Source organism: Caloenas nicobarica, chromosome 1 (genome assembly GCF_036013445.1).
Source record: "Caloenas nicobarica isolate bCalNic1 chromosome 1, bCalNic1.hap1, whole genome shotgun sequence".
Classification (NCBI taxonomy): Eukaryota; Metazoa; Chordata; class Aves; order Columbiformes; family Columbidae; genus Caloenas; species Caloenas nicobarica.
The window spans coordinates 57775323-57847411 of NC_088245.1; the positions used below are offsets into that span (position 1 = coordinate 57775323).

Here is a 72089-nt window from a genome sequence, read left to right on the forward strand (position 1 = left end):
TTGCAAAACTACCTCAAGTGTAGGACTGAATGTATTCACATGAAAGTTACCTTCAGTTAGAAAAGTTTCGAAAAAGAGCCCAAGTTGGAGCTGTGCATTAATTTGGTCAAACTGATTCATATGAACAAACAGTCAAGTTTATTCAGATATTGAAAATATGACTATCCTTTTAGTATTCACAAACATTTGTGTATATAGTGTGTGTATGTGTGTAAATATATATACGCATATATAAAGTGAAGATATGTTAATGTAAAAATATACTGTTCATCCACTCCCTGTTACACAAAATTCAGTATTTGGACATTAACTTGTGTAAGTACGAATGTCCATTTCAAATCTACATTCAACCAGCAACAAATACATAGAAGTATTTTTGTAAACATTTGAGATAGGGAAAACCCATTCATTTACAAAACAATCCTTCTTTAACACATCAGCATCTCTTCAGCTTGAAAATGTTGTACAGCAGCTTCAGCTGGCCTATTGTGAATCTGCTCAAATCAAAGAGCTCACACTGTCTTACATCATGTGAAAGCTCAGCAAATGCATTATTTTCAAATTCTTTCTTAATCACCATCCACTTCCAGTTCACCAGCAAAAAGAAAATGCACTTGGCTACAAAAATATTAAGGAATGTTATTGAAAACAAAAGGCTATTTTGGTAGAAGAAACTACAAAAATAGTTGAGTCATGTTGTAAAGCTTTAATGCAAGAGCATTACAGTACAGATTTTCTTTCCAACCTTAAAGCTTAATCAACACCAAATTTAAATATCCATCTCTCAAGTGCTTGGAAAAAAAACATGCTCAGTAAAAGTCTTTCTTCAATTTAACCAGCTGTAATTACGCAGGTGTTCAGCTCTGTGTCTCAGACATCTGTTGAGTGCTGTCCGTTGTTCCATTGGCAGCAGTTACAGGTGTTGAGATACTCTGATACAATGACGTTGGACAACTCAACACAGCTCCACTTTCATCCTCTCCATTATCTGAATCTGGTGTTACAGAACTGCATTCTATCCCCAGGATCTCACTGACTGCTTGAGGCAATTCCTAGAAAGGAAAACAGGGGGGGAAAATATTAAAAGTCACTGTAATTAAATGAAAAAAAGTTAACAACAAGGTTCCCCATGGTCCATCTCCCACCCCCAGTAAGTAATCATTCATTTGAATTTAGCTGTACTGAAAACATCTCTCTCAGCATTAGTTCCATTAAAGTTACTGTTTTATCTGCTTTTTGAAAAGACAGCAAAGGGGGCAGGCTCATGAATCACTTCCTGAGTAACAACATAATCTTCACTGCAAAAATAAAAAGTCTAAACAACTATTATAATTACATTTCATGTTATTGAAATTAATTTTATTGAGTGAACCATTAGTTTCTGTCTAAGTCGTCTCACTTGCTTTCAGTGCAATGCACCTTTCACCTCAATCTTTCTCAGGCACACTAAACATCAAATTACTTATACTGAGACTCTCTAGTAAGAGCTAAGAAATCACAACCAAAAGGCACAATCCAGCTTTGCCCCAGTGAACAGTATTACTCTATAAAAAGAATCACTCTTGCTTACAGACTGCTAGAATACAGGTGCTGTATAGATATAGCATATCCTTTATAATACCCAGGCATTTAGTTATTTTGCAACTCGTATTAATATACGTATAATTTCAGCCAACTACATACTTTTACTGTCTATTAAAGCTCTCAGTAAATATATTCAACATATCTTTACCTTGCAATTCATCATCTGCATAGAAATTGCTTCTGCTTTGCAGAGTATATATTCCACATCAATTTTCATAGATAGTTCATTAATGTGCTAAAAATATATTCAGAAAGAATAGTAAGTACGATAAATAGTAAATACACTTAATTGTAAAATGCACTAATACTGCACTGCTAATAAGTATCACCTTATAAGCTTGCCCCTTAAGCTATGAAGTGCTAAACATATTCGATTTGCTTTGATAAATCAGTACTAAACGCTGTAGCATGCAACAGCTGGCTTTCACCAGTATTCAAGACCTGCAAGAGGAATTCATGATATTTCTAAATGTGCCAAATTATCTAGCCCTCCTAGGCACCCCCAGCTCACATTTTTAAAGAGATAAGATTACAGAATAAAAATCAAAAACTAAGATCAAACACAGTAAGCAGCAGTCTAAGTGGGAGAACAGTTTTTCTTCTGTTAATGATCTTATCAGTAAACACAGACATCAAATAAACCATTTTGAAAACACGAAGGACAGACATTCAGTTCGCGTTTAACCCTTCACAAGATTGCACACACCCTTTCCTCCTCCCCAACATGAAATACAAGCATATTGCATTAACTCCAAAAAGTCAATATTTAAATAATGCACAAGAATTCAGTACCTTTAATATTTCATTAAAGCCATAGTGCTTGTCCATTATTTGCTGTTTTTCAGATTCTAAGATAGCACAACAAAGGAGAAGATGAAAATTCTGGCAAGGCAATTCTGTCCACATGACCTGTTAAAATACAAAAATCACTTTTGAAATGCTTATGCTTTTCCTCTGAAGACAGACAGTTCTTGGAAAATAAGTAAGCCCTCAAGCTGAGTGGCTTAAAAAACCAATAAGTTATTTTTGAAGGCAACTAAGTATTTGTGCAATTATTTGAAATGTTTCCTTTAGCCAAGGAGTGAGAACTGCAACTATGAGTCACCAAATCCTTATCTGGTTCTTCAGGACTCCTGTGTCTACCGGGTTGTCCACCCTAATGCTATTGAGCTGCCTGAGCTTGCAGTCTTGTGCGTGCGTGTGCTCTGCCTCAGCTCATGTGAAATTCTCCTACTCAAAATTACACAGAAGTAACTAAACCTAAGGAATTATTTGTGTGGCTTAGTGTATCTGCATTAAGTGTGGTAGAAGCATGTCATGCTCAGCAATCCCTCCAAAAGGTCTTAATGGTTATTAAATAAGGTGCTAAAGTTGCTCCCGATCTCCTCACTACAAGAGCCCAAATACATGTAGACACAGGTGTTGAGGGTGGGTGGGTGTTACTTTCTCAAATGTTGGCTTTTGGTCCCATGGAGGCCACAGATAATAATTCTTGAGTTTACTATGACTGCAATGTGCAACCTCAGTATTAATACTCTATTTTAACATGTTCATGAGAGTTAAATCCTGAAAAAAGAAAAAAAAAAGTATTTGAAGAGAACGTGTGAGGTGGGCAGAAAGCTGGAGAACAGTTTTGACAACAAAAAAAACAGGAAACAAACAAAAAATTGTTTGCATAAATTACTCTGCATTCATATTTCTGTAAAAAGGTGTTGCATATAGCTTTGCAAATAACTGCAACCACACAATGCGTCTCAACTTATCTACACAAGGTGGAACGCCACCTCTCCAGCACATGTACTGCCAAGCACACCCTGCCGTACCATACAGTGAGGATATGACCACCCACATGTTCTACCACGATCTGATTACAGAATCATAGAATCATTTTAGTTAGAAGAGCTCCTCAGGGTCATCGATCCAACCATAACCTGACTCTAGCACTAAACCATCTCCCTAAGAACCTCGTCTAAATGCATTTTAAACACCTCCAGGGATGGTGACTCCACCACTTCCCTGGGCAGCCTGTTCCAGGATTATGGCTCTTGCTCAGTACGTGGGAGGGCTTGGTTTTGGCCTCTACTCCAGCTGATGTGAACTGGTATATCCTATCTCTAGGGTGAATGTCTAATAACCAATCTAGTGAAGAATCTTCTTTATTCCTTTTTTTGAGATAAAATACTAGAAGTCATGAAGCCAGTGGGAGAATGGAAAAAGCATTCAATGCTACCTTAGTGGTTCAGGCAACTCAGAGGACAGAAATGGAGATCCAAAACAACACCCTGAAATTCATAGATTGGGCAGAAAAAGCTCCAGAATCTTGGAACCTGGGAGTGAAATCTCAGATGGTACTTCCCCTTCTTCCTATTCCACCCTCTGCGAAGTGAATACATCACATCGCCTTCAAATGTGTTCCTCAATCATAGAATCACTTTGGTTGGAAAAGACCCTTAAGATCATCAAGTCCAACCATAACCTAAATCTAGCACTAAACCACATCCCTAAGAGCTTCATCTCTAAGTCTTTTAAACACCTCCACCACTTCCCTGGGCAGCCTGTTCCAGGGCTTTACAACCCTTTCCATGAAAAAATGTTTCCTAATATCCAATCTAAACCTTCCCTGGTGCAACTTGAGGCCATTTCTTCTTGTCATATCACTTGCTACTTGGGAAAAGAGACCAACACCCTCCATGCTACAACCTCCTTTCAGGTAGTTGTAGACAGCGATAAGGTCTCCCCTCAGCCTCCTTTTCTCCAGGCTAAACAACCCCAGTTCCCTCAGCTGCTCTTCATCAGATTTGTGCTCCAGACTGCTCACCAGCTTCATCACCCTCCTCTGAACTCTCTCCAGCACCTCAATGTCTTTCTTGTAGTGAGGGACCCAAAACTGAACACAGGATTTGAGGTGGGGCCTCACCAGTGCTGAGTACAGGGGGAAAAAAATCACTTCCCTGGTCCTGCTGGCCGCACTATTCCTGATACAAGCCAGGATGCTGTTGGCCTTATTGGACACCTGGGCACACTGCTGGCTCATGTTCAGTTGCTGTCAACCAACACCCCCAGGTCCTTTTCCACCAGGCAGCTTTCCAGACACTCTTCCCCGAGCCTCTAGCGCTGCCTGGGGCTGTTGTGACCCAAGTGCAGGAGCCGGCCTTGTTGAACCTCATACAACTAGCCTCAGCCCAAGAAGCCAGCTGGTCCAGATCCCTCTAAAGAGCCTTCCTACCCTTCAGCAGATCAACACTCCCACCCAACTTGGTGTTGTCTGTACACTTACTGAGGGTTCACTCAATCCCTTCATCCAGATCATTGATAAAGTGACTAAACAGAACTGGCCCCAATACTGAGCCCTGGGGAACACCACTTGTGACCGGCCACCAACTGGATTTGGCTCCATTCACCACAGCTCTTTGGGCCCAGCCCTCCAGCCAGTTCTTTGTTCATCGCAGAGTACACCCATCCAGGCCATGAGCTGCCAGCTTCTCCAGGAGAATGCTGTGGGATACAGTGTCAAAGGCTTTACTGAAATCTAAATACACAACATCCACAGCCTTTCCCTCATCCACTAGGTGGGTCACCTTGTCACAGAAGGAGATCAGGTTGGTCAAGCAGGATCTGCCTTCCATAAACCCATGTTGACTGGGCTTAACCGCTTGTTTGTCTTGCATGTGCCACGTGATGTCACTCAGTATGATCTGTTCCAGGACCTTCCCTGGCACCAAGGTCAGACTGACAGGCCTGTAATTTTCTAGATCATCCTTCCAACGAAGGATTACAAAACAGCACATGAATTTTGCTCAGATTGAAACATCCTAAAAGCAGTTCATTTCTCTCTACCGATCGCAAAGGGGAAAATGGTCTCCTGTGCCTATAGCCTGCTTTTGTAAGTCCCACATATACACTCCACCGATACCATTGAAGCTGCACAGCTATGAACAGGAAAAAAACAAAACAAAACACTCTTGTAAGCTGAACTTCAACCGTGACAAAGGTGATGCTAGCCTTCACATAAAACATAATGCCTTAATTAGTTGGTTTTTAAAAAGAAAACAAAATATCCCCTTTCCCATTCCATATCTCCTAGGAAAGAAATTGAATACTTGTAGTAAACATGCATTATGATGTGCTAGAAGGAACCTACAAGACTATCATATATCAGTAGGTTTCCCTCTTCTTCCTAAGACAAAAAATATACTTAGGAGTTAGAAATATAGTGCATTTCTTTTCTGTATGCACATGTATACAAGCACTAAAGCAGAGGTGATAAAAACATGCTAGCCTGGGATTATAAGCTATAAATACAAATATTGTCATCAATTTAAAAAGAAAAATTAGTCTTTAAAAAAGTACTGAGAAGATAACACAACACTAAGGGGAGGGAAAAAAAAGGGGTGATTTTTTTTTTTCTCCCAAATCATTATCATTTATACCTTGAAATAAGAGAATTCTTTTGGGTTTATATATTTTGGTTCCCTTATTTATGAATGTTAAACTTTTTAGTCCTCTTCAGTTAAAATACCACCTCAACACTCTGTGATAGTAAATTCCACCAACTGATGATAAAAAGCTAAAATATATTGTCTTTGGACAATTTTAAATACCGGTCCTCCTCTTTATGTGACTCCTTTTTCATTAGTGGAAAAAGTGAATAAAAGTATCAACGTTATTTTTCATTATACTAGAAACAACATTGTTTTTCATTATAGTATAAATTTTATGCATCTCAGTCCTGTTTTTTTCATTAACCTTCTGTTCCCCAGCACAATTATACATGATGTTATGTCCTAGAAAATACTCCTTCCATTAATCTGAACATTTATTCTCTTGTTTGGGAGTTTTCAGTGGCTACTGTGCTCTTTTTAAATGCATCTTAGACAATAAACCTGTAGTGTCGACACACTTCTCAATCTTCTTGGAACAAAGAATGAAAGAGCGTTCAACAAAAATATTAGTTTATCTTCATTACTCCATCTGATCCCAAGATCACCTAGGATCTCATTAACCTGGAATTATCAGAACTTCCACATTTTCATGTTTTGCATTATGTTATTTGGCATCCTGAGGCCTTATCATCAAGATTAACTGGATCTTTTGACATCATCCTCTTCATGGTTTTGGCTAACACAAAAAATATGTTGCCAGTGCTTCACTCCACTAAATCTATGAAGTACTACCAATACGAAGGAACTAATCAGACACACACAAAAATGTTATTTCTTCTGGCATAGACTCTTTTCTATTAAAAGTTCACTGATAGTCTCCACTTACCACTTTCACTTAAGAGCCTCACCTGTCCAAATCAAAAAAGATCCTGTCCAAACCTTTTTGAAAAAGTCAATTTATAGCCACCAGCTCTTATAAATATTTTTCGTTAACTTCCCAAGTTGATGTTTTGGCTAAAAAGACATAACATATGCTTCATGAGATGCATCCCAGAGGCCTGAGGTCATTGGCTGATGTAGTCACCCAGAGAGTAGCAGTCAATGGCACAATGGCTGGACGGACACCAGTAACAAGTGGTGTCCCTTAGGGAACCATACTGGGACCAGTACTGTTTAATATCTTGATCAGTGACATAAGCAGTGGGTTCACATGCACCCTCAGCAAGTTTGCGGATGACACCAAGCTGAGTGGTGCAGTTGACACACCTGAGGGATAGGATGCCATCCAGAGTGACCCGGACAAGCTTGAGAAGTGGACCCATGTGAACCTCATGAGGTTCAACACGGCCAAGTGCAAGGTCCTGCACCTGGGGTTAGGGCAACCCCCAGGATCAATACAGGCTGGGGAATGAAGGGATTGAGAGCAGCCCTGTGGAGGATGACTTAGGGGCATTGGTGGATGCAAGATCGGACATGAGCCAGCAATGTGCACTTGCAGCCCAGAAGGCCAATTTTATCTTGGGCTGCATCAAAAGCAGCTTGGCCAGCAGATCGAGGGAGGTGATTCTGCCCCTCTACGCCGCTCTAGTGAGACCCCACCTGGGGTCCTGCATTCAGCTCTGGAGCCCTCAGTACAGGAAAGACATGGACCTGTTGGAGAGGGGCCAGAGGAGCCACAGAAATGATCAGAGGGCTGGAACAGCTCTGCTGTGAGGACAGGCTGAGAGAGTTGGGGTTGTCCAGCCTGGAGAAGGCTCTGGGGAGAACCTTATTGTGGCCTTTCAGAACCTAAAAGGGGCCTATGAGAAAGATGGGGATAGACTTTTTAGCAGGGCCTGTTTCAATAGGACAAGGGGTAATGGTTTTAAACTAAAAGAGGGGAGATTCAGGCTGGATATGAGGAAGAAATGTTTTACACTCAGGGTGGTGAAACACTGGCCCAGGTTGCCCAGAGAGGTGGCTGATGCCCCATCCCTGGAGACATTCAAGGCCAGGCTGGACAGGGCTCTGAGCAACCTGATCTAGTTGAAGATGTCCCTGCTCATCACAGGGGGCTGGACTAGATGACCTTAGAAGGTCCCTTCCAACCCAAACCATTCAATGATTCTAATATGTCCTCACCTCATTGCACTGAATCAGTTTTAAAAAATACACATATATGTATTAGAGTATTAGACACTTAGCAGAATGCCCTATGCCTTTTGTTCTAAAGTCTAAAGACTACTGGAGTTTGTGTGATGAAATATCTTCTTACCTCCCAGAGTCGAAGTATATCTTGAAAGCTGAATTCCCTTTTAAATCTGATAAGAAGCCATCGGAAGCAAAAATAAAGGTAGCCTGAGTCTTGAGATTCTAGGAATAAGAGTGTTAAATTTCATAAACACCAAATTTGGTTAAGACAACAGTGGCAGGGGGGGCGGGGGGAGAGAGAACAACACACTTTACAGGTACACAATCAAACCACTGATTTTTAAGATGGTAGCCCCTTTTCAGAACGAAAGATATTTGCCAGAGGATGGCATATTTTTAAAATCAGTAACAAGAGGACCCTGTTTTTCAATAAGCATTTAGCAATTATTGAAATCTTCCAGGCATTATTAATTTACAAGTCCTGTATTCATACATTACTACTATTGGAATTATGGTTAAAGACTGGTAAGGGTATCAATGCACACAGAACACAGCAAGTTGGTTTAGTTATTGTGCACAAATAATACACCTACCTAAATAACTGCAAAATCCACTGTCTAGTAAACGAAGCAAAGTACTCAGTTGAATTAGTTGTGTCTTCATACCCTGCATCTGTTCTTCAAAATTCTGATGCTGGATGGAATAAAATATTAGCCCCATCATTTTTATTAACTCCATGACAATTTTGAGATTTACAGCTATTTTTAATTAAAAAAAAAACTTTTGCTACTGCAACAGTGGTCCTCACTCTTTAGGTATTTAACATATGGATATTTAATTATACTTATATCTAATGAAATGTCTGCCTTTTACTGGAAGGTTTAACTAAAGCAGTGAACTGTGTTTCTTTCATAATGCTTTTGTATGTAATAAATAATATTTTAAATCAGCCTTTGCTCTGTACCTCCAAGCGGTACCACTCAAAACAAAAAGACAACTTTTTTTTTTATTATTCTCATACCAGCCACATGCTGTTTCACCACATGCACAATTCATAAAAGCTTCAGTTTGTGGAAAGTCTAAGTTGCATTTAACAAATGCCAAAAGGTAAGTATTACAGGGAACCATTATCTTGAATAAAATCCTGCTAGAGGATTCCTGATTAATACAAATTTGTCTGTGATGGCTCTGAGTTATTACACTTTGGAATTTCCAAGGACCTGAATTTTTCTGTATTGCACAGTAATAGTATAACAAACCCACCATAACCCGTGTCAATCAGAAAAAAAACCCCAACACATTGACTTCAAACATAAGAGGACTGCTTTAAAAAAAAAAAAAAAAAAAATCAAAAAAACCCCAGTGAAATTTGTATTACCCCCAAATGGTATCCATAGATTATATGTTTATGTGGGCCTTATTTTACCATTTGATCCATGTACGATACAAAGCACCAAAAGGCATCTACTTCATTCTCCATAACATACAAGACAGGTGACAGCAAGTCGCTCATCCCCTGGACGTAACCTTCATGAAGAAAAAGGTGGGGGAGGGAAAGCAAATAGGATTTAGTTAAACCCAGCAGTTCAACAGTAACTTTTCAAATGTGTTGAACGACTGAGTGAAACAAATGTTTGCATTCCAAGTTTGTACAGATACTATAACTTTCCAACTCAAGCACCAGTAAAGACATTTTTGTATTAATAATAAACAACATCCAGCAGCTCTAACAATAGCAGCAGTTTCTGCAAACCTAAAGAAAACATAAAACAAGTGCATTGTTTTTGTAGTTGTTGAAATATATTCAAGCTGAGCTGACAGCAGAATAGATTTTTAGTAAAAAAAGTTCCCATTTAGAACTAAGAAGCACATATTGATATTTTTAAGAAGATTAAATATATACCTTGCACTATCACAAATACAGACTTATATTTATTCTCCTCTCCATCTGTAACTGGTTCCTTTCTTCCATACATTTAAAATCTTTTAAATGTCTTCCCACTTTTCCCCCCTGCAACTGAAGATTTTCTTTTAAAATATATTTGAAGAGGAGATGTTGAATTTCAATCCCAGAAAAACATATGGTGCAATAGCTTTTAGGAAGAAAATTTTGCACTTAACATTTCTTTTTTCTGGCACTGAATATGCTTTAAGGATTCCTGTATTTAGGGAAGGAGGCACTGTTCTGCTTGGATGGTATTTTAAATACACTAAAGCCTAAGACCATCTATGTAACCAAGCAGCCAACAACAAAAAACCACTACTACCTATCAAAACTGCAGAAAGGGATTAACAGTAAAGTACTGCTTGTGAGAAGCATGAAAGAAATGCATATTCAGACCTGATTCAAGCAAGTACCTTTAGGTTTCTGTGTCCAGAAATGATGAATCAAGTTCATATGCCCTAAAAAGCACTCACATGCCTTACGAAAAGCCTACATTTAACTGGTGAATAAAATGCCCACTTTAAAAGCATATCATTTTTACAAAAAGCTAGAAAATTTTAGTTGTATACAAAACATTTTCAAAATTTTATAGCCTTTTAATGCTTCTTCCAGCTTCCTTATTTGTTATTAACAGCCTAAGGAAAAGGACAAGGATTTTTTGAGAGCTCATTTCTCCCCTTCTTCCTGACTCTTCCAACTGCCTTACCACTGATGCCCAAGTCAGCTTATCTACTGCCCTATTGCTGCTGACCTCCCTAAGTAAGGGAGAGCATGATATACGTGTATTTGTATCATCAGTGGTTGGTTCAACACGACATGACATTTCTCAGACTCAAGCTTGGCCGATTCCACTTCTTAATGATGCAATTATAACTGAATAACTGAAAAGAGGATTGGAGTCAATGACTGTGGAAATATGGAGCAGCTGTGAGAAGAAAAATAGAACAAGGAACAGAAAACAATAATTAAAATAATTAAGAATTAAAAGGTCAAAAGAAAAAAATGTTTTATTCCCCACACATTTAATACTACAGCCAATTAAGAATAAATGCAGAAAAACTTCTGTTCAAGACAGTTTAAAAGTCTCTTAAAAATAAAACAAGTGTCATTAATGCAGACTTGAGGAATTCATTTAGAAAAATATTGTATTAACGGCTGTTCTGTCCCCTCCCCTATGTGGCAGGTAGTGACATTATTCACATCTCTCTACAGTTGCTGTCGAAGGATTAAGAGCCGCATTGTACCAAAGCTTGAGTAGCTTAGAAGCACTGGATAGATACAATATCAAATGTACTACATTTCCATTATTCTTGCTTGTTTATGAAACAGAAGGCTTACCAATCCATACATTTAAGGCATCTACATAATGTTTTTAACAGAGTGGGTGGTCAATGCGCATTAATTTCACTTATATGTCACTGTGCGTTAATGAAGGTTGAAATACAGAAAGATGTTTGGAACAGAGTTACGTGGTTAAACAATGTCCATCAGTTCTAGTTTTCACCTTCTTTTTCAAGCCACAGATGAAGTCTCTCTACAGACTTGACAGAAAGGACAAAAGCTGACTAGTACTATGGCTCTGCAGTGAGTTTACTAACAATTAAAGACTTGTTCCTACTTTTTGCCTTCAAAATCTGGCACAAATGGGATTTTAGAATCCCAACACTTTTCTGAGACAGAATACCAAAAAAAACTCCAAGTACAGAACAGCCAAATGCCATGCCAGTGGTGGACAGTGGAAGCAGCTAGAAGTATCTTTTCCCTCCTTCCCTTCCAAGACAGTTAACAGAAGCCAAGACTTAGACATGTTGTGCACACTGTGATTAAAGCAAGATGTTATACACTCTTCCTTCTGCAACAGATGCATACGCTGAAGCGTAATTTTTGACAGACTGCTAAGTGTACTCTTCCAGAATCAGCTTTTAAAATATTCCTAAGAACACCCGTGTTTACAAACACCTGGTTCAGCATGCTGAGCTTTAATTACAGCTGTGGCAGACGGTTTATCATTTTTATTGATATATCGGTCTTAAAAATGGTAGCACATTAAAGCTCCAAAGACCAAACTCATTTAAAACTCTGAAAACTTGCTTCAATTCTAAAACAAACAAACAAAACCCCACACGCCAACAGTAGACATATATTGAAGATGAACTGCCACTAAATTCCCAATCCAACCTCAGCTGATGAATTCAGATGCCTGTGATAAGCATCAGATAGAAGAGAGGAAGAAATAGGATGAGAAACTGAACAAAGTTGTCTGCATTATTAAAACATGCCTTGACATTTGCAAAAAGCATTGTGATCAATACAAGTTCAATTGTATTAAGAAGCCTTAACATAAGCAAAGCTGCAGATCAGAAACTAAAAAGCCTTTTACATTCAGAGGAGTGCAACTTACCTAAGTCAAAGTCATACATGCAATAGGTCATCAAAATATCATGAAGTAAAATCAATCCTGGATTATCTTCGCCTTCGTAGAATTTATTTGTTCGATCTGTCCTGTTTACATCTTTTTCTAAGAAAACAGTTCAGTTTAAAAACATTTTCAAAACAAGTTCTACAAAGCCAGCATCAAATGAATTCAGAATGGTTTTTTAAGCTGATTTTTTTTCTTCAAACACTGTTGCAGAGCTTTTAAGTGTTTAAGACAACTCCATAGCTGAATGTCATTTAAAAATAAAGAATATTTTAAAAGAAAGAAAATCCTTTCTGTCTTAAATAAAAGGATTTGCTTATAAACAGATTTCAAGGCTTTTTGCCTCTTTTTTTGTTAATACTTATGGAAAAATTCCTGATTATAATTCAGTGAAAATATTTTACATTTACAGGGATTAAGAACAATTTTGTGTGAGTTAGCTATGCAATGCCATTTATGAATACTTATGTGATGCAGCATAAGCCATAGCAGGAAAGTTACCACACGACCAGCTCGAAGACACTGTGATAATTCACCACAGCCTGTTTATATATTCTGTGTAACAAATTCCTATAACTCACAGTGAGCTGAAACTGCCTGTTTCATCAGGCAGTTTTCATGCCTCAAACATACCAAACACATGGCATACTCCTCAATAATGTGAAATTCAAGACTTATGCATTGAAATAAGCAAAATTTTGAGCGCACTTTAATAAAAGGAGTATTTTGTAGTTTTGGAACTATTTTAGAACATAAGCCTAATATTGTCATTTACGTTTCAAATGCTTAAAAAGGAACAGAACTACTAAAACAGAAACAAAACTTCAACCCTTTTTGAACTGTGATCATTTTTTCTGTTAACACACACACTTAACTACTAAGATTAGGCTTTCTCAAACCTTTCAGCTTGCCTGATGAATAACGGGCTGAAATAAGTTTAGTCCATGTCTCAGAATAACACAAAAGTCTTATCCTGTCTCCTGAAATAACTATTTAGTAATCCTAAATGTCAGCATCCAAATTTCATTAACAAAAAGAACTGAGGATACGAACTGCTAATAGTCAGCAGAACTTGATGAAATTTTTACAAGTAGGTATAAAACTCCACAAGTCAGAATGCACATACACAAATCCCTGTAAATTTTTAAATATGGGCAGACAAGTTCACATTCCTACTGTATGTCATTATTTTAATGACATTCCCAGTAAAATTACATCATGAAATAACATGAAATAAAGAGCTTTTTGTTCTTAAGGTTAAGTTAAAAAATCCAGCCATTCTATAACATTAATGTGTAAAATTGTGAACTACTCTGATTAAGAAAGTTTTAGTATTAAGTATGAAAGGAAGTTTAGACACCTCTGAAAACAGCAGCATGTTAGTTTTGAGTGTTTCTTCATACAGGTTACTTAAACGGCTACATTTTTTCAACTTGATATTGAATTGTAAAAGTGTGTGAATCTGTACCATTAGGTATGTTTCTAAATCTAAATTTACCTATAAGACTCCGGTAATCTCTTAATCTTGAATTTCGTTTTTCCTGTTCCTCACTGACAGATTTCCACTGCAGTTTCATCCTGAAATATTCATCCCTGAAGAAGAAAGATAATTATGAAACCAAAACATGCTTAAATTATTGCATTTCTCTTTTTCATTTAAGCATTCATTTCAGTTGTTCTTTGGCATAAACAGGATAGCACCGTCCTATTTATACATTTTTACTTTAGTATAACAATAATATTTAAGAAAATCCCACACACTTCCTTGCAATCAACAATCTTCGGCAGCTGTCTTTCAAGTTTCTAAAAAGCCTTCTACATCACTATATGCCTTAAGAAAAAAAGCAGCTTTTAAATTTATTTTGTAACAAAAAACTCACTGTACTCACGTTTTCATTTTTTGCAGATTTGCTCTCTCTTCTTTAGTGCTGTTCCAAGGAAAATACCCCAACAGAAACTTCCATGCTTCTTTTCTTAGAGTATGGCAGAGACCCTAGAGAAAAATGGATACGAAACATTAACAAAAAGACTATTTTGATTTTGTGAGAAAACATTCCTATAGTGATACAACACTTAAAGTATCAACTTCAAAGAGAATTTTTACACGTAAGCTTCTTTTTACATTGTAGCCAAATAAGATTCAGTATGACAATTGAAGGAAACAGGAGGAAGAGAATATGAATAAGCACACAACTATAGAAGCACTGGATTCACAGAAGATTAAAAAAAAGAAACTTTATGTAAGATATTTCTTGCTATATTTTTGCTTCACTGCTGGAAATAAAAACCTTACAGGCATCACCAACTATGAGAAGCAGTAAAAGTACCTTTAGAATTTATATATTTAAACGTCATGCTGCTTAACTGCCAAACTTCTGGTCTCACCACAAACTGATCTTGAGGACTAGACTTCCATTTATTTATGAAAAAAAAAAATTAGTCTAACAAGACATGGCCAACATGCAGATGAATCTTCCAAGCAACCAAAAATACTGGTGTCCACTCAAGGTCACTATTTGTCAGAAATCTTTCCAAGTAATGCTCATCATTTGTAGATGACAAAAATATACTAGCTGAATCATATTTTACTCTCATCAAAAGAGTTTCTTTCAACTCCTGTAGTTACTCATGAGAATGAGGTACTCTTGCTATCAGACTCCCTCATTTACCAGGCCAAGGCCAGCTTGATTCCTCAATAAATTTCTTTATTTACCATTAGATTAAGGCAAAGAGATGGTGTAGTGAATAGCATCAATCACTGCAAAAACAAGTAGCAACCAGAACTTTTCCAGTTACAGACGAACAGTTTAAGAGAGGCATTTTAACATTTTTCTTTTTGTGTTTGTTTTTTTGTTTGGTTGGTTTTTGTTTTCACTTTAAAGAGGAGCTGAACTTAACATGCTAGAAGTTACTGGGATCTTGATTCATAAATAAAATCGAGCACTCACTTTTCTGGCAATGGACAACAGATGACAGAAATGGGCTACGGGAAGAAAAGGTTTGTAGTAATTCTCATGATTGCAGAAGGGTCCTTAAGTGGGCACCTCAGGCACAGGTATATTAAATAACACTCACACAAAGTGAAAAGGGCCTCATCAGTTTCACTCTACTCCTCTTCACAGTATATTACTTAATATGTATAGGTCTTTAAAAAACTGTAATAACCATGTTATCTTTCTCTACTTCTACTCAAACTCCAAGAGGGCAAGACTGCACACTTGCAAACCTGTATCAACAGGTACACGAAGAACGCATTAAGTCAGCTGGATTCCCGTTTAAAAAAAAGGGAGAGCAATATTAAAGTAGCATTAGGTAGAATAGCTATGGGACATAACTAAATTTTTTAAGATTTCTACCACTGAGACCTAACTCACATTCATACTGCAAAAACGCTCAGTTCAATAATAAACATCACCAGAAGTATTTAGGACTACTCTGATGAGAGCCAAATTCAGGCAAACTGCTGGGCAAAGAAGATAAGCTTTTGCTGGAGTAGGATAAAGAAAACAGCCTCAAAAAGAAAAGAATAAACCCGATATCCTAACAATGAAGCACTGGTGTTTTCCCAAAAGGCACTTTGATTTCTTTACCACGTCAACCTTTGTATTTTCAACTCGTTCACTTTAGCCAGCCACCATGAGATCTATCTCCTTGTAGAGCGCTTTGTATAGTTGCAAGACTGTTATTTGATTAGTACAAAATCATGCTTTATGCAGTCTCTCCAACACTTACTGGCTCAGGCTCAAAATTCTGCACAAAGCATCACAAGTATAATGAAAACAGCACAACCATGGCTTGGGAAGGAAAGAAAAAGGAGCCAGAAATAAGCCACAGGTCTTGCTGACTTTAGAAAAACAAGTTACCCCTTTGAATATCGATTGCTTGATGTAGTCAACATTTAAAATTCTTCCATCAGAATCCATATTCTTAGCCCATTCTTCAGCTGACACAGGTTCTCTTCTGCTAACTTCAGGCTGTTTTCCTAGATCAATCTGAAACACAAAGATGTTATGTGAATCCCACTGAAGTGCTTCCGTAGTTTTAAACAACTGCGCAAACAGTACTAAGCTTACCAGCTTCTTATACTCAGTGCAACTGCACTTTCATGTGTGCACACCTCTATCAGCAGCTCTAAGGATCTACGGCTGTGTCCACATTAGCAAATAGTGTGGACCAACACAAGCAGATCTTTAGAGTAAGATTCTCTATGCTGAAGACGAGGGTATACATATTAAGATTTCAGATTTTGGAGGAGGATGTATGTGTGTGTTTTAAATAACCTTCTACCCCCACAAACGCATCTGAACTAGATTCCCATGGACTAAAAAGCCTCTATGCAGCCAGAAATGTATTATGTGTGCCCAACACAGCAAACAAGGACAATAGGGAGCTTCACTTCAAAAGCGCATTTCTGATACATACCAGTGCATCTTAGGAGAGAACTGAAAAACGACTGGGGTTCAGAGATGTTATGCCCACACAAACTGTAGAGTGTGACTGCAAGATCAATTTAAGTACACTGCCCCTTAAAAAAACCCAAAACTATATGTGCTTTTCAGAACTCCTGATACCCAACCAAGGTTACACAATTTGCGGTTAGACTCTCTCAGTTCCTAAATTGCATGTTTAAGCACAGCAGAATTTAGCAGACGCTAATTCCTTACTTTCTAAAAATACTGTGATGATGACAACCACCAAATCAATTTGTGTTTCAGCTCTTCAGAAATTTAAGGCATTTGCCACATTAAGACATATAGGTCAGTGTTACTTTTAATATGTAGCATTCATTATACCTTTTCTCATTGATAAATTAACTGATTAAGTGCTAGGGAGCAAGTTCTTAGAATTTCACAGTTCACACAGCTACTGCTAAGCTGTTAACACTATTTTGAGCTCAAGAAAAAAAAAACAACATTCGAAACAGTTTAACACTCTAAAAACATGTGAGCTACTTAAATAGTAAATCACAAGCATTTTAAAATAAACCTTTTCCACCTACCTGTAAAAGCCCACACAAAGTGATTCATGATCCAATTGCAAGTTCATTCTAGCTTTGGTTCAAGTCATACATAAACCTATACATTTATGCAACCTAGACATTAATCACCCAATTAAATACTTAATCTTCTTAGCCTTCTTAAAACAAACTGAAATGTTAAAGTGACTGGCCAAGAAAGTTGGCTATTAACTTGTATACACTGATTTTACTTAACATAGCTCTATCTGACCACAGAGGAAGCAGTAAACATGGAATGGGTCACTTTTCAGGGTAATGACTCCAAGATAACAATACTCCTCATTTCAGTAAGGACAAACTTTCTTTCAAAGCAAAACTCGGATATGCAGGCATAAAAACAACATTCTAGAAGTAGCTGATAATGATCTTGCTGTTGTGAATAAATGGTAGGAGAGCATGCACCACAATCACCAAGCATAAACAGGCTAACTCACCAAGCTTCAAGTCCTACCACTCCTTTAAAGGTCTGCATCAAAAAAGAATCAATACATCTGTATCATATTCATTTACACACTCACTCGTGTAATGACTTCAAATCCTGGTTCTTCCTGCTGATTTATCTTTAGTCCTGGAATAGCATCATTAAGAAAGTCTGCCATTTCTGATGGCGGTCGCCTTTGATTTGAAGGGTCACTTAAACGGAAACTGTCAAAAATATAGTTGGTGACTTTGGAAAATCTTCCCATTGTTACTGTGTATGGATCTTTCTTCAATTTCTGTGTTACAACAAGGAAAACAAGTAAAATATGAAAAGCCTCAGATTGTTCAGAATTCTCATACTCAAAGAAAGCAAAACAAGACTGTAAGTCTCAAAATTATTGAAGTTGTGTGTACCAGTAGTTTCATACAGCACATTCATTACCTAATTTAAAAAAAATACCTTAAGTATTAAGATAATACTACTGATTGATTTAAAAGACTGGATAGCAGTGTGTTCAGTAAGCCTGACCTACCTATAAAAGTGGATCAGATCTACTGTTTACTTTCCAGTGATTAATGCCACAAAACATCTTCCTTACACCTAGCTTCTCTACCTCCATAGAGAAAACACATCTTGAATCACCATGTACTCTGCTAGGAATCTCACACAAAAATTCATGTGACAATTAAGTCCAGAAACTAATGTAATACACTCATGAAAATTTTCTTTAATTAAACAAATCAGTGAGTCAGAACTCTGGCCTTGTTCAAGTCAGTGGACATTTTGCTGCTGCCTTTCGTGAGTTCACAAACCCCACCAAATTATAAGCAGTTCTAACATAAAAAACTCCTCTTTTAGGCAATATTGTGCTCTTTGCTGCTGTATTTCCAGCATCCCTTCAAAGCTGTCAGAAAACATCAAGGAAAATAATATTTAGTCAAGGAACATTTAGAAAATTCTTATTAATATGTTTTGGTAACTCCTAAAAGTTTTTCCTTCTTTCCCTGTCTAAAACTATCTGTACCCAAATGTACAGAATCACAGACAATATTAACTTGAACAGGTTTGAAATAGTACCACAGTGAAGTTAAGAAATTACTATAACATAGAAAACAACTTATAAGTAAGCATTTGTTTTAGGATACAATCAATGTTTCTACAATGGCAATGATTCAAGGAATATTTGTGTGACATGGTAGGGTGGGGTCTTTAATAAATGTCTTCAGAATTAAAAAATCAAAGATAATACATACTTGTAATAAGCCATAAGATGGTTCATCAAAGAGATTTTCAAAAGACTGAGACAGAGACTTGTTCTGAGAATTCACAAGAAGTACTCGTTTATCCTGTGGAGATCTGCAATAAAATTTAAAAAGGGTTTCTGTAAGTACCACTAGTTTTTCCTGAGAATGTTTTTAGAACATTTACTACTTTTTGAAGTCACATTTCAGGCTTTGTGGAAAGAAAGCAGGTTTGATGGAAGATCACTCTTATGTCTTGGCACAAGTTCACGAGCTAACACACTACAAAACAGGACTTTCCTTTTTCACAAGATTAGTCATCACCATTTTCATTCTGAATTGTACTCTTGTGTTCTTTGAAAAATCATGATGCTTTTGAGAAATGCTGGACAAGTTACTCCAGAAGAACATTTGTCACCCACATGTAAATGAAGTTTTCTTCAGCTATAGTTTTTCTATATTTTACAATGGATGAGATACATAAAGAAAATTTAGTGAGACATGGTCAGCTTCAACAAATATATGGTAGAGTTTAATATAAAAGAGGAAGTGAAAAGCGCCTGTGTCATCATATACAGTTAAGAAATTCTTTCTACCACCTAGTAAATCTTACATTAAGGCACCCTGTAAAACACTACATAAAGGAATACAAACTGCTTTTCAATGTATGAAAGTACATCAACAAATTTCTAACCAACACTATTGGTTAATTCTAAAGTTTCATGCTGATAGGAGCTTGTAAACAGCACAGCCATTGTACTGTGAAACAGAACCCTCTCAGTACAGCCCTGCAAATATATTTCTGTGTAGACTCCAAAAGCTAAGTGAACACAAACCCAAGTTGGCCTAACTCACTGTATTTGTACACCTTTGTTCTCAATTTAACACTTGCTTCTCTGGCAGGCCTGCACAGGCAGGTGAAAACAATAACAACAAAGACAGTGGAACTGTGCTGCTCCTCATATTTAATCTGTTCTTTTACTCTCACCCCCAGCCCAAACATTACATCTTCTCCACTCCTCCAGCACATATACCCCATCAATTCATTAATCGGCTCCTGAATCACCAGTTTACAGCTCAATACATGACAGAGGGGAGAACAGCTCAGAAGCCAGGCTGACATTCAAGTCTCAGAGCTGGTAGCCAGGCAGGGGAAAGTCAAGCACTTTGCCTTCTAACCGACCAAACAGACTTAAAATTTATAAAATACTTCTTACTGCTCTCTCCTGAAGTTTAAATTTACTATTTCTAGCTTTTGAAAGAAAAATTACTTTCATTTTTATTAGTACCTGCATCATCTACCATGTTATTAAAGTCAAAGATAAGAACTTTAATAAGCCTTATCTCTCTCCCATTCCAACAGGACAGGACACTTTTAACACCGACGGATATGAAATGCAACAAGAGATCTCATTTTAAGACAGCCAGACACCACCGTCATAGTTCTGAAGTAGCAACAGTTAATGAAGCTCAACTGGCTTTTGCAAAAAAAGCAGCACGGAGCAAAGGCTGAGTCATGTTTTATGTTTTCCTTAACTAAAAGAACAAAAAGTTTGTACCATATCCCTATTTTAATTAAACATTCTCTCTGGACAGCCAGTTGGGTATCAACAGCTACTTGAGTAATGTTCAAAACAAATTTGTGAGCTAGACACTTTATTAAACACTTACTCATAATACCGAGAGTTAGAAAGTGTCAGCTGTACATGTGGTCTTTCTCAATATTAGACTGGTCCCAAACTAGGAAGAAACTAGGAAGCACATCATCTTTAAAGCAACAAACTACAAATATTTTGTTTGAGTTTAGTCACTTCACACACACTAATTTCAGCAATGATGTCATATTTTATAAAGAGTGGCATTAGAGGAGGGCAAAAACTTTTGAGATAATAGGAATAGAGCAAGAAAATATTTATGACAAAGATATTTTAGAGAAAAGCTAAACCTTCTGCCTTAACCTCAATATCCCACATATTATAAACTAGAGGATGGGATAACAAGTAGTTATGCTGCCAAGTATTTGCTTATGGTATCCAGAAAGCTGAGAAAACATCTTCTCCTAAAAGAGGTTGTGAGCTTAGATACATCATGTACTAAAGCATAAATAGCCATTAGGAAACAACAGAAATGTATAGAGACTGAAGCCTCCTATTTCCATAACTTATGTGGCGTATTTGTTCTTTTCTCTTTCCTTAAAAAAATAATCATCATAATTCATGACCAGACCACAGAAAATAATTTGGTGCAAAAGCAGAACTGAGAGGACTCTAAGTGGAAGCTCCTGCTCAGCTCAGTGCTTAACTTCATTCAAACTTAATTTCTATAGCTGCCTCAGCTTTTATGTTTTAGAGTTCCCAAAGTATCTGCTGTTGTATTCATCAATGCTTAGAACTGTTCGAGGTGGCAATTATAAGCAGCTCAGCACATCCTGAATGCTCCAACATCACCCCAAGTTTCTCTGTCTTACCTTCGGCAGCGAACTCCATGGGGTAAGCAGCCCTGGACACCACAGTGCACAACTGCTGGGTCAGACTGTACAAACCCTACATCACTGCCTTCTTTTAAAAACAGACACAGGAGGACATGACTGCCTCTCTTCATACAGTTTCTTCCCCACCTGACAGCTACTGTTTTGCACTGTCCCAAGAAGAATGTCTGCATCACCTGGCAAGAGGCTATAAAGGGCAAGAACTAAGAATCCACTGGGTCAAAATAGAGGAAGAACGGTGCCCTCTCGCTCACCACAGGCTATCTGAAAAAGACAATGTTTGAAACAGGAACCAAAAATCACTACCTGTTTTGTTTTCATTCAGTGACCCACCAATAAACATCAATTTTACATAGAAATGTGGAGTTGAATTTTTTGCAGCCTATGACTCAATAGAACTGAAAAAAAAGTCTGTTAGTAAGACAAAGTGCCTAACACTATGTGCAGTAACAAACTGACAACCAAATGCTGGAGAGAACCTAGATGTCCGACTTATGGGAGCTTAGGTGTCCGACATCATAAAACGGTTTAAGGTATTCTGGTATGTTAGTTTAGATTCCTGTTTTTTATTTTAAAAAAACCAAAACAAACCAAAAAAACACAAGAAAGAAACCACAACAAAACTTTCAACCATAAAGTCAAATCATCAAAAAAACTCCTGAATATGGAAAGACAAAGTAACTTGTTATATAGCAGAGCAGTAACTTGTTGTAAATATTTTATGCCTTTGAGCAAAAAATATTAAATATAAAATAAGCTTAGTCCAGGTGTCTCCACATTAAATACATGGAACTCCACCAAAATTAATGCAAATATAACTACAGATCTGTAGTTGCAGTACTACCTATTTTAATGATCAACTTTTCTGTTGCTATTGCTTTTTATATATACGTGTGTGTATATACACACGTAAAAATATTCAAATAATAAGCTCTTTAAATAGTGGCAATTTTTAAAAGTAGCTTCTTTCAAAGCTTCAAATGGATTAGCCAGAATGAAGGCACAAGAGAAAAATCTTCATCTAAAATTAAGTTTCTGGTTGATAGTTAATCAGAAGAACAAGTTTAGTCAATGCAAACCAGTTTGCCACATGGTCAAATGCACTCACTAGGCCTGCTTAAAACTTGGTCCTGTTCATTAAATACATATTATGGGAGTTAGAGAATTTTAAATACAGTGCTACCCTGTCTCCCCCAAAATAAAACAGGGTCTTATATTAATTTTTGCTCCAAAAGATGCGTTAGGGCTTATTTTCAGCAGATGTCATATTTTTCCATGAACAATAATCTACATTCATTCTTGAACAATAAAATAAAATAAAATAAAATAAAATAAAATAAAATAAAATAAAATAAAATAAAATAAAATAAAATAAAATAAAATAAAATAAAGGCAACATTTATTCAAATATAGTCATGTCATCACATTCTGGAACATCATCGCAACTCTCCAAATTCTGAATTCCATCGTGAATTTCTTGTGACTATTTCCTTTAGAACCACTGGCCCCAATTTCTCATGTCCAGCAATAGCGCTTCCCTTAAATGAGCACCTCTTGTCCATGTAGCCTGCTCATAGCACACTGGCAGTGCAACTGTCAGTTGCCTGTCAGGTGTTTGCTTTTGTTGGTGAAGGGTCTATCTGTCCTGCTGCATTCTATTGCCAATTAATTTTCCTTTTTTACATGTATAGCTGCCTGGCCACTATTTAAATTATTTTTATGAACTGTAACTAAGGCTTATTTTTGGAGTAGGGCTTATATTTCAAGCATCCTCAAAATACTGAAACATCATGCTAGGCCTTATTTTTGGGGAAACAGGGTACATAGTACACAGGCTACAGATCACATAAAGCTTTCAACAACTCATGATGCAAAACAGGTGTTTTTCCAGTGTTTGCTACACAGGTTGCCTCAAAAACCTGCCCTAGCACCCCAGCAACTAGTTGGAAGACATCCACAAATAAGTAAACGCAGAGCACTATGCTTGAAAAGGAACAATTTCCTTGGGGGAAGGAGAGAGAGGTGGGGGATGGCAGGACAACACCACTCCCCTGCACCTACAGAAGTAGTGAAATTAGGAAACAAAATGAAATGAGATTTAAGGAAGAACTCAAAGGGAATGTTGAGAAAAAAAATTTAGGATGAAGTTGTCATCCAGGATTTCCTAATCTACAGTTCTACAAAGAATAATCTTTCTTACACCTTTATCTCGTCCCTCTAATAGCCCCTCCTTCAGTCTTTTTGAATTTTCCCCTTAAAACCTCATATACAATGCTACAGCCAGTACTATTTCACCAACTACTAACACTTACCATGTTACCTTCTCCAAGCAGTTAGCAACTTGTGATTATCTTCAACTCCAACATCACACTTCGACACTGTCAAAGCCTTCCACAAATCATTCAATGAACACAGAGCCCTCATGTCCTACTGGCTTGCTCTCCAGCCTAACTATTATTCACCAACAGCCCCCCCACACTTTTTGAAGGCAACTCTGATCTCGCTGATGCTACCAATGTGAGAAGAGCCCCCATAAGGATTCACACAGACATTTCACTATTCACCCTCAAATCTGGCATCAGAATATTATGTTGCAAGTGATGATAAAACGCTTTTGAAAACGGAATACCTGTTACACTGATCTTACACCTGTTAAAGGTGTACCTGTTACACCTCATTGTTTCTTCATGCTCTGCCTACTCTTATTTAGCCTGTTGTCTTCTTAAGTCATATTTATGTCTACTTGGTGAGCGCATTTATGCTATGCTGATCAAAAAGCCTTTTATTCAAGTGAAAAACTTGGAGGTAACACAATATAAATACACAACAAAAGCCAAGCATTTAACGCCATGATAGGGACTATATTTACACTGATTTGAATAGTAAAGATCAAGTGTGAAACAGTCCCCACAGCGAGAAATTAAAGGGGAACAGAATTCTGGGGGAAAACATCTATATACAAATTAATTTAGTTGAAAGTACTGTAAGTTACCTTACATGCTGATGTCAGTATTCACAGATATTTCACACAAAGTAGATGATCTCATCCCATTGAATAGAAGTGTTTCATGAATAAGGACTGAACTTTACACTGCCTTTTCATGAGAAGCTTCTGTATTCACTAGAGGGAGCTACTGAGGTATTATGGAGCTAGTAACACTTCAACACATTCTAAACTAGTTCATAAATTCATCCAACAATTTTAAAACTTCAGCCTACATTCCAAATGTGTATGTGAAATTACCATTTCAGTCACCTTGAAAATTGATTCGACTAATAAAAAAGGGAAGAGAAAATATCAGGAAGCACTAATTTGAAATTCATTACAGAATTAAGAACGTAAACCGATAATCCATATTTTAAACCAGAACTAAGAGTTGTCTGATACTTACTCATTTAGCACAACGTGCTTTTCAAGGCATTTAATCAATAGTTTGCTATCTCCATGATGAAAGTGAAGAGCTGGAAGCTTCACATCATCCTTCAGACAGAACACCAAATATGACCATCCCATGCCTTCTTTGTTTTGTTTGATTGATTTCAGATCTGTCAAACTGAACAGGAACGACCACTTGCTTTCTCCATTTGCATGAGTTGTAGCATCTTAAAAACAAAATTACCACATGATTTTAGTCTGACTTCTAGTGTTAGCAATTACAAATACATCATATCTGTCACTGTTCCTAAAAAAACAAACCCAAACCACAAAACTCAGCATTGGTTCTGATAATAAAATGTGTACAACTACTGTAATTGCTATTCCTGGACTTCTCTTTGTATCTTGTCTTCTACAGACTTCTAAAATAATGACGAAGTCCATCAGACTGCTCCCCTAAAGCTGTGCCTACAGTTTATAAAAGTGATCCAGCAGTTAAATGTACAACTGCTGTATCAAATTCCAGCAGCAAGACTAATCCCACAAGCATCTCCATCAGGTATTACTACTTACTCAAACTAAAGATGATATACATTGCAATACTATATGCTATATATTGCATACAGTATTAGCCATATGTTGTAAGACTGCTACCAAAGGGAGAAGGATTTGGAAATCTCCCCACGCAGCCCTCTCCCATACTGTGCAAGCATGTACACACTCTGCACAAGACTGTATACATTCAAATTTTACTCTACCAGGGGACACAAAATTGCCAGAGGGAATCCGGCACACCCCCTGGCCTGCCCCCATCACATGACAGCAACTGGAAATAAGCAAGTGGCAAAGAGCATAATCCAAGTCAGCAGCGCTCACTGACGCTCACTTTGGATGAAGATGTACTCTAATGCCTGAGGATGAAAAATCAATACAAACTAGTAACATAATAAACCATCCTATGCCTCCCAGAGATGCTGGTTTTAGCTTTATATCATGCTAGTACCAAAAGCTCCTCTCAAACACAGTATTCTAGGAGCAGGGACTGTGCGTTGTCCAAAAACATTCATAACCTTAAGTCCAAACCCTGCACTCATACATGATATAACATTTAAAACCATGACTGATGTGGTGAAACAAGTACAATGGTCCTCAGTTATAGCCTGAGAAATAATACACAGAAAACAAGCATTATACAGAAAGATACTATGGGAGAATCAGAGAAGAGAGATTACTTGAAAATCACTGTCCTTTCTCCCCCACTTTTTTTTTTTTTTTTACACTACACACAACATATCTACTGAGAGACTGTACCAAAAATGACATAGCTAGAAAATTATTTTGCCAAAGTAAAACAGACCATAGGAAAAAGACTCATGTTCCACATAACTGTACATTCCACCTCCCCCTGCTGTTGCAGTATGGAAAGGCATTTGAGTAGTAAACCACTCATTTTTTCATTTTCTTTCTAACATGACATCTAGTTCAAATTGCATTTGCTTGAAAGAATGCAAGAGCCCAATGCAGATTTAACTGCTACATCATCTATGATCATCACAGCAAGGAGTTAGAGTTAACATTTATTTTCAATACAATTCTCTTGCCATTTAAAGAAAAAAATAGATTGGAGGCAGAGAACTATTCCATTGTGAATTTTTTTCCACAGAGATTCACTTCTTACCACAAACGACTCCCAGCTTTTCAATTCCTAATAAAATCGATTTTACTGTATACGACAGGCAGTTCTTCAGTTAAAAGTTACCATAACAAAAACAAAACAAGAAAAACCCACCACACTTATTTTTAAGTACCTCCATTTGAATGAGGTTTCTTTTTAAAAGAGACTGTGGTGACCATGTCCCATTCTGCTTCATAACTGCTTGGACGGTCTGCTCCTCGGGAACATTTTTCTTTAGGGGTTTGAGTCCACTCCACAACAGAACTGGAATCCTGAGGAGTGGGGAAAAAAAAAAAAGTGACTATTAAAAAAACACAAGGCATGAAAATTGAGCTAGTTTCTCAGATTCAACAAGAAGAATAAGTATCTTCATTTTCACAGACCAAAAGAATCTGTAGGATTAAAATCCTAAGAACCATGGCACAGTTCAACATAGGAAATTTGGACTTATGACTGAGACTAAGAAAAGAGATTTTACTTAACTTTAACATGGTACTAAAAGATCCTAGCCTCTCTTGCAGATTCTACCAACACAACAAACTTTTTATTTCAACATAAAAATGAAATCCTTCTTCTTTAGTCACATCCTCTTAATACTGCTTAAATACCATATATCACTGGATCTTGGAACCTCCACGGACTTCTATTTTTATTTTGCATTAGAACAGTACCTCTCTGTTTTGAGTCTAATTATGGAGAGTGAATGACCAGACTACAACATAGTATATGCAGGGGGACTAATGACTGTGATACACTCATTTGGTCTTCACTGTTCATATAGATAGTCCCCTTCTATTTTATATATGAACTAAGTAAAAACTAAATACAGTCACCTACACGGGTATCTCAATAATGTGAAGCAGGCTGCAGTCCACAAATATGATTCCTACATGTAGCTATTAATACCAATGACAATCACATAAATAGATTTTACTTCCAGTTATGAGATCATCTACGCATAATTTAACAAAAAAAAGATCTCTGGAGGAACAGAATGAAGAACACTGATAACTAACATACCTTTCCAGCACAGAGGATATTAGACGTATCCAAGGTATCATCCAGTGGTCTCCAGTCTACTATTACTTCATTTTCCTACAATACAAACAATCATAACAAAATTCAGTACTACACAACAAAGTACATATTCCTATTTAATCATGGTATAATTATGGTACAACTTACATGTATATATATAAATGATGCAGACTATATCAAACATGACGTGATGTTTGTTCATTTATGAAATCCTATCCTTCAAGACATTTGAGATTAGCCAAACACATTACATGCTTCACCAAAAAATAAACAAAGTTTCCATAACTGTATTATGCAAGTACCTTTTCTATGACACGTAGTATTCCTGATATTAAGCTGTCCTGGTCATCATTTTTTCCGCACGATGAATGAATAAAAACTCCTTCTTGCTCATATATAACCTATAACAATGCAGGCAATGAAATAAAAACCACAATTTTAAAATTGTTTCTCTCCGCTTGTGGTACTCATTATCATTTCCACTCATCTACATAAGTTGAAGTGAACACTTCTATCTTGTTAGAGGTGAAACCATAGAAAATTAAACTTGTTAAACTTACTCTCTAAGCGATACTGCAACTATTATTCCTTTGCAAGTAAATAACTAAAAATGCATTCAATACCTAGTATTTTTTAAATCAGCGAGGAGAGGTTCATATGGAAATACTACACAGCTTTTAAGAGATTAAAAGTCTTTCTTACACAGTCTGCCTTTCCCCCACTTGCCATGTAACCACGTTGAAATTATAACCTTAATTTATGTTACAAATGGACAGTCTAGTGTACAAAAGATGAACTCCATAGGAAAAAAAAAAAAAACAACCACTGCAGCCTTACATTAAGTAATGGTCCAAACCTACTCTCAGGGTTAATGGCAAAAGTTCCACTTCAAAGGTAGAAAATGTGTCAGTCAGATAAGAGAGGCTTGTAGGAGTACACACTGCCAGAGTTGTCACGCAACTGAAAAATTCTGCCTTGCTCTTCATAACATCCAGCTGCCTGCCCCATCCTTCAACAAGCAAGAAAATGCTCAGAAGTCTGGAGAGTAGCTCTGCACAGTCAACTGACTGGTCATGGAAACAGAACCCCAAGGAAGAAAAGCAACGTATGTTGCTGAGATGCTTGAGGCCAAAAAAGTTGTCCAGCCATGAAAGGCCTAACTACAGATTTAAACAACAGTAGTTTTATTTTATTCTATACCTATTTGCAAACATCTGCTGAACTGTCCACAGAGGCACAAGTTCAGGTTTAAACATTATTATGCACATGAAAACCAGATCCTGCTGGTCTCACAAGAAAAACACAAAAGCACACACCAACGTAACCAAAGCAAATGAAGAGGTAATGTGACAGAAGCTAAACAACTTTGAAAATTACTTAATTTCAAACAAATTTTCATTCTGCCTTGTAGCTGTACATATATCAGAATTACTCAAAGGTTTTCAGATGTCTTACTAGCTTAAAGCTAGTTCTATGCAAATCAGTTTCCAGATTTATCCATCTATGGTATCCTTAAGTTTCTCAAATGCTTCAAATCATAAGCATGACTACATAAGGAAACTTATCACTGTAAAAGCACTCAGCTGACAATTTTTTTCTATAAAGAAATGATAGAGAAAGTAGGGAAAAAAAAGAAGTTTGCATGATTTAAGGATTAATGTTTAATCATCTCAAAATTTCAAGTTTGAAGTAACATGTACCTGAGAGGCTTATGCTCATAGGTCTTTCCTGCTTGTCAAGCAAGTCCACGCTTGTAGTCTGCAAGCATGACTTACACCACATTTATTTTTCCAGTTGTACAGAATGAAAACTAGATCCATTGCCTAGTTGATTCAAAATCCTGCCAAAAGCTAAAAATTGATGCAAGAGTTTCCAAATGCTGCTAAGCCACCTTGACCTGTTGGGGTTGCTTTTCCATAGGTGCTACAGAAGTCAAAGGCAAATTCACAATTCATCCTCATCAGTCATTAAAAACACTGTGCTGCACAGAGACCATAACCATTCCATCTCACATACTGACAGAGGGTCTGTAAAAACAGGGAACCACTATTAAAAAACAAAAAAAAGAAAGAAGGCAGGGTGGAGGCTCCATTTACATGTCATGGCATATGCTAGTTAGGGTTCTGGAAAATTGTTCAAGTATTTATATTCCATGTTCCACAGAAAATAACGTTCTGAAGTCCCACTGTTGTCCCACTAACATTTTCTGAGAAATAAATGGTATCACTCTTAATACTATAAGGAGACAGTATGGACAATTCATATCTCCAGTTTATTATGCTGCTTATAATGAGCAGTTGACAGGCAATATCTGTAGATTTTTATTGCCAGGGACATACATGAGTAGAAGGCCGTCAGCATACCACATCAACAATCACAATTTACTGTCCTGTGCTACCAGCTCGTGAAAGACGACAACACTGCACCCAAAGACAATGAGGAACAGGCAACAAAAAGGACAGTTAGGATCCGGCGCTACCGCGGAACAGGGTGGTCCTGCCCTCCTCACTCACATATTTCCCACCCTGTCTGTGCTGGGCACCTAAGTACTAGCTGATGTCATGTGCACTGATCATTCATACCTTATACTCTTGCTATTATCTCTGTCACACACCAACCACCTGCCAAACACAGGATATTTAAGAGAACGTAGAGGTGCTGCAACACTCTCAGCTACTTAGCTAGTCCCATCTTTTAGACACTTCATACTCTCTCCCTGTGTTCTTACCCAAATCACTCTCCTGCCAGAGAGCACAGCTTGCAGCCAGCACCATCTGCCAAGACGCCATCCAGCTTCTCATGACAGACACAGCACTTATACAGTGAATTAGCCACTGCTCTGGGGTCTTTAAGTAATTATGGCACTGTGCAAAGCCTGATTTTAACAACTTTTCCATAGCAGTTACTTAATTTTTGCCCATATTAGAAAATCAGGTAAAGGACCTCACTGCGGACTCAACAGTTGAAGAACCAAGCAGGCACGCTCAAAAGAAAGGGACTGAGTAAGAAAGCCTGAATACTCCACAGACTACAAATTAAGGAGAACTGGGTCTGTCTGCAAACATTAACAACAGGTAGAGCACCTGTACAGCATCTTGTTTTCAGATCCTCACAGAAGGTAAGCAGAACAAAAGATGAAGCACAGTCAGGAAACAACTACAGACCAATAAAATAAATTCCATTTAGGTAATGGTTGTTCTGAGAGACCTTACATGCTCAACAGAAAGTATCTTAGTTTAGAGCCGTGCTTCAAGTTAGAAGAAATATAACTCAATTTAAAAAATCTGCATGATGCTGCTTTAATTTCTATCTTACTCTTTGGAATAGGTGAGGTTTTCCCAGAGCTTATTCACACATCCACTGCTAAACCATCACTGGGCATGTCAAAGTACCTGCTACATCAGTAGTCTGCGTTCAATGACCAGGTACCAGCATATCTGAGCGCTCTGCAAAGCATTATGCTAAAATGACTTGACTAACGTGATCTTCTGCTCCACAGACAATATCCTACAACTCATGGCATTTGAATTTTAGTAAAAATATAAAGGCATATCCTTATATAAGTTCTATTTGCTGAGCCTATGGCTCAACCTTTTTCTTAAAACAGTGCATTCTCATGCCCTGCTAGTCTTAAAAGAGTAAAAGTCTCACAAACATCAAGTTTCTAAGTGGGATGCCGGCAGGGGAGATCCCATAAATATTGTTCACGTTGTGACAAGTATGAGAATGCTCGCAACATCAAAACCCACATATCATAAGAAATGTTTCCCACTTGACAACAGTAAGGTTTCCAAGTTCTACCTTAGGTCTACTGAAGATTTCTTGAACTGCAAAGTACTTCTGCTACTTATGCAACAACAGCGGCATATCAGTGAAAATACAAGTCTATTCAGGGTACTGAGATTAAGAGCTTGAGGTGGTAACACACTGTTTCTACTGTGAACATTTCTGCAAGAGAAATCCTTAATGAATAGAGAACAGAAAAAATATACAGAAATTTCAGAATTATCAGTGAACTGCTTTACATTCGAGCATAATGAAACCTTAACTAAGTTCAAAAGAGGCAAAGGTAGGTAAAGGCTTCTGTTCACAAAGAAAACCTATAAAGTACAATATGTTCACAAAAGATTATGATTCTGTATATAGTAAATGGTAAAGGCTGAAAAAGTTATAATGAAGACTCTAAATCAAGTGCTTAATAAAATGGCACAAAACCGCATAGTATAGGAGTCTCTGTGCTCTCAAATTTAACTAGTAGAAAGTGCAGCAGGACACTGCCTACACCAGAGAATACATACACATCTAAAAAATCCTCTATATCTGTGCCAACAAACTACCTGAAGGACATAAAGCTAATTTTAACAGACCATGTTTTAAATTTCTTCTCATGCTGGCTACTAAATAACTCAACAGCAAACACACACCCCATCCCACAACACTACAGCATTTATAGCATTGTTTAGTAGTAGCTTCTGTGCTACTCAAACGCTTCTAGTTGCTGAACTGGCCAAACATCTGGGCTTAGAACTGAAGTTCAGACATTTGGACAGCTAAAGCTTTGAAGCTTTAACTTCAAGAGCAAGGGCACAGGCAAGTGAAAAATAACTGCTCTGACAGCCCATGTGCCAATTGGTAATTTGAGAAAGATCTAACAGCCCATGTGCTGAAGACACTCTGAACTCCAAGAGCATAAACCAAAAATCGTTACTGTCTTTAGATCAGCTGTAATAATAGCCTATGCACCAATGAACTAAAATTGAAGTTGTGCTTCTCCCCATACACAACTTTTTACTTCATTTTCTAACATGGTTTTCTGTTATAAGGGTGAGTCCAGAAGTGGTTCTCTGAAATAAGGAAAACAAACTGCTATTTGCCAAGCAACAAAAAGTGAGGAAATATACCTGCTTTCATGCACAAAGTCAATCACACTGAAAACAAGAGACCTTACTGCCAAGTTGCTCATGGAAAAAAATGGCAACTCTAAGGAAGGGCAAAAAACTGAAGCTCACACTGTTCTAGTGGAGATGGTCATTAATAAAGAATGACTCATGACTCCAGAACTCAACAGCATTAAGTTTTCCAGAACTGAGTTAAGTGTATAGAGACAAACACTGAGAAGAACCTTCTGAGACATGAAACAGTAAGAAAAAAAACAAATAGGACAAAAAACAAACAAACAAGTAAAGTAGTACATACAGTTACAGGAGGTAACCCAATTTATAATTTATATCCTATTCATGTCTTGAGCATAAAGCAGAGACAATATGAAACAGAGTTGTGAATCCACTGATATTAATGATGTCAGGGAAATAATAAAAGTGTGATAGAGAAGGGGAAGGCAAACAGGGTAAAATATAACAGAAACCACAACCTTATATGGTTTGCTGAAACAAGATTTCATGAAAGCTGACATAATGCAGGCTACCCCAACTGCTTAATAGATCACTATGTGCATTCGGTGGGAATTATCTTGTGTAGTATTTTGCAGAAAAGAGCATGTACATTAAAACACATTGCTTTAATGTGATAAGATCTGCCAAATGAGCCTAAAGCACCTTACAAACTAATGCCTACTACTCCTTCAGAAATCTAACACCTCAAACACTTCATTACAACACTGCACAGGCAGAAGGAAAAGTGTAATTAATTTAGGACACTCATAGCTTAGAAACACACTAAAGTGCAAAATGCTTTAAGTGAGAATGTTGAGTCTCTACCAACTCACACTGTGTTTATTCCACCTGGAGTGAAGTTTCAGTAGCTTGTGAGCCCATCTAAAATCTTGCTGCCACCCAAAGGAACAATTTGTGATCCAATGTGCTCTCTGGACCAACAGAAAACCAACCCAGCCAAAAATAAGCACACGCAGGTTTATGTATGACTTCAGCTTGCTAAATCAAATCACTGAGAGATCATATGAGTACAGTATCCAAGCAAGCAGAAGTGCAACACACAGGTGGGGAGATCTAGAGGAGGATGGGATGGAACTGCTCCTACCCAGAGCAGTGAAACTTCAAAACATCCCAGCCATTTCGTGAAGTCTGAGAAAACACAACTGCCATTTTTTCTCCGTATCAAAAGAGACACAGCAAAGAATGTTACTGAATTAGAAGCTGTATTAACAAGTCACATTAGTATTGTGGACGTGGAATAACTGAAACAGTTTTGCAGTGTCTTAAAGATTTAGTGTGAGGCAAACAGGCTTCTTTTTAAAGGAAAAATAGCAAATTTACAAACAACTAATCTACAACAGCTTTAACGTCTCATATAAACTTTGATAATATAGCTGCTTTCAGGAAAAACTTCCTGAAGAAGATCCTGATAAAAACCTGTGTGGAAAAAAAAGCCACAAAACGAAAATATTTACCATCATCCAATGAACTGCTAGACTGAGCTTAAAATGGACAAAACCAGAAGAGTAACTTTTCTCTGTATACATAAAAAATGGATGAGCATAGCTAGAAACAGCTGAGAGGGCAGTATGCTTATCTTTACATTTATAGCACCTAACAGCAATAAAGAACTTCAGTTTTAAGTTGTAGCAACCTCAGCTGAACAAATTGCCTGCTCCACCAGTTCTGGTTGAAATGGATATAGTAAACTGGCATAAGCAAGATCTCTACTGATTTTCCTGCTAGCTAAATACACTCCTCAGTGCCCTCCAAGAAGCACAGACACGGCTAATTGCATATGTTCTCTTACACATAAATCAGCATGAGCTGAAATAATCATTTGCTGCCATATGCTGGAAAAGTGAAATCAAAGACTATCACACTCTAACCCTGGCCACATAGAGTCAGGCACTGAGATGTTAAATCCTAAAGGATCCATGTGTTCAGGAGCCCGGCATAACAAAGTAACACTTTTAGAGGACAGAATCATGCAATAAAAATGTTTCTACAGTAAAATCACATGGACACAATTCAGATCTCTTGGTGGGGATGGAGAGAGGCAGAGACTTCTCTTCTGTGACCTCAAATCGGGACAGACATTTGAACCCTCGTCGAGTTCTTCTATTTCATTCAATTACACTCGGCAAGGATAGGTGGCATGTAAAAATCTTTACATTACCAAATTATCCGACTGACAGGGCTTTATACCCACTGCGAGGCAGGTACTTGCACACTACCAGCGTGCAGGCCGGGAGAAATCCCACTGACGTCTCCGAGCACCTCAGGGACACGCGGCCACGTAGACGGGACGAGTCTCGTTCCTCCAGCTCAGCCTCCAAGCCTGCTCTGCGGATACCAACCCCCGGGCCCGGGGCTGTCCGGCTCCGGCAAAGAGCGGCCTCCTCGTACACTGCGGCCGGCGGAGGCGAGCAGGGGCGGCGCGGGAGGCGGCCGGGGCCGGGCCGGGCCCGGGCCGGGCGGGAGGCGCTGCGCTGTGGCCTCCGCACCCGCCCCGGGCAGGGCCTGCGTTCCACCCGCGGGCCGCGGCCCCGTCCCGCGCACGGCGGCGCAGAGGGCCCGCGGCCTCCTGCCAGCGCCAGGCCCGCCCGAGGGCAGCGCGGCCCCTGCCCGGAGGGGCGGGCCCAGGTCCCGCGGCCCTATGAGGAGACTCTGTACCCGCGCACCACAGGGAGGAAAAGCCCCCGCCCGGACACGCAATGGCCCGCTTGCCCCTTCCCGCGGCTCCCGCCAACCCCAGCGCCGGACACATCGGGGCCCCCGAAGGGACAGGCCGGCAGCCACCGCCGCCCGCGCAGGACCCGGGCCCAGCCCGCCCCCGTTACCTTGCCGCTCGGAGGCGCCGCCATGTTGCCTACGAGTGTTTATGATGACGTTGCGCTCTTCACGTGCTTCCCCCGCCGCCCCACAACAACCCCCGTCAGCCCCTCCGCGGCCGCGTGGGCGGCGCAAGCGCACTCGGGCAGAGACGCCCCCACGCCGCGGGCCAGGGAAAGGCGCGACGGCGCCGCGCGGAACGGCCGGGCGCGGCTGGGGGGCGGGGCTCCGGCAACGGGGGCGGGGCCAGGCGGGGAGCCCCGCCCGCGCCGCGCGGGGGCGCCCGAGGGCGGCGGCGGCCGTTGTTCGTTACAGTGCGCCGGCGGGAAAGAGGGGAAGATGGAGATTTGTTACTTAAATAGAAAAAAAAAAAATAGAAAAAAATATTGTGTCCAGTTCTGGGCCCCTCAGTTCAAGAAGGACAGGTAACTGCTGGAGAGAGTCCAGCGCAGGGCCACGAAGATGATGAAGGGAGTGGAGCATCTCCCTTATGAGGAAAGGCTGAGGGAGCTGGGGCTCTTTAGCTTGCAGAAGAGGAGACTGAGGGGTGACCTCACTAATGTTTATAAATATATAAAGGGTGAGTGTCACGAGGATGGAGCCAGGCTCTTCTCAGTGACAACCAAAGACAGGACAAGGGGCAATGGGTACAAACTGGAACACAGGAGGTTCCACTTTATGAGAAGAAACTTCTTCTCAGTGAGGGTGACAGAGCCTGGAACAGGCTGCCCAGGGAGGTTGTGGAGTCTCCTTCTCTGGAAACATTCAAAACCCGCCTGGACGCCTTCCTGTGTAACCTCATCTGGGTGTTCCTGCTCTGTTGGGGGGATTGGACTGGATGATCTTTTGAGGTCCCTTCCAATCCCTGACATTCTGTGATTCTGCATGAAATAGGTTTCACTTAATGCCTGCAACATTTGACGCTGCTGAGGTTATCTTTAAGACATTTGTTGTATTCCAACACCTTATCATAAAATATTCTAACCAAATAGTATATACCCAAATATTGTTTAGTTCAAACAGATGAATGAGATGCTCACAGGGAAGTGATTTGCTGCACTGAAGGAGCAAAACTAATTGAGTCGTCTTTGTCAGAAAATGTCATCATAATTTGCTTCTGACTTCTCAAATTGGGCTGGATCAAAGCAGCATGGCCAGCAGATCGAGGGAAGTGATTCTGCCCCTCTACGCCGCTCTAGTGAGACCCCACCTGGAGTCCTGTGTCCAGCTCTGGAGCCCTCAGCACAGGAAAGACATGGACCTGTTGGAGAGGGGCCAGAGGAGGTCACAGAAATGACCAGAGGGCTGGAGCAGCTCTGCTGTGAGGACAGGCTGAGAGAGCTGGGGTTGTTCAGCCTGGAGAAGAGAAGGCTCTGGGGAGAACCTTATTGTGGCCTTTCAGAACCTAAAAGGGGCCTATGAGAAAGATGGGGATAGACTTTTTAGCAGGGCTTGTTGTGATAGGACAAGGGGTAATGGTTTTAAACTAAAAGAGGGGAGATTCAGGCTGGATATGAGGAAGAAATGTTTTACACTCAGGGTGGTGAAACACTGGCCCAGGTTGCCCAGAGAGGTGGTCGATGCCCCATCCCTGGAGACATTCCAGGCCAGGCTGGACGGGGCTCTGAGCAACCTGATCTAGTTGAAGATGTCCCTGCTCATCACAGGGCGTTGGACTAGACGATGTTTGAAGATCCCTTCCAACCAAAACTGTTCTATGATTCTATTAAATTAAAGACTTATTTGGCTAGATTAACACCCATACTGTACTTTTTACCGTGGAAAACCAGATTTGCCAGTCTCGAAACAAATACTGATTTTCTTCAAAATTGTGAGAGCCTGTTGTGACTCTCTGTATATGCATGTGTATAAAGATGAGAAAATAGAACTGTAGTCAAAAGACAAGTCCGTGGTAGCAATATCTGGGTCTGGAAATCTGTATGGGCATAGCAAAAATGGACATCATAGCTATGGTGGTCCCTTTCTTTGAATTTAGTAAGAGTACAACTGGGTGTTAAGGTGAATACAAGGAAGAAGGCTGCACATTAAAAATACATCACCATAAATTAATTGCTTTGAGAGGTGAAATTGTCATTTACTTTCTTCCACACCTGCACTGGTTTCATCTCGCTTGGTCTCACATGTGTTCATTTTCATCTTTTCCCTTTCTTATCGCTTTCCTTTATTTCTTTCTCTTTGCAATATAATCATACATTAGTTACAGACCCATGTGTAAACCCATTCCTCTCTCCACTTCCTTTTCATCTCTCAGCTCCCTGAAGTCTGCAATGAACACTGGAGACTTCCTTCGCTTGGCTCCATTGCATAGTCTCATCCTGGCGCTCCGCCGAAACTGCTTTGTCAAGGTTTATTTCAAAGTTTCTTTCCTGAGAGAAGCTCAGAATTAAGATACCGATCTCAGCTTTATTAAGCTTTATCGCAATCTACAACGGACTGCTTGAAGTCTGCTCTCTTCACTAGCATGACTGCCCATCTTCTAGTTCTGTTTCTTGGACGTGATCATTAGCATATTCAATGAAAGGCTCCTTCTCTTTATAGGTAATTAGGTCAATAAATATTTATCTCATGACTCACTGTTTTATTTCTACTGCAGCCATTAATCCTGATCCAAATTAAAATCTTATCTTCTGCAGGCAGCTAACAGTCAAGATGGTTTTACCCTCCTCCAGACTCTCTTGGCACCCATCGCTCTCTCTTCAATATCAATACCCATCTGTCTCCAAGGCCTACAGTTTGATTGATGCCTTAGTCTTAGATATCTCTCTGGATTCTCTCTTTCACATAGCGAGCTCTCTTCCAGACGTCTTCTTGTACAAGAGCTCCAAAGCATAGCTTTTCCTGTCTATCCATACAGCTGAACATTTTTTTTGTGTAACATTCTGTTTCCTGACAGTGACCAACACCATTCTGATCTGTTTGAACTCATGCAGAATGCTTTTGCAAAGGTCATTCATCTAGGCTATATCACTTTAACCCTCTCATCTAGCTCCTCCTATCTGTCTACCAACTCTCACCCTTCTCTGGGACCCAACATAAAATGCCCTTTCTCATTTTGAGGAAGATTACGTCCCACTCACTGCCAAAGGGCCAGCTTCCACATCATGTCAACTCAGCACTAGACTCTGCCTTTTATTTGTAAAATTTTCAAGCAAGACGTTGTGTGGAAGGCTTTTTCCTCAAGCTGACCTTCCTGCAGGTCAAAAAACTCCCTTGGAAGAGCACCAAGCTGTCTCATTATTCTTCTTTAAACCCTGTCCTCCCTTTTACTGGAAAATGTACCCCAAAAACTGTTATCAAGTAGATGGTTGATGAACTAAAACCACCTGTGATGGTGCTGACCACCACATTGTCTTATGGTTTCTTTGTCTGTTCTGTCTGTCTGCATCCATTTGTTGTTTCTTACCAATTATTTGACTGTCACTGGGACTGAATATTTCTCACCTGATCATAAAATAATGTAGGTTGGAAGGAATTTTTGTATGTCAGCTATTCAAAGCAGGACTAATTTAGTAGTTGGGTCATATTGCTCAAGGTCGCTTTTGCTCCGTGACAGAGTGTATGACCTCTTGGCAGACAGAGGAACACAACTGCAGAGTTACCCTGCAGTCAGCTGAGAAGCATGATTCTCAGCTGGAGGACCAAAAGAGGGACCAAAACTAATGCACAGGGGTTAGAGATATGCTCAGTATGACATGCTTACAGAGAAGATCCTGCTCCAAGAAAGACAAGTGTTCTCCATTTTCTCCACTGAGGATGGTTGAAAAATCTTAGAATCATACAATGTCCTGAGTTGGAAGGGATAGTTCTCGCACAACAACCAGAGCTGTTCTTTTTGTTTCCCAGAGAAGTCTTCCCTCAGAGGTACCTTAAAGCCAAGCTTGAGACACTTCTCAGGCTTGGCATTGAGACTTTCTTTTGATGGAGATATATTCAGTGAAGCTCCTTTCTCCTGCCACCAGACATAGGAAATGAGTTTCTGCTCTAAGTTTCTTTGATGAATGATCAACAGGTCCCACAGGACTCTTCCTGGGTCTTCCATCCTATCACGCTGCTCTCAGCATCCCAGTCACCACTTGCCTCACTGTCAAGAAGTAGGAGCATTTCATAGACCTCAGCCCCACAGACCGATACATGACCACCTTCTAGGTAGTTGCCTAATCTACCAGACACCCGTTCTGGACCCTTCTCCCTTGGTCTTTTGCAAACTACCATTGCATAGCAATGATGGAGATGCAAGGTGGAGAGGAAAATGACTCTTTGCTATGAGGTTGCAACATCAGAGGGTCACTGAAAGGTCAAGGTTGGCAGAGATCTTTAGAGATCATTTAAGTCCAACCCTCCTTCCCAGAGCAGATTGCAGATCAGATTGTAGAGCAGAGCAGATTGCTCAGGGCTTTGTCCAGTTGGGTTTTTTAGTATCTCGAAGGATAGAGACACCACAATATCCTCAGTCAAGCTGTTCCAGTGTTTGGCCACCCTTGGAGTGAAAAGGATTTTTCTCATGCTTAAATGTTCTTGTATTTCAGTTTGTGTCCATTTTGTCTTGTCCTTTCACTGGTGTCACCGTTTACTGCAGGGCGACAATAAACTGTGGCAGATGCTCTCTGTTAACCCCCCGCCCTCCTCACTAAGGAAAGGGAATAGGAGGAAAAGGGAGAGAGACTTGCAAGTTGGAAAAAGTTAAAAATGCTTTACTAATGCTACTAATAAAATAGAGAAAATAATACAAAATATACAAAACCAATCTTGAATTTCCCAGGATAGTGCAGTGCTGCCCGGGTTGCTCCAGCGGTTGCAGGGCAGGCACCTGGAAGTCCTGGGCTGGACTCCACAGCAAACAGGAACTGGATTCAGGGATGCAGGGCCTGGAACCAGGCCTTGGATTGCAGGCAGACAGGCAGGGTCCTCCCCAGATGCCGGCCATAGTTGAAGAGAGTGAGACCCTCGTGATCTCCCACTTTTATAGGGTGTATGACATGGATGGGATGGGATACTTAGTTGGTCAGTTTTAGTCACCTGTTCTGTTCACCCCTCCTTGCAAATATGCCCCTCTCACTTATGGGACATGCAAAATTTATCAGTAACCTTGGCTGCCATAGCGATAAGTCTAAACCTGGGTCTCTTCTGCATACCGTTGCTACTGTTATCAACTCCTGTCTGAAAAAAAACATGCAGCCAAATTCAGAAAAGTGCAGTTACTTAGAAGAACTTAACTGAAAGGAAAATTCACTAAAAGAGAAATTGGTCTTGTTTGTAACAAAACCAGGACAACTGAACACCACCAAGAGTCCAGCTCTGCCTTCTTTACTCCCTTTCATCATGTATTTTTAAACATTGGCAAGATCTCTGAGCCTTCTCAAGACCAAACGGTCCCAGTTCTGTCAGCCTTTCTTCATGTGACAAATGATCCAGTCTCCTAATCATCTTTGATAGCCCTTCACAGACCTCACTCCAGCATGTCCATGTTTGTTGTATTGGGGAGCCCAGCACCAGACCCAACACTCCAGAAGCCTTTCACCAGGGCTGAGGGGAAGAATCATCTCCCTCAACCTGCTGGCAACGCTCTTCCTGATGCAACCCACAATGCCATTGGCCTTCTTTGCTGGCTCATAGCCAACTTGTTGTGCACCATGACACTTAGGTCCTTCTCTGCAAAGCTGCTTTCCAGCCAGTCGGTCCCCAGCCTGCCATGATGCCTTACATTATTTCAGTTTACAAACCTGAATGATCCACAACACCAAGTTCTATAGGCTGGCACAATGCTACGAGGTTCCAGTCCCTTTTCCATAACCTAATTAAGAAAATAACAGGGCATTCTGTAGCTCTACACCAAAGTCTAAGCCTTGGTACACTACATGGAGGGGAATCTAACAAGGAGGGTATCTTCACCTTGGTGGCCCACCCTTCTCTGAGCCATCTGCTTTAATAAAAGATCTTCTGTCACATGAGGGTAGCCACAGCACCCCAGCCAGTACCAAGTGCTAAGCCAGAAAGTGTTCCTGGCTTTCCTGTGGTTTCTGTTGCTGTCACAGCTGCAAGTGTAGCTACTATTGCTGTGCCAAGAGCTGCAGCTGCTATTGTTGTTCACACAGCTATTTCAGCAGAGCTCCAAGACCCATTCCTGTATTCAGAAGTGTCAGCTACCCACATGCTCAACCACATGAAAACCTCACCCGCACAAGACAAGTGCAGATTCTGTCAAGTCCTTCCATCACAGGCTTAATTTGTACAAACAAAAATCCCCACAGCAGAAAAACAAAGATAAACGCTGCCAAAAATATCCTTCCCTTTGATCTTCTGCTAAGAGGAAATGGATATATTCCAAGCCTTGCTGTGACAGATGCAACCCACAGTTTTTCCAGAGTACTCCAGTTTGTCACAGATCGTGAAGAGACAGTGAAGGGGGTGCTGTCCTGCTCTCTGGGTGCAGACAGACACCCAGAGGGAGCTGCAGACCAGGCTTCTCTCGAGTTCCTCATATTCTAAGAGGTACCAGTCCTCAGTATCTATTATATTATAGACAACAAAGAAGATATCCCAGGATTTAACTGTCACATGGTCTTGTTTTCCACATACAAGAGGAAAAGGTAAGAAACAAAAAAATGCTCCTGTCCTACTCCACATTTAGGAGGGTAGGAGAGAGATCAGGCTCTGGCTACATCCACTCAGTTAACCTAAGCCTGGGGTACTGACCTACAGTCAAGCCTTGCTGTTCAATCGTTGGTGTGCTCCTTTATATAACTATGGCTTGTACTATTTGTACATGCAGCATGTAAATATGATTTAAAGGGCAGAAGAGAATTCAGCCACTTGGATGCAAGTTGTGCTGTGCCATTTGCTCTCAAGGCCAGAGTTCCTTATGCACCCTGGCCTAATTTATTTGCCAGTAAAAATGTAGCCTCTGGGACAAATTAGGATCTCCTCTACTTATTGTCTCTACCTCAATGTAGAAACTGAGATACGAAGATATGATAGCCTTTTAAACCTGTTCCTCTAAGAAAACATTAAAAAACACACTTAACCTGCACAAGTAGATACAGCATACAAGTATAGTAATGATCCACACTTGGCTGCTTTCTGCCATGAGATTAGGGACAAATAAATTAAGTACGCGTAGACTGAAACTAAAAGGAAGGAAATCCCTTTCCTCACCAGCATTTATTTGTATTTAGAGTGTGAAGGCATGGAGATGTAACAAGACATGAAGGCAGTACACTGGATGATGAGCTTTCTTCAAGTATTTGCACTATGTCACATTTTGTACACCCACAACCACAGCTGCGAGTTCTTGTTTGTGAACCTGATAGTTTTTAATCTGTGCATATCAAGGATTAATAGAATTCCAGAATATGAAACAACCCAAAACATACAAGATTTGTCATAAGAAAACATTACAGTTGGTACAACTGATCACAAGTTTACAATAGTTTTGTTCTCTTAGTGGGACAAGAAACATTTTATTTTATTTTTTTTTAATATAAAAGAAGCAGAGCAGATACCAACATGAAATGCTCTGCATTTGTCGTACAAGGAGAGATTCATGATTGCATCAGGCTCCACAGAGCCAAGTTGGAAGTTACCCAAGAGTGATGACTAAACAGAAACTGATCTGTTGCTTGGTAATTGGCACCAACTAGTATTGCCAGGGCTAGGAATGCAGAAAGCAAAGATAAATAGTAGGAACCTCATCTCTTGTACATATGCGTTACAACATTTCCTGGAAAGAGCAGGAAACTAACAGAACAATTGTTTTAGGGCAGGGAGAGTCAATACTGTATTTCATCCTGGCCGTTGAAAAAGCAATGCTGAGGATGGGTCCGTGCTACTAACATAGTACTTCCTTCTTTCTCTTAGCTTGCCATCATAATCCACTTCAGAGATCATTTCCCAAGCTGAAAGCCCTAAATCCCTGAAAAAGAATCAATGTCTCATGGTGCCAAACGTTGCAGTATGCACATACTGATAGTTAAAGATTCCTTGAATGTTCCAATCAAAGTACAATTTAGTGTCATTTTAAGCCTCAAACCAACTCATCTAAGCAGTATGAGCACATCTTAGCATTGAGGATTGTTTTGCAATTACTCTATGTCACAGAACAAGAGGAGAGTAGACTGGCAATCAGAGGTGCATTGGATACTCTGCAGCTTCTTGCAATTTGAAACATTGACTGTGGGACTCTGATTGCAGGGTGTAACTACAGGCAGCACACTTGCTCTTCACCATTTAGTATAGCCTCTTTAATGAAATGCTAACAGATCTGTGAAGGAACTACACTTACCCTAAAAAGCTCTTAAGATTTCAGTTTCTTCACCAAAAAAAAAAAATCTCACCAAATAAAAAATACACTTTCTGCCACAAAGACGGTAGGTATAGCTACTCACTTTTAAAAAATGCAAGTGAAAAGGCTAAGAACAGCCAAAGCAGGAACTTGTGCAAACTCCCCTTATCTTGCCCTGCTTTTCCTGTTGCTTGCTGCTTTCACTCACGATGTCCATCCAGTTCAAATCCACAGCATCAGCTGAACAGCAATTTTCACTAAGGAAGTGTGCACAAACACTCATTGTAGAGGCAGGACATTGGTAGGATACAAACACATAATTGGTGGAAAATTCCCAGTTCTGAGCCTTGGTTCCACATTTGACTTGTTTTTGCTGCTGCATTAGCACACAGGCAGCATGCCTGGGGCTGTCATCACGCTGGCAAATGTGGTTCAACAGCAACTGCTTCTTCCTCATGAACTGTTCCGGGCTGCCAGAGACCAGTTTTGAGAATCAAAACTGCATTTTGAGGGATCCCTGCTCACACTACAGTCTCTGGGGTATATGCTAGCATTAATGTAGAGCAACCTCACTGAGCCTGGTTTGGCATCCTAAAGCCACCTTTCATCATATCATACTCAGATGGATTCAGAAATTTGTCACTGTATTTGTAACATAAAAACCTGTGGTCCCAGTTTTTACCCAATTTCTTTGTAAGCCAGGCCACTGCCCTCAACCTTCAGTAATTTTCAGGACCACTTTATTACTGACAGTTCATCAAGTTTCAAATTCTGTGACTTACTGAAATGTAAGATATAATAATTTTCAGATATGACAGTAACAAGAATTTCCAGCTCTGTTTGCATGTATTCATTTTCAATACACATTTTTACTGCTTTCTATTGATCCATTTCCACCTGCATGCATTTGCACTTTTAGTATTAGGCATTGATAAAATAGCAGTCATGCTAAAGAAGTTCTTGTTTCTCTCATTGATGGATCATTTGAAATCAATTTATTATAGAAATATCTTCATGCAACTGCACTGGTATGTAAAATACTCCAAAATGTATTTAAGAACTCCAGCTGCAGCAATGCACTAGGAGAGTTAAGGTTTAGTAAAGCCTTTGCTAGGTACTTTTTTCCTCCAAAATTTCTTTTATTCACAAATAGAATATTCCTACAATGTTTGACAATATCAAGTTACCTCACATTAAAAATGTTGTGTCCTTTGCAGTGTTGGGTTTTGCCCTGCTAACATTTTCCCTGGGTCCATAGAAAAGTATTCTATTCAATTGAGCCTAATAAGCTGAGCTTATCTGATGAGAAAAATCCAGTAACACAATCATCACAACGCCTGTCTGATCAAATAGCACTGACAGCACTTAAAGATTTAGGTATCAAGTTCTTTCCTCTTCTCCTTCCACTAAGAAAAGCCTGATTAGGCAGTTTCTTAAGTTTCCTGTTCTGAAAAAGAGAAACTACTTGTTCTCTTCCACTGTGAGTCCCAAATTTATTGACCTTTCAGAATGAAGTGATGATAAACTTGAAGAAGGGGCTGCAATTTAACAGTTTCAACAGCTCAAAAGAGATCTGGTACATCAGTTTGTGTCTGTCACACAATATCAACTACTTGGCAATAGATGAGAAAGTAGTCCTTGCTCTCTCCAATCCTCTCAACTTGGATTTCTTCTACATGACTTCCAATACCCAAGAATCAGGAGTCAGGTACCAGAGGTAGCAAGGACTTAAGCTTCCCATAGTCTCTCTTCACTGGTTTGGAGGCAGGATATGACCAATTGCTGGGGAAGACTGTTGGAATACTGTTAGTCACGATCCTTTGTTGTCATGCTTTAAAACTGCATTGCTTCTGCGTGACCTACAATGAAGTATTAAAACCCCTTGCAAAAGATCAGTGGGACTAGATAGACTGCAAAAACTGACTTGTCAAGAAGAAAAGCTCCTCTTTAGAAAAAAAACACGCACAACAATATTCTCAAACTGAGAGGAACTGGGTATTATTGCTGTAGTGCCTATCACTGTCTAGAAGAGCTAGAGAAGCAAGCAGAGAACCCATGTGTTTCCTTTCTTGTCCAGGGGGATCTCCAGCATGGAAGTTTCCTGTAGTAATTCATAAAGAAGGATCAGTGCAGCCAACAAGCAAGAAGAGGGACTGAAGCCCTCTCTTCACATTCACTCTGCAGCTGCATCAGGTCATGCTGCTTGCATGAGTGCACAAAGCAGATGAAAACAATTATTTTTGCAGTCTATCAACATCCTAGTATTGAATAAATACAATCAAAGCTCCAAACTGTCCAGTAGAATACGAGTGACTATACAGTTCCTCCCTACAGTTACAAACATTATTTTAGGGCTGCAGAATATGCCAATCCATTGAAGGTTTTGGCCAAGTTTGGTAACCTTAAGCCTTGGAAAAAAATTAAGAATCAAAAAAGATCAGCTTGAAATAAATTTTCATTTTGCAAGTAGAGCAATTTATAATTTTAATCAGATTGCAGTAAAACTTTTTCCAAGCCAAAATATTTTCAGTTATCTTGGACAGAGTAATACCTTTGTCATAATGGTGACCATTTCATAGATTCTCACTATCCAAGTTAACTCAAGAAACATTCCAGATTCTCCACAACTCTGAAAACCTGCTTTTCCATCTCATTCTGCTCAATACAGTGGCCAATGACAGCTCCAAAAATACATGAAGGAAAATTATACTTTGATATTATCTGATCGAGAAAGCCTAAATTCAGTAGATGGCTACGTCACCAAGATGCACAGGCTGGTCTCAAACAGAGGAAGAATCCTGGTGGCGAGCAGAATGCCCTGAAGTAGCATGAGCAACAGTGCCCAGCACAAATAGAGCTGGTTTGGGGGTTGTCTTTGCTGAGCTTGTGCAGCAACTAGTGCCAAGGATCTCTGTCTTCATCTGCAACTCCTTACCACAACTGCAGTAAAAGTTGTCCTCACTGAAAGACATTTCCTGACTTGTCAGGAACTAAAGCCTATACTTTGATGCAAACTTAAACTTAACAAAGTCAGTTAACTGTAAATAGCTCATAAATTAGAATATTCTAGTAAAATTTTAGTATTGTTTCTGAAAGCCCAAAGTTAGTTGTATTCTCTTTAGTGAAGCAATTTCAAAGAAGGAAAAACCACCTAGGAAGTAATCTTAGAAAAGTCTTGAATTAGGCAACTACCATTGCTGAGAAGCCATGCTAGCAACTCCACCAAGAAATGGCACCTCACTCAGCAGACCACTACCAGTACCTTCAGTTTTTCCTACTTGCCTTTTTCTTTCTACTTCTCCTTTTCCTCCCACAAAAAGAAAAAAATAACAGAGGTGGCTGGCTCCAACTCTCTTATTCTCATGCTCTATCATTCATACCACCTAACTGCTTTCAGGTTGTGGAGATTCTTGACCTCCATTTGTCCTCAAGCAGGACTTCCATGCCTTTCACCTTCTTTAAACTTTTTTTCTGACAACATTTAACATTTTCAGAGAACTCCATTGGAGCTCAAATCACTTTCCATGACCTCTTACCTTTATGCAAAGCTTTTTTCATCTGGCTTGGGATCTAAAGTAGAAATGGAATTACTAGATTTCTTCAAGAGCTGTAGGCTTGAAGAAAACAAGTTAAACGCCTAGAGCAATAAAAGTGGCAGGATAAAAAGGGCTAAGGGACAGTTTTTCATGTGGTAGTAAGCAAGAATGCCTGTCCACAATGTGTGAACATTGAAAAAGAATGTGTTATCAAGGCAACACTCTACTTAACTGCCTCAAGAGACAAGCCAATGCTGTTCATCTGGCCACTGGATGTCCCCATTTTGGTACTCTATGCAAGTTCACTGCAAACCCAAGTAATTGTCCCAAACCTTTACAGCTAGTTATACACACATCTCCAAGTACTACACATCTCAATTCATTAGAGTTTCTTTGTCTGAATCTGTCTATCTGGTCTTTTATAACTTTTGAACTACAGTCTAAGTACAATAAGAAGACTGCTAATAAGAGATACACACTGCTGCATTAAAGTTCTTGGACTTTGGTTTGTTGGATTTTATTTCAGTAAGTGATAAAGTTACATAGGTAGCTCAAGTACTCATAGCAGCAGCATCAAGACTGTGAGCAAATACTTAAAGTTGTTTTAGAAAGGTATTTGTAATCATATACTGTGACAAAAAAGTCTGACTTAGTAATGTTTGTCAAGATTTACTCCGAGGAAGTGTGCTCAGTGTTGACTTCATGCTGTAGTAGGTGCCTGCCTGGTATTATCTATCCCACAATAGAGGTACTTTCTAAATACAGACCTAGTTGTTCTCTTGCACTCTTCTCAGAAGAATGAAAAATAGCCTGTTTTCAGCAACAGAAGTTAGCAATAAGAAAACACTTTAAGACACACAAAGCAGGCAATCTAGACAGATTCCAGCAAATGCAAGACTCTTGAAAACCAAGCGACACAGTAGTAATACCAGGTTACTTGAGTAAGAACCTGCTCAAATCTAGAAAAGCACGCTCTCTGTGCTTTCCTATACATTTAATACAAAGAACACACTAGATATCTTCGATAAATTTGCTTTCTCCTGAAACTGTTACATTTTGTCTCCTAACAATGACTAGCTGAAGTCTTACGTTAATCAGTCTACACAATTCATAATGTTTTAATTTGTCTTGGAGGACAACTTCCCTGACTTCATAAAACTATACTTCTTTTGTAAGGTAATATGATACTGTACTAAGCACAGGTTTTAAGTTCCATAAACAAAGTCCAACGAAACTGCAGCTCAAACAGGAAGGTTTCCAAAGAGTATTTTCATGCTGTAGCTTCATTAAGAAAAATAACTTCTGATAACTTATTTTTAGAAGTATTTTGCTAATAGCAACCAGAACCTTTTTTAATCCTACAAAGTTGTCAGCTTCCTTACCCTCACATTAATTTTCAGTACTAGGAGTTTTAGTTTTGTAAGAGACTTAAGATTTACTTTCAACATTGCCTTGTTAGTTTTTAATTGACAGAAGTCACACAGAATGCTCCTACCACAGAATACACTAAAGAAAAACTCTTTAGCTGCAGGCAGAAAGATACATTCTACACACTGCCTCTATTTCAAAGTAGTCAAACACAACATCTCTTTGGTAATTAATTCCCAGATCAGAATTGCATCTGTCCACTTCAACAAAGTGGCAGAAGCTCTACTTTGGAGAGAATACGTATCCTCTGGTGTAGGTATGCCCTCATGACACATCTGCTTATGAAGTCTAGTTGTTAAGGAAGTTTCACTAATCAAAATTGGTTGGATTTTTTGGTTTTGTGTTTTTTATTTTTTGTTTGTTATTTTGTTTTTTTCCATGCCTGCAAAAAAGGAAATTTGAATCAAAAAGCCTGGACCTCCTATTATGAGGTGATTCCAGTCTTGAACATAGTCTTGCCAATTTCACTCCTCAGATCAATATTGTATCACTTCCAAGATTGAATTTCATCTAACTGTATGGATTGGAAGGTACTGGTTTTAGATCAAACTAACCTGGTTTTCAACTTTGGAACAAGGCTCCCTGTTAAGTTAGACACAATACAAGAATGTTAACGGTGTTTCTACATATACACACATATAATCATGAACTTCAGATTCATGCCGATGTTCTATGCCGTCAAACTTTATCTTCACTAGCATGAAGAGACCACTGTTGTTCATCATACATACAGCCATGTCAGAAGAGCATGGCAATGGTAGCTTAATAGAAAGTATCTACATCACAGTTCAGGCAGAAAGGAAGGGAGAAAGTTCACTAGGAACAGTCTGTATCAAAGCCATCTACTATTGCAGACAGCACACTTCTCATACACAGATTGATTAGTTACTACTACTCCTTTTGTGCACCAGAACATACCCACACCACTCAATGCATTCATATGCAATACTAATTCTACCCTTCAGGAAAAGGAAGGCCAAGGAATATTCTATTTTGTCATAGACATCACCTTTACTGATTTTCCAAGCATGACAAGTAAAAAAAAGTCAGAGCACAAAACATTCTGAAGTTTCAGCTACCACCATTTGTGTTCCTTTGTGATAGTAGTTTATACACTTTGTTTCTGAAAACCCTCCTCCCCAAACTTAAGTGGGCTTCAATGCACTTTACAAGAGAAAGAGCAAGTCAGGAGTAAGTTCAGTTCTGTCTAGTATTCTTAAAGTCGCAATTACATCTAGGAAGTTTCATATCTTCTACTTAATCACTTCAAATCAGAAGCAGTTCTAGTTAACGCCAATTCATTTGTTCACTCAAAACCTTCAATACACGGGGAAAAAAAACCACTTATGCTCATTAATAGTTTATAATGCTGCCTTGGGACACAAATGTATTAGTGCAGCTTAAGAGTTTCCCGTGCATCTGGTTTACTGGCTACCAGACAGATGAGAGCTAAAGTTGCTTTGACTTTCTGGGGATATCCTAAGAGGCCAAAGTAATTGCAGAGGCAAGATATATGCATGCGCCAACTGTTTTAGCTGGGAATCAAACACCTCAATGTTAAACAGCAGCCTAAGGAAGCCTTCCCTTTCCACTAAGGGTGTATTCTAAATACTGCTGTTTGCCTGAAAAGGCTTAAAAAAGTGCTGTAGCTATGAATGTACAAAACCAAAAAAAGTTGTTTTCAGGTAGGGGGAATAGAATGAGCAATTCAACAGTACACATGAAAAGCTTGCATCTTTCACTGACTTATTCACTTCACAATCACTGACAAGACTGATGTACATATTTCTTCACCTGCAATTGTAAAAGCAGATAAAATATTTAATATGTAATTTACAACATATTTTACCAGCTTGGCATACAGGATGAACAGAATATATCAAAGTAGTTGACAGTTATAGGCTTGTAGAGGCCCTGCAAAAAATATTACTTCAGATATCTGCTAATTAAAAAAAATCAATTTGCATTTTAGAAGTGATACAATTCAATCTACCACAAAATACAAAGAGCTGCAAAAACATATACCATTCCAACAACAATGTATATAAGTTATTAAATAATGATCTGATTTAAAAGAATATAAATGAAGCCTTTAAGTAGGTCTTTTCTACATGCATATTACTCCTCATTAAAGAAAAATATGTAAAAAGGCCATTGGTAATTGCTTTGTTAACCACTGTAGAAAATGCCAATTCTCTGGTCACAGACGCCACTAGTTTAGCACTTAAGGTCTCTGCAGTGTTACATGTGATTATTTTTAAATACTGTTAATTCTATTACTCCACTGGTAAAGAATGTGTGACTTGGAATATGGCAGTCTTCATATTGAGAGGGCAGTGATGCACAGTCTTATAATTATCCAGAAGAACAGCACCCTCCACTGCTCTGTACTTGTGGCTCATCATCAATGATCTGTACACCTCGTCTTGCTGTTCCTGACTGACTGGAACCATTGCCTCTTGCTCTTTCATCCACTTGAGCAGTTTCTATCATTCCTGTAAAGGAAGAAATACATTAGATGACATTCCACTGCATTTTTACACAAGTCTTTGAGATCTTAATCTATTTGAATTATATCCACAAAATTCAGCAAGACTGGTTCTCCTGTTTATTATGCAGAAGTAAGTACTCAGGTATCACATGGCATAGCTGCAAGAACATACTTAAACCATCTTCCTAAAGCACCAAACATTCAGTAGCCTCTGTTGACTAAATGAGACCTTAGATGGTCAGATGTGTTGGAGAAAGTGACTTCAAAAACTAGATTTACCCACTTGTATCAAAAGCGTTGTCTTAAGAAAATAAGCAAAAACCCCCACATACCACCCCACTACCCTCTTCCCAAAACACCCTCAACCGACTCTTCAGACATGCAGGAGTAGTTTTGCTTAAATTCTTGTATCACAAGAGCACAAAGAATGAGACAGCTTCCCTGTGTTACAATGTTTTTAATCCTACATTCTGTGATCTTCACCATTTGCTTAGACTGCTGGGTAAAATTTGCAACCGTTACAACTCTGAGTTTATGATTTACAGTTGACATAATTTGAGGAGAATTTTGAAAGAGGGTGAAACAAAGGGCACAAAGCAGGCAACAGTCAGACCAGTCACATGAACTTTGAAGTTACTATTTACACATGCTGAGTGAAACACCAGGCAGTACCCCTAAGTGACAGACACTTTTGAAGTACAGCATGAATTTGCAATATTGCAAGTATCCATACAAAAAGCTTCCATAGCTGTTACAGTATATAGGTGGCTTCAAGTACACTCAGATAAAGTCAGTTCTTAGTTCGCATGAAGGTTTTTCTATACAATATTATGCCTTTTGAAGCCTTGAGCATTTTCTGAGTGACCTCTTTACCAACAAACTAGATAATACCTACTTTTACAAAGGTCAAGAAACAGTTCTTCAATTCCTTTGTTCTGTTTAGCTGAAGTATGATAATGTTTTGCTCCAACAGATTCAGCATACCTGTAGGAATGCAGATACAGAACTTCATTGTACTGAAGGACTCAATCCTTCTAAGCCACCTCATATGAAGCAGAAAGATGATCACAAGAGGTTGTATGCTGAGTTCAGTTAATCTACACATGCTTATTTAAAGTAGAAAGGGAATTACCTGGTTAAAACTGCCAAGATTCATGAAAAACACTAGATGAAATATATAAAATTTCATGTCTAGTGATGCATTTAAAGTGCAAATGTTGACTTTAATCATGTACAACTCTTGAGTTACATTTTGGTCAGTAAGGACATTTTGGTCAGTAAGGACATTTTGGTCAGTAAGGACATTTTGGGACTTGGATACTAACAGAACACTTAACACAGCAACCAGCTGGGCACTGCTGGTTTATGCCTGCCAGTCATTAACAGCATCACAAGTTTATTACTGCAGCATAATTCTGCAATGACTGTTTCTATTAATAATTGGTGTGACTTACGTTTCTGCTTCTTGCACTGAAACATGTCTCTCTTTTTCCAAGTCTATTTTGTTACCTGTTGGAAACAAGTTAATCTTTCAAGTCTTAGTACTCCAAAATTACCTAAAAGAAAGCAGTCATGTAATCATTGCACCCCATCATTTTCTTAACAAGCTGTGCCAGTAAAGACCGACTCTTACACAGTTCTAAATTTAGAACACAACGGTATGATTTAAGAATCCCCTTTCACTCAAGCTTTTACAGGCACTGAAGATGAAGTTCTACTTCTGTAGAGAGATTAGGATAGCTAAATACCTCCATATAAGCCACTGATTCAGCCTTCTGCTTTTCTTTTTAATTTACTAGGCAGCTTATCTGTGCTGCAGAGGTAGTTTTTGTAGAATATCTATACACCTACCTTCCTGAAAGGGTTTTAATCACAAGATCTGATTTTAAATCTAAACCTAGTATTTATGTTGGTTTCTGTTTGCATTGAAATATCTTGAGCTTTAAGACTCACTCCACCCCCAAGCACTTGGTTATGCAAAGAGACAAGCATCTAGTTTATGCCACTAACAACAGTAAAAAACCATGACATTTGAGTACTTGCAAGAAGGGATAATACACATTTGAGGTTTATGTTTCTCTTTGTTAAACTACAACCTGCAGGTGTCCGTACCATGCACTTCTGACATTGTGTTTCATTAAACACCTCCTTTTTCCAAAGCAACTCTTATTTTCCTCAATGTGATCTACTGAAACTTGTAGCTCCACCTGAACTTTAAGTATCAAGTTAACATAAACTTTACCCCTTCCCATGTATAAGCTGTCAAAGCAGTTGTTTGAAAGATACTATTAATCAAAATAAATATCTGATTCAGTCATTAGAATCCCATGTCAAAAAATACTTACCTACTATACATAAACAGATTTCATTTCCCAACATTTTTCTTAATTCCTTAACCCAGTTTTTTACCTGCAAAAAGAACAGAGGTAAATTTATTTTCACTTGCTACATTACTAGCTCAGGTATTGCAGAACTGACCCATTTCCTTCATTAAGTGTTTATGCTGAACCTAAAATAAACATGCTTAGAGCACCACAGATGGACAAAATATTCTTTAGACAGCTATACATGGCTCTTGTTCAGCAGGTTTTAGTCATTTGCTTTTAATTTCAGTGGCAAACTCAGACAAAGTTAAGTTACTCTAGAAATATAACTTGCTGCACTCATGTTAGCCCCACTCCAAAGAACAAGTTCACTGCATTGGCCACTTTAGGTCAGGCATGTGATGTCTTATCAACACTTACTGACAGATCACAAACAGTACTTTAAAGGTAGAGGTACCTGAACCGAGTTGTTCAGGTTAGCTTATAACAGATGTTTGTTTCCTTAGAGAACAGACAGGACAAGAATGTTGAGTCAGCTGATGGTATCTGTTATCATGCTTTGAAGTTGTATGATCACTGCGTTGACTTAGGGACTGCTATTTTAAGGGAATTTAAGGTGAGAAGAGAGGCAATCACTTCAAGACCCCAAAAATGGTTAGGATACTTGATACAGATGTAGTTATGCAATAACTTATACAAATGAGCCTTCCCTCTTTTTTTCTGAGAAATGGTTTTGATATCACAGAATTTTACTAAGTAGGGCTCAACATGAAAAGGCACAAGTTGAAGTAGTACTCACAAGTCAGCACAATTCTGCAGATAAGGGACAAGAGTTTAACTGCTAGCATAAGTGCTTTACTTGCCCTATATCAGACTACTTAAATTACTCAAGCTGTTGTGGAACTGTACCCTTACACTACTTCTATCACTGCTAATCCAAGCCTTGCCCATATAACCACAATTTCTTATTCCTTTTCTTACTCCTCTACACATAAGTGCTACCGGTTTTGTGACAAGCTAATTGGAGACAAACTACTCACTTAGTAAAGAGTGTCATTAGCTTTCAGCTGGAACATACTACAGAATGATAGCACTGATTTGACACAGGATTGGAAAAAAACTCACCTGTCCAGACTGATCAAACAATACTGCTGTAAAATAATTAACCAAATATGTTTTGATGAGGATTTGAAGTCCAAACATCTATTATCACTGAGAAACTAATGTTTCCATTATCACATATTACAGAGTTCTCAGATATGTAAAAGGTCATGCCACTAAATATCTTTTAGTAATTTGGTTTAAACATGCAGTATTGATATCTACTGTAATCACAACAGTACTGGTTTATGTTTATAGTCTGTCACAGGTAACTCATTTATCTGGTGTTCTTTGAATAACCCTGCTAGAACTTCAGTAGACTGAAGAAGTCAGCCTTCAAAAGAATACTAATAAGATGTATACTTCCATTCCATGGTCCAAATTTGCAGATGTAATATATATTGCTATTGCTGGAAACAGAAGATTCCCATTTACACACTCATATCACAAGTTATCTTTCAATCAGTTTACATCTCACATAGAGATAAAAATCTGCCCAGTACCTTTTGAAAAGAGTCTTCATCTGTTATATCATATACTAGAATAGCGCCATTAGAATCCCTATAGTAGATCGGCCCCAATGCATGAAATCTTTCTTGACCAGCTGTGTCCTGCATTTAAAAATACACTTGTTAGCAGTTAAGGCAAAACAAATAATACTCCAAGAAACTCCAAATAATTTGAAATTACTTTATTAAGAAGTGTCTAACATTTGGGTTCTAGTAAACCCACGTAATTTCTCAGGAAAATATTCCAATTTGCTAGGGGGTGGAAATCAGGAAAGTAAACGTACCCATATTGCAAGGTTTACTCTTTTCCCACCAATATTTAGCTTCTTCGTAAGAAAAGATGCCTGGAAAGCAAAACAGAATAGGGTTAAGTTTTACACACAAATGTCTTATTTGACTTCAGATTAATTTATTAGTAAAACCATCTGAATAAATAAAAGACAGATTTCTGGATCAAAATACTCTTTAAGCCAGAAAGTTGAGTCAATACTAAGCCAGTTAGTCATTTCACTACACTTTTCCAGGAGTCTATTCTAAATAAATTTGGCTTAAGCCAATCATTTACTGCTTCTTTTTGCCGTTGTTATAAATTATTTAGAAATGATAAGAGAGTTGTGTAGAAAGAGTCTGAATTCACAACACTGGTAAATCCAAGCTGAACTCAAAGCATTTCACATGAGCACATGAAGTGTGGGTAGGAACCAGAAAAACAGGATTTTTAATTTGCAGGAATTAGGCAAAGTAGTTCACTGTTAGTGAGTTACTGGAACAAAATAAAATAGTCTAAGTTTACCAACAGAAGTCTCAAAACACTAGTATTCTGGAAATCTCCTTGTCTATACCTTTTCCTTCCCCCCCCACCCCACCCCCAGGTGAGCCCACAACTCTCCCCCTCTCTTTTTGGGGGTCTTTTTTCAGAGCAGTGGTGGTTGGTTTGTTTCTTCATTTTTCTTTCCCCATACACTGTTCCTAAAAGCTCAGCTATATGCTTCTCAGCTAACATACAAAAGGAAAACAAGTGGCAGCATAAGAAAGGCTCAGAATAAGCATACAAGTTGCTCTAAGAATTCTACTATATTATCTTCTGAAAACATTTTACAGGACCAGAACATAATGCAAGGTTAGTCTAATTTCAGTAACTCAAGAGTATGTTTGTCCTTCTCCAAGCCTGCATGATCCACATTTTCAAACATCACCTCTGTTACCAAGTGTATAATTCAGTGGCTAAAACCAGGTATAATTTAATACAAGTTTAATAGGCTAGAACAGGGTGTGCAGGAGCTGATCCATTAGAAACCTGCTCCCTCTGAAGGCTAACAGTAACAGGTTAACACCAGACAATTCAGTTGCCCAGGGTTAACTTTTGTCTTGTGTCTTATACTACACTCAGTTTTCCTTTCAGCTTCACCTCAACTTGTATTTGGATACAAACAAGTACTCAGTGATGGTGTCTTATGAGACATTCATTCTAGATTACTTTAAACTGGACTGTAGCAGCTCAACACGAGCTCTCTGTATGAGCACAGACCAGGCATTGCACGAGTCATGTGTATGGGGAAAGTGTCATGGGCCAGACCAGCTGCTTGAACCAGCTTGCTGCTTAGCTACACAATCAACTGGTACGCACACAGATGACCATGGTAGTTCAGTTTACACCAACCTAAACTGCTGTGAAAGCGCCTCTCTGGAGTGCTGCCTGTATTAAACTTATGCTAGAGCAGCTCCTGCTCTTCAGCTACTTCGCTAGCATCAGTTCTGGCATCTGTATGACCCAAGGAGAGATGATTAAATAGACTTGTCTTTTGAAGTAAATTGTACTTTCCTCCAAAGCTTTCCACAAAGTCTGATAAACAGACCAGATAGAACAGAGGTGTCAAACTCATTTTCACCGGGGGCCACATCAGCCTCATGGTTGCCTTCAAAGGGCTGAATGTAATTTAGGACTGCGTAAATGTAACTACTCCTATATTTAGGTGGTCCTAAAATTACATTCAGCCCTTTGGAGGCAACCACAAGGCCGATGTGGGCCCTGATAACAGTGAGTTTGACACCACTAGGATGAAGAAAAAGACAGACCAGAAGAAAGAGAAACACTCAGAAACTTTCCAAGAGGAGACAGAACACTAATCATTATGTCCACTGTATTCAACATAGAGCTTTAATACTACCCTTTCAGTCTACAGTAAGGTGGCATAAGTCAACTTCAGAAAAAGTTCCAGACAGCACATTAGAAGTATTTAACACTTTAGCCAACTTGTAACTAATTGCTTAACAGCAGAGTAGCAAATCTTAAAGAATTGAAGTTTTCCTGATGTTTATCAAAAACTCTGCAGAAAGTAGTCAGCTAGCTGTCCCTAACAATTATCTGATCAGTGTCTTGTCTTCATATCATAATTTGTTCTACTACACCAGGGTAAAAGCCAAAATCTTGGCAGTGACTTCAGAAGTTTTAATTCACCAACACTTGGGCCATATTAAGAGAAGCTATGGTTAGGCAGAATGAATCAAGCTTGCCTGACAATATTTTAATAGTCTGCTATACTACAGTACTTGATATTCTATTGTAAATCTCAAAGAAAGTGCTCTTCTGAGCACCATTTGCTTTGTCACAACACTGAACCAAATCTGCTCAGTTGATATGAATTTCACATAAGTGTCTGTACCAAAAGGCAGAAAAATCCTTCACAGAAACTGGATTTATATTTAAAAAACAGAGAACTCAATATCCACAAAGTCATATCATGGCTTTAGACATTGGCCCAAATAATAGCACAACTACTTTTACTATCTAACAAATATTGAAGTATGCTTATCGCCATGGAAAAGTTTTACTTAATTATCACCAGTCCTTCAGGTCACCACAGCTTTTGATTACAATATGGTCTTTCAGCACTAAGAAGAGAGTATTTCCTTTTCTATACACCCAAGTATTAGAAGACCCGTACATTCAAGTAAGACTTTCTAGTGTCTCCTGAAAAAAAAAATCCACAGCAGACTGGCAACCATACTTGCTCTCTGCATTAAACCTTGATCAATTTGTACAAATTAAGCTTTAGTCTACCTAAAGTCTTCAGCCTCCAGCAAAAAAAAAGAAGAGATAATATTCTACATCAGACATCTTGATTACAAGCAAGTTTGTGTAAAAAGCTTGCCTGATAACAAGATTAGAACCTGGTATTTGAAGTAGTCATGAGCAGAAGGCTTTGTGAACATGCTGCAAGAAACAGTCAATACTGTATCGAAGATTAAATGCTTCATTCCACTTCTTTGTGTTCATATACTTGAAGAACACTGTTAGCAGACTCTGTTCTTGAGTTAATAGGTATGGGTAATTCTGGCATATTAACCACCAGTAAAGTGTATTTTACAGCCACAGAGACAAACATGCCAAAGGCAAACCAGCCAGTATCTACTTTTTAACGCCCCACCCCCTCCAAGTTCCATTTGACTCACAAAACAGCATGGTTACTACTCTTCACTCATTCTGAGGTTAGAGAGCTAAAAACATGAGATGGTCAGCAAGACCACATGTTTTGTAGAAATTTGAGGGGAACCCAACATGGAAGGAAGTACCTTAACTACTGTTTTGAGATAGTTCAGGAAAAAAGTCAGCTGCCAAGAGTGTCAAAGCCTTGGAAGTCACTACAGTCTAGACAGCATCAGGTAATTACATATAGAAGGGAATTTAACATTTTTCCTCGTCTCCCAAGGATTTACCAAATTGAGTACTACAGACTTAAGTCTGAGTTGTGACTCAATTTACAATCAGTAACTTGTTTCCATATTATTTTTCTTACTATGGGAATTCATTTTTCGCTAGCACTTCCATAAACCCACAAATGTATATGACCACAGAGATAAATAATCTTAAAAACAGGTCTTTGAACAAAGCTACTAATTTTGGTATTTCGACTCTGTCTTATGACTGGTCTGAAGAATACTTATACACTTAAAAGAAAAGGATAATGTGATAAGAGATAAAATCCCATGCTCTTTATATGCCTGTAGAAGAAAAAAATATTCTCTATCTTCTAAGACCTCAGTTTCACATGTCCATCAGGCCTTGTTAAGAGCTGATAAAGGGGTCTGAGTCAAACACAAGTAAGACCAGTCAGAAAAGATTCCCTTGAAAGTCAATGAATAAAAGCAGGTGTATGTCACCTGCCCCTGGACTACTTCACCAACAGAGGCAAGTCATGTATACAAACACTGCATATAGCACTGAATCTCCTTGCATTGTCTTTCCCCTCCCCACTCCAGATATCCACCAAAGCAATCAGGATCTGTATAGTATCATTTGCACCACATCAGTGGCTCTCTTAGGTTAAAGATTTCACGGTCCTCCCCATGTTTGAGAGCTTAGTACAAAAGACTTGTATTTATCTTGAGTAATTAACGAACAGAAAGTGTCTACCCAAATTAAAAAAAAAGTTTGACAGCAGTTTTATTATTGGAGTAATTCCAGCACAGTTCACTTGATATCAATTTATAGCTTAAAATCATTTTATCAAGAATACTTACCTCAATATTTCAAACAATGGGAACTAATTTTAACTCCTACCAGGTCTGACAACAGGTTATGGATAGTGTTCATTGCCTGTCAAACCCCTACCTTTCCTGTATCAGCTTTTTCACACTCTTCTACATAAATGTTTTCTTATGTGAATCTATAGCTACCTTAAATTCAATTTGCGGGTTGTCAACATCTTGGGTACATGACTTGAAGCTAACATAACTACTGCAACACATCCCAGCAGCCTCCTAACCTCAAAGGAAGTTCCAGTTCACCATTTCCCTCTAGCTAGCACTTAGGAAAGGTGAGGTGTGGGTGGAATAGAAGAGAAACAGCTCCCTTTCACTAAAAAGTTTCTGTTACTAGCACAAAAGAAACTCTTCTGTTTGGGTGTGCACAGGTTAAGTATTATTCTGTTGTGAAGTTAAGTGTTAGAATTCAGATAGAGAAGCACAGATATACATAGAAGATTCACACTGACCATTTTAAAGGCTTCCTGCGCTCTTCCTCCATCACTGGGATCACACTGCAGGAAGCACCAGCCATCACTAAATAACGCTTCCAGTAGGCTATAAGTCTCATCACCCTTTTTGTTGCAATTATACTAGAATAAAGCACCACGCAGTACTTTTTTTTTTTTTTTTTTAAGTCAGAGGTAGATTACTGAGACAAGAGGCTCTCCAACCACAGTATCTAGTGATCTTTTCATACAGTGCATCACCATGGCTCCTTTACTCAATCAGAATCTAAGTATTTATCTAATTTTGGCTTTACTGGAACAAAACTAAGTTGCTGCAATACTTTGAGCTGATGCCATGAGACAAAGCCACCTTATCAGATTAAGTCTGTAATCTTAAAAAAAATTCCAAAAATGTCACTTCATTGCTTAATCAGATATCCAGTTTCTCCTTATTTTTTTAAGGGATGATTGAACTTACTAGTGGAAGAACTTACTAAAACTTTCTTCTAGAACTCTAAAGTGTAGGAAAGCAAGAATAATAGACATAATACTTCTCAAGTGCACATGATGTACAGTAAGATTCAACAGCAATTGACACTGTATTTTACAACCAATCAGATGTATATGTGGCTAAGAAAGCTCAGAACAGAAAAGCAAATGAGTTGAGAAACACAGTGCAGATGCTTAAAAGATGCAGGTAGCAATGAGAAACCTAATAACAGTGGAGAAACAAAATCTCAATTTTAGGTGTAAGCACGTGCTTCCACTCCTCTACAAGCACACACACATGCTCCCTCCAGACACTCAAAACAAACAGCTCTCAAGCCATGGTATCTGGAGACATTTTACTCTCTACATTTTGGAGCCGTTTAAAGATCCCTTTTATGACATCTGTGACCCAAGTCCATACTCCAGCTTGCTTTTTGCTTCTGATTTTAGGTTTTACACTACGGCTTTAAAGAACATGATTAACAACAAAAAACAAACCACAGCAGTGAGCTGCATCACATGATAAACTACTCAGCTCCACTCTTTCTACATGGGATATCAGAATTCAGCTACACATGATGAGTTTGATGCACTTCAAATGATTGTTTGCTCATATGCTACACTTCAGATGAAAGTTACAACTGCAGCTCTAACACCTACAAGCTACTAGTCTTTCCTGTAGCATAACAAATATCAATTACCTCTATAGCAATCAGAGCTACAATCATCTTGCCATAAATACCACATCATGCCCAGTAAACCTACCAAGAGACCCAACCAACAGCAGAACATAAACATAGGGTAATTAAGTTTAAAATATCCTCTGTTTAGCTCTTTATAGCAAAAATGGAGCAACATATCTGCCTATGAAACACTCACTGTATTGTTTCTAGTGCATCTCTAATGGGTTTTTTTTTTGGTTTTAAGGGAAAGTTTCACTGTTAAATACTTCCAAGATACCCAGCTCATGAGAATTTTCCCCTGAGCATGCAGGAATAGTGCACCACTACCATGAAGCTCTTCTTTGGCATCACCTACTATTTATTTTCACAGAACTTCAAAAGTAATTCAAAGGCCACTAGCAGCCCACATGGTGGCAGGGTTTACTTACAAAGAAAAAAAAAATGTATTGAGAGCAGTATACATTACAGTGCTAAAACCACACTTTCATATACATCCTCACAACTCTTAAGATGCTGTGCAACTGGTGTAACTGCAAATAAAAAGGTTAAGCAAGCAGAGACATCCCCAACGTCTTAAAATATAACTCACAACACTATGTTTAAAACATGTTTTCTGAGATCATATACAATATAAGCATTTCATTTTGTACCATGGCACACATGCCACTCAGTGCTAGCAGGTAATGAAAAAAAAATTGCATTCAGGCAGACATCCTGCCACACGTTCACACAAGGAACATCACTTTTTAGTTCTTTATAAGTTAGCAGACAGTACTACTGAGAATCAGGCCAAAATTCAGGGAGATAATATAACAAGCAAGCAAGCCTTAAGAATCTTTTCTGTTATTAAATCAGAAGCCTTAATCTCATAAGCCATTTGGTGAAATCTGTTCTCTTTAAACAGCACTATTTAAGTAGTTCAAGCGTTAGGATTTGAGAACATGAGCAAGACTATAATTAACAGAAACGCACCGCATATGAAACACTTAGTCATCAGTCCACTACCAAGGACTACAATAACAACATTACTTTCAAGTCATGCTTCCATATCCCAAGATTCAAATGAAGACGTTGATACACATAACAAGAAACAAACGGACAGTTAATTAATATTCAGAGTAGAAACGAGCCCTTGTAAGTACTGAAAGCTTAAGCCTCAGGTGCAAAAAGAACCAGAAAATCAGCTTCCAGTAAACTAGGCAGGCGACACCACCATTTAAAGACAGGCAGTGGTCACTCCGGCCACCGTTAAGCGATAAACAAGACGGCAAGCACCGAAACCTCACTGCGGGTTTAGGTGGCAACACTCTCCCGAGCACCGCGGCAGAAGGGGCAGGCCGGCAAGCGGCACAGAGCAACGCAGGGGCGGGCTGCCACCGGCCAGCAACCCCAGGCAAGTGCACAAGGGAAGGGACCCCCCCCCCCCACCTCGCCCTTGCCCGGTAGCTCCGGGCGGGGGCTCCCCACCCGCCCCCGGCGCGGCCCGCACCTGCAGGGTGGTGATGTGCTTGTCGTTGAACTTGTTCTCGCAGTAGCGCAGCACCAGGGAGGTTTTCCCCACGCAGCCCTCCCCGAGCAGCACCACCTTGAAGGAGAAGCTGCGGCCCCCGGCCGCCGCGCCGGCCCCCGCCGCCATCCGCGCCCCGCCGCCGAACCGAACCGAGCCGGGCCGGGCCGCCTCCTCACATCAACGGTCCGCGCCGAGGCCGCCGCTGCCACCACCACCACCCACCGGGACGGGGACCCGCTGGGGAGCGAAAGAGGTATCTCGTGGGGCGGGGAGGAGAGGGGAAGGTGCCGCCGCGGCCCCGGCGATGCGGAGGAAGATGAGGGAAAGAGGCGCCGAGAACCACAACGCTCCCCGCAACCGACGGCCCCGCTCCCCCTAATGGCGTCTTCTTCCTCCTACGTCACGCGCCGCTCGGTCACGCGCGCACCCCCGCGCCGCCAATGGGAGGGGCGGACGCGAGGGAGACGAGACGCCCCGCCCACGAGTGGCAGAGGGGAGAGAGGAGGCGGGGCGGTGAGGGGCGGGGCCTGCCGGGGCGGGGGCGGGGCCTGCGACGGGGCGGGCTGGAGGTGGCGGCGGTGGCGCCGTCTGCTCAGGCCCCTCCTCCGGGCCTGGCGGGCGGGGGCTGCGCAGGGTGGGATGGGCGCGGTTCGAATTTGGTTGGGCCCGGCGGTGTTTAGCTTCGTTGGCGTTTGCTTGGCTGCTGCGTGAGGGCCTGCGCGGGTGTAGCGGCGGGACTCGGTGCATGTGCGTGCCCGACGTGCCCGCTGGCAGCCCGGGCCCGTGAGTCACTTCCCGGCAGCGGCCGGATTTTTCCATTGCCCGTAAAGGGCAGCCGGAGCGGTGGCTGGGGCGAAGGCAGCGGCTTAGAGGGGGCTTGGGAGGGAGGGAGCTCTTCCGCGGGTCTGTCCCCAAAAGGCGTGATGGGGGAGCGGTGAGGGGTGATGCTCCAGGCCCGAGAAATAAACCGTCAGTAGAGATGGGAATCCTGGCAAGATTTATATGTGCCTATTAATTTGCATTTAAATGTCATATTAAGGTTTCCAAATGCAGCAAATCTAGGTACAGAGCATCTCCTTGTGAGTAACAGGCCAAAGCCTCCAAGGGACAGATTATAAACATCACAAGCACTGTTTTTTTTTCCAGCTTCAGTGGTCTTGTGTGTGTGAACTATATTATATGAGTCTCAAAGTGTTTGCAAAATAAACATTCCATAATAAATGCTTTAAAATATATGTAGGAGCAGGTGATGAAAAAGGCACAAGAAATATGTTCTTAGAATCATAAAATAGTTTGGATTGGAAGGGACCTTCAAAGGTCATCTAGTCCAACCCCCTGCAATGAGCAGGGACATCTTCAGCTAGATCAGGTTGCTCAGAGCCCCGTCCAGCCTGGCCTGGAATGTCTCCAGGGATGGGGCATCGACCACCTCTCTGGGCAGCCTGGGACAGTGTTTCACCACCCCCATTGTAAACAATTTCTTCCTTGTGTAGCCTGAATCTCCCATCCTTTATTTTAAAACTATTACTCCTTGTCCTATTGTAACAGGCGCTGCTGGAAAGTCTGTTGAGTTCTTCAATCGTAGGGGTCTGGTAGTGTTTCATGCACTCACGAACTAGATTAACTGCCTTGTAAAAGTGGATATCATTCCTTACTTGAAAGCAACCCTCACAAACCAATCCAAACTACTGCAGCATAACTTCTCTCTAGTGATCATTTAGTGGTAAGAAAAAGAATGCTTATGAAAAGACATCATAGTGCAAGTTCCTTTTTCTGTGTCAGATAATATTAATGGTCTGTTGTGCGAGAAAGAATAGAGGAAAGAACATAATGCATCCAGGAGAACAAAAATCAAATTTCCTGGAGCAAGAAGCCTGATTGCTGAACAACATTACATTCACATGCAAAATAGGTTTGTTTTTATTTTCTCCAGATGTAAATAAATAAACCTTTTTATTATCTCCAGATGTAAATAAGTAAACCTTTTTATTATCTCCAGATGTAAATAAAGGAAATAGGGCAAGGTAAAAAATCAATGCAGACACAATCATCAGGAGTATCTTTTCTTTAAATAAATTCCCAGTTTTATTAGCACATAAGTGGTTTCAGCAAGTTATTATAAAAATACTGTCTTGCTGGAAAGCGATGCTGGCTTCTGTCAATTGTGGCTCCTGTGTACAGGCAGTAAAACTGACTGACATGGTTTTCATCTTTCAGGCTGAATAGAAGGAGGAGGAAGGACTGGGATCAGATTAAGGTTGCCAGTGACAATGGAAATCAATGCTCACAAGCACGAGTTGTTTGAAGGGCTCAGCAGGCTGAGGTTTTCCTGGTAACTGGTAGCAAACGCATCTGCTGAAGCACAGGGCTGTGTGCAAGGCCGTCATGAAAACTGTTAGCAGAAAACCTTCACGTTCTTGTAGCTTTTTACAGTCTCCAACAAAAGCAAGTTCTTTGTACATTCTTTGTAAATATACAGAATTATACTGAAGAATACACTTGATTTGTACTTTTCAGTTCTCCTTTGAGTAGATATCAGCTATATCTTATTGGTTAAAAGGGTATTTTCTGCGTGGGTGATTTGACATCAATATTAACTCAAGTGTATTATTATACTGAACACTGTGATGTAAATATAGGCTATCTTCCAGTGAGAATGAGAGCCGAAGCTTTGAAAAGAGCTACAGGAGAGACACCCTGTAAGAAATCCATGCACTGAAAGCACCCGACAGTGTAACTGTGAGCATTTTTCTTCTAACAGAGGGCACAGCAAAGTGTAAGACACCACCTGAAGCTCAGTTCTGGCAGACCATATTTCTCCAAGGGTCCTCTGCCATGGTGCAGTCAGAAGATGCATCTTCTCACTCACAGTAGGCTGCTACGAGTAACCGTTGTGTTCCATCATTTCTGTTTTCCTTCCACTCATGTGGAATCTGTGATTACTGATTTTCTTGCATGAGAAGTCCTGTACCTTCCAAAACTTCAGCCACCAGTACTAAATGAAATTAAAAGGCCAGTCTGGCTGAGAACAGAAAGTTCTGCCAGAGCCACCTAAAGTGTCACATTTCACTGTCCCCATCTTTCTTAAAAGCCCACTTTAAGTACTGAAAAGCTGCAATAAGGTCTCCCTGGAGCCTCCTCTTCTCCAGGCTGAACAACCCCAACTCTCTCAGCCTGGCCTCATAGGCGAGGTGTTCCAGCCCTCTGATCATAGTGCTAGCTCGTGAGCTGATCACAGAATCACAGAATCGGGAAAAAAACTTTTTGCTTACAAAGAAAAGTGGCGATCATAATTGGGACTCCGCTAAGAAGAAAGATAAAGAAGTCACTTTTGCTAAATGCCCTACCTGGATGAGTAGGAACAGAAATTAAGCTTGAAAAAATAGAGCGAAGGCAGGGGAAGTGGAAAGCAATTAGTAGTCATTTAAGATAATGACAGGCAGAATGTGAACAGGGCTGCTAGACAGTAAAGGGTAAAGCCACTGCTTATAAAGTTAATAGGTTTTCAGATGTCATAGTTACAAAAGTCTGTTTACTAGATATATGGTATGACAGTGTTAAGAATTGAAAAAAAAAAAGGCAAAAAGCAGAAGTGCTTATTTCGAACACATGCTGGCAGACCAGGGAAATTCCGGAGGAAGGCAAAACTGGTAAGGTTATGTCAAAATTTAAAAAGTGAAAATGGGAGCCATGTAATTGTAAACTACCTAGATTAATCTCAGTCCTTGGCAAGCCTTGTTTAGACAGTCATGCCAATGTTTTCAAATACAAAAGGCCAGCACAGCTATGGTCAGGTCTGTATTTACTTCATGGGATGTATAAAGGATGAAACTTCCCACCAGAGTAACTTGCTGCTCTGTGGTGCAGCACAAGACGGGGAAGTCAGTGGCACCACAGGTTCCCTCAGAGTCTGCTCTGAGGGAGAATCATGTGCAAGCTGATCCCCGCTGAGATCTTGCAGAGTACTGACTGCAGGTCAGTCCCAGCAGTAATAATACAAGAAAGGGTTTGTACTTACTGGCTGATTACACAGTGAATTTTCCATGAGGTCCTATTGCAGGAACAGGAACATGGGAGGTAGCGTGGGTGCTAATGATGTTCCTCAGGGACATGCTAAAGCAGACTTGTTTCTGTACTACTGGGCTGCAGGTAAGCAATGGTAATTGCACAGGTGAGGAAAGGAATGAGCTTCTCTGAGCAAAACCAGTCTGCTTTGCATCATGGAACACTTACTTGATCAACTATGCGTCTTCATCCAAATTGTCATCAGCATAACAGCAACCAGCCTGTTGACAGACTGCCTCTTTGGTAATGATAATTGTCTGTTGTGTGTAGGCTTGTACAACCTTCTGTACAGGCACAGACTCACCCATCCTCACTGGGGCAGTCGCACCTTCAGCTTGGGAAGGAGCAGATGATGACAAGAAGAAAAGTAATGAAGCAAAACAATGTCTAACAATTAAATGAAGCATTTGAATACTATGTGTGCCAGTCAACAAAGTCTAATGGAAAAACAGGTCTCGTCGGAGAAACCTGAGGTGAGATTGCAGGCTTGGCTGTTAGAGGAAAATGACATAGTTGTACTCATTTTTTAAGGTGTTTGACTTAGCAACACATGTTAATATTCAGAAAAAAAATTATAGTGCCATAAAGCACAGATTCAGTGCACCAAGAACTGGATGAGCGGTTCAGAGTAGCTGTCAGTGTGACAATTGTCTTTGAAAACTGATGTTTCCTTTGGGGCTCCTTTTGTTTCCTAAACGGCCTGGAAAGTAAATGTAAAATCGGTGCTAATCAAACTTGATGTGGCACTGTCAGTGTGATAAACAGTGACAGGAATAAGGCAGCCAAGAAGAACTGTACAAAAAGCCATCTCCTGAAAAGTAGGAACATTGTAAAGGATATAAGAGTGGTAACTCTTAGGCAGCATAAAGAATGTGAGAGTCAAAACCTAAAAAGTATCTCAGTAGATGACTGCAGCGAAAAGGCTGAGGTAATTCCTGGATATGCAATAAAGAAGTAATGAAGAGATGATTTTGTCTCAGTGTATAGCATTGATAAAACTGATATTGGAGTGTGGCACATAGTCTAAAAATAGGGTAGAGAGCAGTAAAGGGCTCACTTTGGTCAGCTTACCAATGCTGTAGCAGAGACAGGCGCAAATAAAGAACTCATAGCAGGAATCCAAAGCCAGACAAATTCAGATTCAAAATAAAACACAAGTTTAAAAACCAAGACAAACTACAAAGTGAAACAAATGATTCCTCATCTTCTGGCAGCTCTGCATGAGGGTTGATGGGGAGTCTGATTGCATGGCTGGCCAGATATAGGTTGTATTATATTCCAGGCAGTCACCAGGCCCGGTTTACAGGAGACTGACCATCTCTGCCAGCTCTGAAACTTAGTAATAATTTTTGAATGATGTAACTTATTTTTTCAATATTGTGTTCATATTTATTGCTGAAAAAAAGCCAGTCAGAATTATTAATGGCCCAAATGAGAATCACATCTCACTAAAATGTAGTGCATTCACCTAGGATTTCTAAAATTTGGAGGAAAACTTGCATTCTAAACTTGGGACTAAGTGGAGCAATCGTAGGACTACGTTATATGGTTTAAATTGAAGCCGTTTATCCTAACGCAACCTTCAAAACAAGTAAAAAAATGGATAAGCCATTTTTAATATCATTCAGTTTCTACCATTTATATAAAACTTATTGCTCCAGTCTTAAAATACTTTAATTTCATAGATTCTTTCTTTGCAGAGTGTTTATTAAAGTGCTCTGCAGTACAGATACTGACAATGAGCAAGTAAACAAATAAATAATAACAATTACATGCTCAATTATCATTCCTGTTCAGTCCTGCATTTTAAAATACTGTATAAAGGGCAAGTGACTGGACACCAGGATTATCAGGTGAAGTCTTAAAGAAAGGGCTTTTATTTCTACTGATTGAACAAATAAAATAGAATCAGCCAGCCTATTCCTTCCCCTTATCATTTCTTCCCTTAGAAATTTCTAATCTAAAGGCAGTTTTAATTACACTAAGTAACCCAGCTTCAAGAAAGTCACATGGACACAATGGGGAAAAAAAAAGTATAGTTTATCAAGGCAACTGCATATTACTTTCGGAAGAAGATATTGCATAAACCCAATCATCATTTTACTGCTTTGACCAGTTAAGTATTTTCTTTTAAAATGCAAAACCTCCTGTTGTTAGAAGTGGAGAGTTGTAGTGATAGAAATACCAGTCTCATTTTCTGTCTAGAAAAGTGCGTAAATACGACTCCTGCCCCCAGGCCTGAAGCAGCTGATGCTCCAGAGCAGGATGAGGGGTTGGGGGGGTTACACCAGTCAGGTCAGTTCTGCAGAAAACAAAACCTCCTCCGCTAAGTGAGGAGATGCTTAACATGAGAATTCCTGCTGGGTTCCAGGTCGCCTGACGAGATTAGGATTGCGTTTTTGAGAACCACGTTGTAACAAGAGACAGCACTGCTGTGTTTCTGGCCAAAATCCTCCACCTGCCCGTGAGTGAGAGCACTGCACCAAGTTGCTGCTGCGTTGTACCCCAGAGGAGGCTGCCCGCCCGTGCTGGGTCAGACAGCCTCTGCAGAGCAGCACAGCGGTGTATGTGCACTCTGTGCCTTGATACATCAGGAGATATGTATGTTTATGTAATTTTATATGTGTATATGGAAGGTGAGATTAAGGGTAAGATTAAGCTCATTATAGTAATTCAAATAACAACATATGGCTCTTCAAGTGGGAGCTTCTTTGGAAAGCCATTATTTATATTAAGCGGTTTCTTAGTTAATCGGTAAAAACCATCCCCCTTGGCAGGTTTGCGCACCCAGCCAGCAGACTTTTTGCCGCTGTAAAGCACAATGTCCTTCAGGGGGGGCCCTTTGGATGGTTCCCACACCCTCCCAGCCGCAGCAGTTTGAGTGCCTGTGGTGTCAGTGTTGAAAAGAAGATGACTGATTCTTAGGTAATGCATTTCATTAGACGTTCCCTGGCTGTTTGTCATCTTTGATCTGTGCAAAATACATGTACTTCACCAGCAGATAAAATGAGCAGACATCACTGAAGCACGGTGAAAGGAAGCTACAGTACAACCTCCAGTGCAGAAAAGTTGAGGAGAAAGAAACGAACAATGCTGTAAACTTTTAAATCACCAGAACACTTATGAATGAAACAGACAGCAGTAACCCAGCATGCAAGTCATATAGAAGACAGTGCTAACCTTTGCTCTTTGCACTATACCCCATAGGATCTTTCATTGCAAAACCTCACAGATGTCATCAGTATCAGACTTGTCCCTTTAAATGGCAGAATAAATTCAGCATCAAGGAACCATCCAAGATCTCTTGATTCTATATCACGCTTACCTGGGTCCTCACATCCATACAACCAAATTGCCCTAGGTTACGCCAGTGTGACAGGTTGCATCTTCTGCCTACTCCCTCTGTGTAAATTATACAAGAGAATCCTTGGCTGCAGAGGGCTGCGCCATGTAAGAGAATATGGTGCTCTTCTGCGCAAGGGGATTTCTCTGCTGCCTTTTTGTGGCCTGGGTGTGTGAGGGACAGGTGTATTCAGGTAGCCAGCTTTGGGCTTCTGCCTTCAGGTGCTGCAGGACCTGAGATTGTTGGACCTGAGACCTGTAGGCTTCACTGGTAGTTCATCATGGAAAAGGACAATTCACAACACCTAAGATAATCTTGCGATCTGAATTGCCCTCTGGAAGAGCTAAAAAAGGGTTCCGCATGCGTGAACAGACCTTCTTAATGGCCCTGACCAGCCTTGTCCAGGACCGCCCCCACCAACGCCCTCTGCCCGTGGTCCAGGAGCGCCGCCCCAGCCTGAGCACCCAGACCATGTCCAAGCCTTGCCAGACCTTGTCCAAGCCATGCCGTAGGCGTTGCTCTGTGCCCTGCTGTCCTCGCCGACTGGTCTTGCTGGATGGACTTGAGACTTGAGGGTAGATTGCCTTGCCAGTCTACAGTCCTGTCTGATGGTCTGTGGACCGATGTTGTGGCCCGGTCCCCAGTCCTGCCTCCGGCCCCATCTCCTGATGTTTCTCACTGGACTACCAGGGCACTGGCTAAGGAACCTGGCCCACAAAGCTCAAAAGTCTCCCAGGAAGGTACAAAACCTATCTGCAACAATCAGAAGAGTTCAAATAGTTCACAGAAGCAAATAATTCACAGGGCAGAGCGAGATTGCCCCCCTGGTGCTCACAGTTCAGCCTGGTAGAAGTCAACCCAGACGTGCTGTCCCGGTCCTACCTCAGGAGTTGCTGTAAAGCATTGAAACAGTCTTCTCAGCAAGCAGAATTAGATGTGCAGAGCACACAGACCTGTAGCAATAATGGAAATATGGCTTAAATTCTTCCAGTGCTGTTATTGCAACATTAATACCATAGAAGAGCTTTGCTGAGGCAAATCACTTTGGAAATCCTACTGTATTTAGTAATGCTGTGGTTTTTTATCAGGAAATCACTTCTGCTCACCATCAAAGGCCTGCAAGTTGTTTTGAGTCTGAACACTTAAGGCTGCTTAGGTATTTTTGTGTCCGAATAAATTTTAAATATAACGGTGTTAGCAGATGAAGAAACTATGTGTACCTAATGACAAATTCAAGGCAAATAAATGCTTCCTTTGATATTAAACGGTGCTTCTGTCAAACAGGTAGCTGCTGATAACTCTTGTTCTTTGTAAAATATTTTGTTGGCTTTTTTTCTCATGCAAAACAGAGGACAGGATGAGCTAAGGTAGCAGGGCAGTACATTTGCATAGCTGTATAAAAAAACACAGGAAATTTGTCAAACGTTAAGGATAGGTCCTAGATTGCTGCTTATCATTACATTTACTTTGCTGCAGCCTGGTGATGTGATCCCACTCGGTGTAAGTGAAAGTGGGTGGAACGTAGCTACACCGCTCCACAGAGCTCTCCCAGCACCGGCCAAATCCCCGGGCTTCAGGAAGCAACGCTGCAGAGAGGACAGATCTCTTGCTGAAGTAACATAGCACAAAAAGGCACTTTTTGGTGTCTGGGGGTGCCAGTGTTTTCAGTGGGATATAAAACTGAAATATTGATCACCTCTGTTGTTTAATTAGTTGATGAGACTTTTTATAAGACTCTGTAATTGCATAATCATGTCGTTTGTCTGCCATGTGATTAGCGTGTGGTTAAATGGCTACTTTATGCACCAATAACTCCCACCAAGATCGATGAGAATGTTTTCACTCACAAATTAGGCACACTGTTTTGAGAGTCACTGCTTATTCAGATATATTTC

The 72089-nt window shown here is 39.8% G+C and overlaps 2 protein-coding genes across 2 annotated transcripts; both read right to left on the reverse strand.

Moving 5' to 3' along the window:
• Positions 1-691: 691 nt before the first annotated feature.
• Positions 692-35527, reverse strand: TBC1D15 (TBC1 domain family member 15). Its single transcript, XM_065636350.1, has 17 exons — positions 35452-35527; positions 28019-28117; positions 27699-27773; positions 26812-26950; positions 25020-25230; positions 19152-19254; positions 17996-18193; positions 16324-16452; positions 14350-14453; positions 13959-14053; positions 12443-12559; positions 9523-9623; positions 8690-8789; positions 8221-8318; positions 2377-2493; positions 1733-1819; positions 692-1052 (listed from the first exon to the last, which is right to left on the reverse strand). The coding sequence occupies exons 1-17, from the start codon at positions 35473-35475 to the stop codon at positions 858-860; spliced, it is 1992 nt and encodes a 663-aa protein (XP_065492422.1). The 5' UTR covers positions 35476-35527; the 3' UTR covers positions 692-857.
• A 7089-nt stretch (positions 35528-42616) lies between these two features.
• Positions 42617-63200, reverse strand: RAB21 (RAB21, member RAS oncogene family). The gene is made up of 7 exons (XM_065636972.1): positions 62766-63200; positions 55416-55475; positions 55126-55233; positions 53543-53606; positions 52652-52706; positions 52093-52181; positions 42617-51201 (listed from the first exon to the last, which is right to left on the reverse strand). The coding sequence occupies exons 1-7, from the start codon at positions 62910-62912 to the stop codon at positions 51062-51064; spliced, it is 663 nt and encodes a 220-aa protein (XP_065493044.1). The 5' UTR covers positions 62913-63200; the 3' UTR covers positions 42617-51061.
• Between the last annotated feature and the right edge of the window lie 8889 nt (positions 63201-72089).

Excerpts from the sequence above, each read along its gene's own strand:
- TBC1D15 (XM_065636350.1), bottom strand. The coding sequence starts at position 35,475 with ATGGCGGCGCCTCCGAGCGGCAAG. Across the intron at positions 19,255-25,019 it reads AAGCACGTTGTGCTAAATGA|ATCTCCACAGGATAAACGAG; the intron begins GTAAGTATCAGA and ends ATTTTATTGCAG. Across the intron at positions 18,194-19,151 it reads CATCTTATGGCTTATTACAA|AAATTGAAGAAAGATCCATA; the intron begins GTATGTATTATC and ends GTTGTAACACAG.
- RAB21 (XM_065636972.1), bottom strand. The coding sequence starts at position 62,912 with ATGGCGGCGGGGGCCGGCGCGGCGGCCGGGGGCCGCAGCTTCTCCTTC. Across the intron at positions 52,182-52,651 it reads TCAGTGCAAGAAGCAGAAAC|GTATGCTGAATCTGTTGGAG; the intron begins GTAAGTCACACC and ends GCATTCCTACAG. Across the intron at positions 51,202-52,092 it reads GTTTCTTGACCTTTGTAAAA|GAATGATAGAAACTGCTCAA; the intron begins GTAGGTATTATC and ends CTTCCTTTACAG.